The following is a 54,618-nucleotide window of genomic DNA, read 5'->3' as shown; positions in this document are numbered from 1 at the left end:
AAACACATTTTAAAGGCTGGAGCAGCCTTGGCTCAGCATTACTGAGTGGGTATCTGGGGTGGAGAGAAATAGTATCATGCTAAGTCCACCAGCATCCCCACTGTAAGGACCAGCCTCAGCACTCTGGCCTTGCTCAACACCTCTTCTGTTTGCTTATTTAATCCCATTGACCCAGCTCTGGTTGTTGTTGTTATTAGGTGCCATCGAGTCAATTCTGATTCATAGTGAGGAAACACTGCCTGATTCTGCATCATTCTCACATTTGATACTTTGTTTAAGTTCACTGTTGCTGTCACTGTGTGAGTCCATCCTGCTGGGGTCTCCCTGCATAAATGCTTATCTCAGCTTTTAACCCTTCTTGAAATGACTGATGCTTCATCCTACTCCTCTTAGAATGCCTCTGGTCTCCATCCTTAGTTCACTACAACATAGCTGTTTGAGTCACTCAGGCCACACATCTGCCTGATTCTGACAGGCTGGTCCAGGAACAGCATCTCCCCTACTGAGCCCTGGCTGTACTGCAGGAGATAGAAGATACCTTAGTTGGGTACCCTTTGCTCAGCCTCCATGCAGGCCAGAAGTTAGTCAGCTACCATCTGTCAAATTCTTACAGCTAGCTCAAGATGTGAGGCATAATTCCAGAAAGCCCCTCAGAAGTCACAAAGAACAGAGCTTACAACTTAGACAAACTTGACGATGTTTTTCAGGCTTAATTAAGGGTTGGCTAACTGGTCTCCTTTAGCTGATCTACATAACTTAACGACTCAGGAAGGATGTATATACAGGTGGGAGGTAGGAACGGTAACATATTCCCCATTGACAACTTCTTGTTGTTGTAAAGTGCCATCAAGTCAGTTCCGATCCATAGCAACCCTGTATAGGGTTTTGGAGGAGCAGCTGGTGAACTTGAACTGCCAACCTTGCAGTTCAAATGACTTTGCATTCTTGGTGCATTAACCCACAGTGTCATACCAGGGCTTCCACTGACAGGTAGCCAATAGAAATAGTACTGTGATCACAAGGTACTCTGAACCTTTTCCAAGGTCTCCTGATCTTATGTATCCCGCCTCCACTAACGGGAAATACTACACTTTCCAATAACGAAGATGTGCCGCACACCAACCAACCTGCCATCCACAGTGAGCCCAAGAGTATCAGTCAATCCAATCAATAAATATTTACTGAGCAGTTGTTTTGTACTAGCTATTGTCCTATGCCCTAGGGCTACAATAGTGCCCTCCTGGCGCTCAAAGACCCACACGACAGTACACTTCTGGGCATCAGAGAACAATGTCTACTAGATATCCAGTTGCCTAGCTACTGCCACATTCACAGTCCATAGTGACATGATTAATGGATGTGGTCTACTAAGGCTATCTATCACCCATGGAATAGCTTCAAGGATGAGTCCAGTGGCAGTGATGCTGATAGTGATGGTTTGTAACTAAGATCAGATGTTTCTGTATCCCAGGCACTAGGTTAATCCATTTATATGCATTGTTGCATTTAATCCTCATAACAATCCTATGAGCTGGATAGTCTGATTAATCCTACTTTACTGATTAAAAGTAGGATAAACACTGGACCACAAGGTTGGTTTGAACCAAAAGGTGGGCGGTTCAAACTCACCAGCTGTTCTTTGGAAACCCTATACACGGTTGCTATGAGTCAGGACTGACCTGACAGCACTTAGCAACAACAACAAAAACAACTGATTAAAAAACAAAACACTAAACTTAAAGAGAGGTTTGAACAGCTGCTATGAGTGAGATGGGTTGGGTTTGTTGAGTCCCAAGTGCATGATTTTAATAACTGTGCTATAAACTGTGTTTTTAGGTTTATTATTGTTGTTGTTGTTGCTAGGTGGCATCAAGTCAGTTTCAACTCAAAGTGACCCTGTGCAAAACAAAATAAAACACTGCGCAGTCCAGCACCATCCTCACAATCGTTTAACCCATTGCTGATACCACTATGCCAATCCATCACATTACAGGTCTTCCTCTTTCACTGAGTGGCCTCTTCACCAAGCATGATGTCCTCCAGGGACTGGTCCCTCCTGATATGTCTGAAGTATGAGAGATGAAGTCTAGCCATCCTGGCTTCCAAGAAGCATTCTAGCTGTACTTCTTCCAACACAGATTAGTTTATTTTCCATGGTACTTTTTACTATTCGTCTCCAACACCATAACTCAAGTGCATCAATTCTTCTAGGTCTTCCTTATTCACTGTCCAACTTTCACATGCAAATGAGGCTATTGAAAATACCATGGCTTAGGTCAGGCGCAACTTAGTCCTCAAACTAACATCTTTGCTCTTGAATGCTTTAAAGAGGACTTGTGCAGCAGATTTGCCTGTTTGATTTCTTGACTGCTGCTTTCATGAGTGTTGATAGCCCTTATATAAAAGCCACATATTGTTCCTCAGACAAATTTCACAAACTACTGAAGTTCTTTGAGGTTAAAAAAAACAACACAAAAAAACCCTCAAAGAGATCATTTCCTCTCAGAGTTGTGGCCACCTTATGGCCAAAAAATAAGAACTATGCAGTCAGTTTCCATCCCACTTCTCAAAGGAAACTAAGCAGTAGTCGGGATTGAAAACCTTTTCAACATAACAGTCTAGACAGCCACTACCAAATGACCAGTTGGCAAGCCTCCCTGCGGCAGACAATGGCCAGCTGCCCCACCCCTAACCCTGCTTCCTCTTCTTCCTAAGCACACAACATCCCAGCCTCCTTTGCAGTTTGGTATGGCCTGTGTTTGTCTACTGCCAATTCAGTGACAGTGGACATGATATGGCCCCTAAGAATCTCCCACATAAGCTCCTCTTTTCTCTTTCCCCATCTGTGGGATGAATAAAGAAAAACCCAATGCCTTAGAGGACAGTGGAGCCCTAAAAGGGAAGGAACCTGCGTCCTTGACTCACTGAGTAAAAAGCTAACTACCAACACCCACAGTGAACTAGTAAGAACAGAGAAATAAACCTCTCCTGCAGCAAACCACAGGGGTCCTAGGGTGGTTTGTTACCATAGATGACCCACCCTAATTCATGCATGATCCTAAATCCTCCCCAAGAAAAGAAAACAAACACCTTCCTGGGTATTTTCTTGAATCCGCTTCGGAGTGACAGATTTGGGAATCACTATCACATCCCTCTGGATCTGAAATCGGATCAAAATCTGCCAGGGGAAAAAGAAATCTAGTATCACAAAAGGAAATCATATGGAGACAAATCTAAGCAATTTTTCTAACAGTTTGAATTTTATTATACAGGGAAGGTCCAAAAGTCCGGGACAATAGGAACGTTTAGTATAAACGCTTTCATAGCAAAGTCCTTTCGAAGTCAAGTTAACATTTTCTGAACAGTTCTACCATTATGTCTGTGTGTATGTCTGCCAGTAAGTGTGTAATGCCACTGGGCCCAAGGAAAAGGTTAGAGGACCTGCCTACACCTTAATGAGACTTCATTAATATGTGTCCAATCTGCCCAACAAGTCTAAAGATTTTAATAAACTACCTCTTTGTTCCACTTCATTAAAAATGAAAACACTGTGTTCCTGCCGATCCAGTTCAGATTCACGGCACCTCTACAGGACAAGAGTCCAACTGCCCCATAGGCTTTCCAGGACTGTAAATCATTTTGGAAGCTGACTGCCAGATCTTTCTCCCACGGAAAGTCTGGTGAGTTCAAACCACTGGCCTTTTGCTTAGCAGCCAAACTTTAAACCACCAGGGACCCTTTGTCCCACTTTATACTAGCTATCAATTCAATTGGTGGGGACCCAGACTGCCTAGGATCTCTACAAGTAGAAAATCACACTCTGGGTCTTGATTGGCAAGAGTGAATAGCTTGACTGAAGGAAACGTGCTAGAAAACATTGGAAATGCTGGATTAATCAATTCATCAAGAAGGAGCTAACCCTTTTCTGCTCCACAAAGTCCAAAGACTCCAAAGGGATGTGCAAGAGCCCACTGCCCACTAAGCAGACTGTCCTGTGTCTACACACCTGAGCTGGAGACTTATTGTGCTTCTGAGCAATCATCTTAATCACAGGATCATCCATCAGGTCAACGCCCTCACTAGAAAGAGATGGCCCAGGTTAGTGAGCTAAAAGATTAAACATATTTTCCTAAGTCAGCAAAACAGATTTTCTCTAATCACAATAATGCCCACTCCAAAAAACTTAAACAACCTAAATCTCACCTTTTACAAATAACCACTGTTAACATTTGGGTGAATAAAGCTACTACACATCATTGCTTTTCATGTACATTTTGTGCTGTTTCCTTAAGAAACAGCAATATCTGAGCATATCAGACTTTAGCATGCCTTTCTGCTAGAATCCAGACTAGCCATAAATGCTGACATTTAAGGGCTTTCTAACTTCACAACTTTCTACTTTAGGCTATCATGTTGGTTTAGATTCATAGGGAACCCACGTGACAGAGCAGAACTGCCCTGTAGAGTTTTCTAGGCTGTAATCTTTACAGGAGCAGATCCCAGATACTGAGTTAGGGGCTGGAAACATAGTAATGAATAATATGCAGAAATACATCCTCTGCTCTCAAATAGCCCTATCAAGTAGAGGAGATTGAGAAGAAATAATGACAAGAAGAGTGTGACTTGGTTCTATGAACAAAACATGGGTAAGGGGAATCCTGGAGCTTAAATCAGAAATTGGAGTTAGCCAGATTTAAAAAGGGAAAAAAGATAAGATTTGCAAACAAAAAACAAGAGAGAGGGAGAACAGTATATGCAAAGACAAACATACTTCAAAGAACATGGCCTATTCCAGGGAACACAAATAGTGGCATATGGTAGATGCATAGAATGTTTGTAAGCAGGGAAAGAAGTGAGGTCAGAGGCAGGCAGAGAGTCCAGATCAGATGAGCTTCCAATGCCATGTCAAGAGCTGGAGAATTTTTAAGCAGGGAAGAAGGCAATATGATCATATTGAGACAGCTCCTTTTAACAACCATGCAGGAAATAGATCAAAGGGAGAAAATCTGGGAGGGAGGGAAGGAGTTAAGATACACTTACAATAACCTCAGGGAATTCTTAACTAGAGGAGTGATGGTGGTGGTGGTATGCCGTGGAGTTGGTTTCAACTCACAGCGACCCTGCATAGGGTTTCCATGGCTGTAAATCTTTACGGAAGCAGAAAGCTTCATCTTTCTCCAGCAGTACCGCTGGTAGTTTCGAACTGCTGACCTTGTGGTTAGCAGCCTGACTTTTAACCACTACGCTACCAGGGCTCCTTAGAGGAGTGATATTGTTGTTTGTTGTTAAGTGCCATCGAGTCGGTACCGACTCATAGCAACCTTATGCACAGCAGAATGAAACACTGCCCAATCCAGGGCCAACCTCACTACTGTTGCCATGCTTGAGTCCATCGATGCTGCCACTTGACCAATCCACCTCGTTGGGGGTCTTCATCTCCTTCTCTGACCCTCCACCTTACCAAACATGATAGCCTTCTCCAGCAACTGGTCCCTCCTGACAACATGTCTGAAGTATGAGAGACGAAGTTTGGTCATCTTGGGCTTCAACGAGCACTCTGGCTGCACTTCTTCAAAAACTGATTTATTGTTTCTTTTGGCAGCCCGTGGTACTTTCAATCTTCTCCTCCAACACCATAACTCAAAAGCATCAATTCTTCTATGGTCTCCCTTATTCACCATCCAGATTTTGCATGCATATGAGGTTATTTAAAATGATGGTGACACCAAAAACCATTGCCAATAAGTCAATTGTGACTCCTAATGACCATGAAGCACAGAGAAGAACTACCCCACCGGGGTTTTCAGGGCTATAACTTTTACAGAGGCAGATTGCTACATCTTCCTCCCAAGGAGTGGCTGGTGGGTTCAAACCACTGATCTTCCGATTAGTCATCAAGTGCTTAGCCACTGCACCACCAGGGTTCCTTCCTTAATGGCAAGACTACAGATCAACAAACAAAATTCATCTACCAGAATAGCCGCTAAATCTTGGTGTTGAGGAGTGGGTTGAGAGGATGGGAAAGAGATGATTTCCAAGTTTCTGGCTTAGATAGCGGAATGGTAGCAGTTCATTAACTGATATGCAAATTTTAGGTTCTGGAAGAAAATGACATGTCGAATTTGAGTTGTGGTAAAGGAGCTCTGGTAGCGTAGTGGTTACGAATCGGGCTGTGAACCATAAGGTCAGCGGTTCGAAACTACCAGCTGCTCCGCGGGAGAAAGATGAGGCTTTCTACTCCCGTAAAGATTTACACCCTCGAAAACCCTGTTACAGGGTCGCTATGGGTCGGAACCGACTCGATGGCACTTAACAACAACAACAACAACAATGATAGTGGTAACGGTTGAACAACACATAGAGATTGAGATGTCTGTGGAGTACCTTAAGAGAGAGGTTTAAGAACAAACCAGATGTGCTAATCAAGAAATTAGCAAAAGAAGCCACCTGAAGGTAGTTTATGTCCTTTAAAATGTTGGACTGCAAGGTTGGTTTGAACCTCAAGGTCAGTGGTTGAAACTCACCAGCTACTCCTTGGAAATGCTATACAGGGTTGCTATGAGTCAGAACCAACTCTAGGGCACTTAACAACTCTCAAGCAGTCCTTCTCAAAGTGACTCCTTCTGGCTTCCAGTAAGAGCTCCCTCCCTTTAGTCCATAGCATCTGTAGGCATTAGCCATTCCAACTACAAGCTCCCTTGTGGTTTTTCTACGCCTTGTGCACATCTTCATTAAACCTTCTTCTAACTAGTGTGGCACTATGTATGGGTTAATGCGCTGGACTACAAGGTCAGTTTGAACTGCAAGGTCGGCAGTTCAAGCTCACCAGCCACTTCTCAGAAAACCCTATACAAGATCACTATGAGTCGGAACCAACTTGACAGCACTTAACAACAACAACTATCTGAATTCAGAGTGTGGCATATACTTCCTGCTAGGACCTTGATTAACACAACCACTGACATATCTTACCAAGAACCACCAAGAGGATGATAAGCAATCACGGAGACATCTCTAGATTTGCAAAACTGAATCAGGTTCTGCTGTGTAAGATATGGGTGGCATTCAATCTACAAATAGAATCACAGTTACAAAAAACATTCAGATTAAACTCTTCAAAAGAAGTAGAGAGACTGACATTAATATCTTGGTTCCAGTGCTCTCAAGCTATGTGACCCACCTCTGGGCCTGAGTGTCTTCATTTGTACAGGTTAGACTCAGTGATCACCACAACTCAATCAGCTGGAAAGGTTCACGGAATACCTGTGACCTCTGAATGCTTACATACCACCCTCTCAGTGAGGCCCATCCGGATTACCATACTCGAAAACTGTAACCTTCCATAGGGGGCCAGCAGGGAGGACTCACTGCTAATGGGGACACTGAGCTTCTCTTAAGGGCGACGGGAAAATCTGGCAACCAATAGTGGTAATGGTTGGACAATGTGATACTGTGATAAATACAGCTAGTGCATAATGGGGAGAAAGCAAATCACTTGTATATATCACAAAGTTTTTAAAACCACAATTTAAAAAAAAGCAATTCTCTAATAAGTCCGATCTCCCTTCTCGCCCTTATTTTCCTCTACAACATTTGTCATTATCTGGCATCCTATATACTTTTGCTAGTTGCTTATCTAAAGTCCTGGTGTGGTGCTGCAGGTTAATGCGCTGGATTACAAGGTCAGTTTGAACCACAAGGTCAGTGGTTCAAGCTCACCAGCTGCTCCTTGGAAACCCTACACAGGGTCACTGTGAGAACTGACTCTAGGCACTTAACAACTTAACAACAACAAAAAATTGCTTATCTGTTGCCACTAGTATGTAAGTTCCATGAAGCCACGGAATTCTGTTTGGTTCATGGAAGTCTCCGCAATACCTAGTGCAATGTACACATAGAAGATGCTCAATAAACACTTGTTGAAGGAATAAGTGAAAACAGGGGAGCTGTACATGCCAATACAAGGGGGCTTCAAAAAGTTCATGGGAAATTTCCATTATCTTTTCATTTCCTGTTTCCATGAACTTTTTGAAGCCCCTCATACATGCTATATAGGTGATTCCTACTAACTTTTTAAAAGATTTCTGTCTTCTCTACATTCTAGGAATTCTCATGCACAACCCCAGGTTGTAAGTCACCCTAAAATACATACTTGTTTATCATGAACTGAAGGGAACTATCAATAGAGCCTTGGAGGGTAGCAAAACAGGCTTACAGAACTGTGCAGAGCACAACATAGCAAAATCAGCAGTCAGGAAAGTCTCAGAAAGAAAAGCCGGCCTGGCTTTCGGAAAACACTTCCAAAGACTCTGCATTCCTGAATGTTGACAATCCTAGAAACCAAACCTGTCCAAACCCACTTCATTCCTACAGACGACGCAACAATCTTTGCTAGTTATTTAAAGTCCTGCTCAGCATAAAAATCAACACAAAACAGAATCTCTTACACACAGATTCTCCATGCACAGTAACACCTGTGAGAACAGGAGTGCAGTGGGATGTTGGTGTTGGTGTTAAGTGCTGCTGAGTCGATTCTGACCCATAGAGACTTTGTATGGAATTTCCAAGGAGCAGCTGGTGAGCTTGAACCACCACCTTGCAGTTCTAATGGCTTTGCAGTCTGGCGCATGAACCCACAGTGCCACACCAGGACTCCAGGTTTTCCGGGTCTCGTAAGTTTTCTGCCTTTGACAGGGTGCAGTGAATACTTTTCTAGTTCTCTCCAACAAAGGAAAATATTTGCGTTTTCCTTCTCTGACAGGATTCTGCCATACACAGGTCCTGGCTGTCACAGGTTTTGCTCTATAAAGTTTAAAATCAGACAAAACTAAACTACATTGGCAGTCAGGATGGTGGTTACTCCATGTGTTTAGTGACTGGAACGGGGCATGAGAGGTGTTTCTGCAAGGCTAAGAATATTCTGCTTCTAGTTTTGGGTGCTGAATATATGAATACGTTACTACCAACCCCTTCACTTGCCTAGCTGATACCATATTTTACAATTTGGAAAACCCTAAAGAAAAATGCTTACAGCATGCCGTTTTAGTACAGCCACTTGTGAAATTTTATGATTTATCCACTATTCTGTATATATGTGGTGGTGGTTGTTAAGTGCCATCAAGTTGGTTCTGACGCACGACGACCCTGTATAGGGTTTCCAAAAAGCAGCTGGTGGGTTTGAACCACCAACCTTGTGGTTAGCAATCCAGTGCTGATCCTACAGTGCCATACCAGTACTCCTTATGTATGTTACAGGCAAATGAAAATAAGTTTATTTATTTAAAAAGTGATGCTATATTCTTAATAGCCCCAAGAGTCAGTCCATCGACAGGAGACTAGATAACTAAACTCTGGTACGTTCACAGAGAAGTAAGAATGTACACTTTACAATCATACACAAATATAGGCATACTTAACAAACATCACATTGAGTGAAAGAAGCCAGACACAAAAGAATCAAGTATATATTGTTCTGTCTATATAAAAGCTCAAAAGCGAATTCTGTTGCTAATATCCAGAATAGTAGCTCCCTTTGGCAGAGGTGGGGCACAACAGGAGTACTTCTAGGGTACGGGTGATGTTTTCTTTCTAAATCTGGATGCTGGTCACTATTTAGAAGGGGCTTCAGAGAGTTCATGGAAAAATCCCATTATTATTCAACTCAATTTTCTCATGAACTTTCTGAAGCCTTCTTGTATGAGAATTCATCAAGCTCTATTTTAACATGTGCACTTCATACCTTAATAAAATGCTTAGGCAAAATAAAGTACGACATAAACATTTTCAATATATAAAGCCAGGCAGTCAATCTAGAAATGCAACAGACTTTTGTTCAAAAGTCATCTCTCCGTATTACAGGGGGAAAGTACAAAGCACAGGGTTAGCCAGAGTCTGTGAAGCTGGTCAGAGAGTCATTCCGTTATCCATCCCTTTAATGCAAAGAATCTCCACAGCTGGAGAACCCGTGACAGGGAACTTCCCTGAGGCTTTCAAGGGAAGCACCATGCCATAACTCATGACAGAACTGCCAGGACTGTTCATCAATTTGGAACAGACCTGGTGACTCACACAAAACTGTAAGTGGAAAACCAAGTTCGAACTCCAGCCCTGCTTTACATTCTCAACACCCTAACCAGAGAAGTATTAAATAGACAGGTGTTAGATAGATAGATAAAAACTTCAGTTGTCTATCAAACCCTTCACTTGCCTGATACCGTATTTTACAATTTTGATAACCCTAAAGAAAAATGCTTATTTCAAGCCATTTTAGTACAGCCACTTGGAAGTAGTAGGTGGAAAGCCAACAACATCCATTAAACCCTTTCACAATGTGTACAAGCTCACCTGGTTAGTTATAGGCTTGACTCTCAAATTAGGCTTATTCAAAAGTCTGTCCAGCTGTTCGTGGTTGAAATTGGACACCCCAATGTATCTCACCAGCCCTGTAATCAACAGGTCCTCCATAGCCTAAAAGAGAACAAAGAATGATTCTTGGGTGTGGCCTCTCCCCATTTCATTAAATCCCTCATCTCCTCTATCACAGTATTTTTGAAATGTCTGCACCAAATTTACAAAAAAAACAACCAACAGACAATTCTCGGGTTATATACGAAATTCATAAATATGTCTTTAAATCAGATTTGTAGGTTAAGTCAGAACAGGTGCATAGAGTTCTTATTTAGCCTTATGTTAGTGCAAGAGGCTCAGTGCCTTTTCAGTGATTTAAATCTGCACATGTAACAAGTGAAGCTGGCTGTGATGAAGAATTTGTTGTGACTCGGCATTGGTTCAATCATTTCAAAGCGAGGGCAAATTCCCATAACATAAAAGGGCAAGTTCAAGTTGGACATGCTGCCTGTATGTGTATTGGTGATTTTATTTGTTCATGGTCTGACTTATCTAGTGCTGCTGTGACAGAAATACCACAAGTGATTGGTTTTAACAACCAGAAATGTATTCCATCACAGTTTGTTGTTGTTGTTGTTAAGTACCATGGAGTCGGTTCTGACTCACAGTGACCCTGCACTGGGTTTCCAAGGCTGTAAATCTTTACGGAGCAGAAAGCCGTATCTTTCTCCCACGGAGCAACTGGTAGTTTTAAATTGCCGACCTTGAGGTTAGCAGCCCGATTCGTAACCACTATGGTTAGGAAGCTAGAATTCTGAATGCAGAAAGCCAGCTCTAGGGGAAGGCTTTCTCTCTTTTTTAGCTCTGGGGAAAGGTCCTTGCCTCCTTTCAACATCTATAGTCCCAGTGTTTCTTGGAGATCTCCAAGCATCCTAGAATCAGTGTTCTTCTGGACCTAGGAGCTTCACAGCACAGGGATCACAGGTCCAAAGGACACACTCCAGTCCTGGCTCTTCTTTCTTGATGGTAATAGGTCCTTCACTCTCTGCTCACTTCTGTCTCCTTTTATCTTTGTACAATGAAAGATGTTACAGGCCACACCCTGGGAAACTTCCTTACATCAGATGAGGGTGTGACAGGATTAGGGATATTACAAACCACCCTTAATCGTCTTCATTGGTTTATCACATAAAATCACATTATGGGGAATTATCACATAACTAACTGCCAAATCACAGAGAATCAGGGCCCAACCAAGTTGACACATATTTGGGGGGTTGGGCATAATTAAATCTATGACAGTTACTTTTCTTTACACCTAGATTAGAATCTTTTTTTAAAAAAAAACTTTTAATTGTGAATTAAGTGAAGGTTTACAGAACAGATTAGTTCCACATTCAACAAATCATATTCTTCGTGTCATTACAATGATGCAATATGCTTCCATGTACCATCAGTTAACAGTATTTACCTCTATTCACTTTAATTCCTGCGCACATCCCTGTATCTTTCACCACCTTCATGATTAGTGAAGTATTCTTCTTATACACAAAGATGTCCCTTCATTCTCCTATCCTGCCCTTACCGTTTAACATGGTAAGGAACTTGAGGGCAGAGCACTCAAAGCTTTGAGCTGTTCAATGACCAATAAGCCAGGCTGCCCCTCTAATATGGCCTGTGTGTCTGTGTAAGAAGGCAGCAGGAAGTCCTGATGGCCATGGGGTCAGGGACAAATAAATCAAGATGCACCATATGTTGTCTCAATTCTGTAACGATCATTCTCAGTTATACTACGTAAATAATCTAAAGTTTAACCCAAATTATTCAGGAGAGGCAATACAGTGTGACAGAAAGGTTTAGAATACCGTGGCACTAATCCTGGTGTGGTGCTGTGGGCTAATGCGCCAGACTGCAAAGAGGTTTGAACTGCAAGGTGGGTGGTTCAAGCTCACCAGCTGCTCCTTGGAAACCCTATACAGGGTCACAATGGATCGGAACCAATTCAACGGCACTTAACAACAACAACAATCCTAATATCTCAGACACCTCGGCTAATCTCTGTTGCTTAACTGACTCGTGTTTTTAAAAATGGGAAAGACAATGATAATGCCTAGCTCCAGTATTCCCACCTCCCTAACCTCATTATCCTTGGATAATCTCAGGCACTCCTATGGCTTAACCTACCAATTCCACAAACAGCTCTAGAATCTCTTCTTCTGAATTCAAGCTATTAACTAAACTCAGCAAGCTCAAATTTGAACATGCTTTCTTTTTCCTCCCATGCCCCACAATTGTCCCTCATCTGTTCCTCATGTTGGTGAGCAAGACTGTAGGCACTAAGTCACCCTGGCTAGAAGCCTACATCACCAGGGAGTTTCCCTGCCCCTCACACCACAACAGTAACTCTACATCCAGAAGTCTCTCAAATCCACCACTTCCTCTTGATTCCCACAGTCACTACCTCACTTCAAGCCCTATCCATTTCTATCTGCACTCTGGCATGATAAACCTGTTAACTCTACTTTATCACTTTCCCAAGCCAAGCATTACCACACTGCCCAAATTAACGTTATAAAATGCTTTAAAAGGCATTATAAAATATTAATAGTGGTTAACACTGGGTGAAGGAAAAACAGATTCTTTTTATTTTCTTTTATACTCTTTTAAGCTCTTCTGTATTTTATTATGAATATGTGATATTTTTTAATGAAAAAAATAAATATTTGAGGGAGAGAAAGGGGAGAGGTCTGGATCATTGTTACTTCTTTTTGGTACCACTGAGTTGGTTCTGACTAGTAGCAACCCCATGTACAACAGAAGGAAACACTGTCCCGTCCTGGGCCATCCTCTCAATGTTGTTATGTCTGAGTCCACTGATGACTCATGCATCAAGTCTTCTATAGTCTTTCTTCATGGTCCAATTTTCACATGCATATGAGGCAATTAAAAATACCCTGGCTTGATTCAGGCACACACCTAAGTCCTCAAAGTGGTACCTTTACTCTTTTTAAAAAATGTAAAGCGGTCTTGTGCAACAGACCTGCCCAATGTAATACGTTGTTTTATTTCTTCATTGCTGCTTCCATGAGCATTGACTATGGATCAAAGTAAAATGAAATCCTTGACAACGCCAATCTTTCCTCTATTTATCATGATATTTTTTTGGTTGACTTGTGAGGATTTTTGTTTTCTTTACACTGAAGCGCAATCCATACTGAAGACTATAGTCTTTGATCTTCATCAGAAAATATGTCAAGACCTCTTCACTTATAGCAAGCAAGGTAGTGTATCTGTATATCACAGTCTTCCTCCAACCCTGATGCCACGTTTTTCATATAATCGAGCTTCCCGGATTATTTGTTCAGCATATTATTGAATAAGTATGATGAAAGGATACAACCTTTCCTAATTTTAAACCATTCAGTATCCCCTTGTTCTGTTCTAACAACTGCTTCTTGGGCTATGTATAGGTTCCTCATGAGCACAATTAAGTGTTCTGGAATTTTCATTCTTTGCCATGTTAGCTAGTCTGGATATCCAGGTCTGGATTAGTTACCCCTAAAACAAATGTTTCAAAGATGAACCAAAGTAAAACTCAGGTAACAAGAAAGTCACTTGAGGTCTCTGAGTTCTTCAACCAAGTGTTCATTCCTAATTCATACTACTGCGAACCCTGTGTCGCAAGCAGTTTAGACTGGTGTGTTTGAACACAAGAAACTCAAGTTCTTAACAACTCCTGATTCTGACATGCATTGACTGGGATGCAAGAAGTTGGCAGAGGAGGACTCAGATGCAGACAATACAGACCCGGTCAGGAGGCCAAGCCCCTGTGGGCCCAAGCGTTGTTGACCGTCCAAACCATAGGCTCTGAGGATCAGACTCTAGCCACTTAGTAGACATAGCAAACTGTCCCTCATCTGATTATTCAGTAATGCTTGTTAGTAATCTCATACATGAGCCCTGGATATCCACAGACAAATGTAAAAACCTTCCCTAAAAGCCGAGACTGTAAATTCCCCATCCAAAAAAAAAAAAAAAAAAGCTAAAGAGGATAGAGAGAAACACTGTAAACTGATGATATATGGCGGGGATAATAATCAATGTAATGAAACAAGCTATATGAATGGTTGAATGTGAAGCTGATGGTGTGCCCTGTAAACTTTCACTCAATGCAAAATAAAAACATTTAATTAAAAAAAAAAAAAAGAAGTTGGCAGACAGTGTGCCTCAGCTTACCTCCCAGGTTTGCAGGTAGTCCGTTTCACTGGCTATTGCCATACCATTGCGATCTAAAGGCAAGTCTTTTTCCCCAGGCTGTGAAAACCAGAAGAAAGGGAGCTTATGAGCCATGCCTGATATGGAGATGGATAAAGGCAGAATCCAAATGTACAGAAAGAACACTGGATTATTTGTCAGAAAACCTGACTCCAAACCATGAACTTATCAATAAGCAACCCCACCATGTCCATGGGACTTCACTTCTCCAGACCTTCACTTTGATAGGACCATGGCTGGTTGTGTTGGATAGTCTATAAAGTCCATGACAGCCCTGAAGATCACTGTCTACCTCTCATAAGGCAGGAAATGAAAGGAAGACCTAGAATCTTTGTCATATGCCAGAAAATCGATTAGCAATTTCAGGTAAGCAACTTGCTGGGGGAGATGGATTCCTTCATGCTATAAGAGTTTCATCAATCTTCTCCCAACTCCATTGTTAGGATCTTCTTTTGAAGAATTCCCATCATCATAACCACTGCATCACCAGGGTTCCTTACTGCCTTACTACTCATCAAAAATCATAAGAGGACTACAAGTTCCTACTAGGCAGAGATATGTTGACTATGCTGTGAGCATAAACCCAAGGAGTCTTATTCCCTAGTAGTTCTGCCTGAAGCCTGAATTCCCTTCTAGGCAATTAAATTCGATATACTTAACTTTCAAATACTCATAGATTTCCACTGTGTAATCTATTGAGTGATCTGAGACCTCTCCCAACTCTGTTGTGATTAGGTGTTATCGAGTCAGTTCTGACTCATAGTGACCTGATATAAAACAGAATGATACATACAGTTCCCATAGAGTGGCTGGTGAGCTTGAACCACCAACCTTGCAGTTCAAACCAACCTTGCAGTCCAGCACATTAACCTACAGTGCCACACCAGGACTCCATATCATTATTAGCTTCTATTATTATCTTTTAACTACTAGTCTAAAAAAAATTACACTGAATTTCAAAGATACAAAAATCATTTCTGAATCATTATCTCTTAGTTTGCTTTCAGGGCATTTTCTGTTCTTTACTCATGTGACTGAAGTAGAGTGGCCTATATCCTTTATTGAAATTACATACAAAGCCTTAAACTAAAGTTACATTCAAAATGAAGAGATTTTAGTCATTAGTGTTTTCATCTTAAAAGATAACCAGTTGCTTGGCACACACCAGGTGCAAAAGTAAATGGAAGAAATGAGGAGGTAAAAGAGCTGAACAGAAAATTTCAAAAGGCAGTTCAAGAAGACAAAGTCTAATATTACAATTAAATGTACAAAGATCTGGAGTTAGAAAACCAAAAAGGAAGAATATGCTCAGCATTTCTCAAGCTGAATGAACTGAGGAAAAAATTCAAGTCTTGACTGGAAATACCGTAGGATTCTTTTGACAAACTAATGAATGATGCATCAAAAGAAGATGGAAAGAACACACAGTCATTGTACCAAAAAGAAATGATCTATGTTTAACCATATCCAGAGCCAATGGTACTGAAGGAAGAAATCCAAGTTGCACTGAAGACATTGACAAAGAACAAGGCTCTGGGAATTGATGGAATACAAATTGAAATCTGTCAGCAAACTGATGGGACACTCACTCATCTATGCCAAGAAATTGGGCTGATTGGAAGAGATCCATATTTGTGCACATTCCAAATGGAATGCAGAAATCATAGGACAATTATCATTAATATCACATGCAAGTAAAATTTGCTCAAGATAATCCATAAGTGGCTGGGATGGTGCATTGACTGGGAACTGCCAGCAATTCAAGCTGGATTCAGAAGAGGACATGGACATAGGAATGTAATTGCTGAGGTCAGATGGTTTTGGGCTGAGAGTAGAGAATACTAGAAAGATGTTTACTTGTGCTTTATTGACTATTAAAAAGATTCTGACTGTGTGGATCATGACAAGCTATGGATAATATTGTGATAAATGGGTAAATGTGCTCATTAGGAACTTGTACAGTGGATTCAGACGAGGACATGGAACGAGGGATATCACTACTGACATCAGATGGATCTTGGCTGAAAGCAGAGAATACCAGAAAGATGTTTACTGTTTGCCTGTGCTTTACTGACTATGCAAAGGCTTTTGATTGTGTGGATCATGACAAGCTATAGACAACATTATGGAGAATGAGTCTTCCAGAACACTTAATTGTGCTCATGAGGAACCTGTACACAGACCAAGAAGCAGTTATTTGAAAAGAACAAAGGACACTGAATGGTTTAAAATTAGGAATGGTGTGCACCAAGGTTGTATTCTTTCACCATACTTCTCTGTATGCTGAGCAAATTATTTAAGAAGCTGGATTATATGAAGAAGAATGTGGCATCAGGATTTGAAGAAGACTCATTAACAACCTGTGATATGTAGATGATACAAGCTTGCTTGCTGAAAATGAAGAGGACTTAAAATATTTACCAACCCTTCACTATGGGTTGCATCTCAATGTAAAGAAAACAAAAATCCTCACCACTGGACCAATAAATAACATCAAGATAAATTGAACAATAAATAAGGGGGAATCTGATGCAGACTGTGCAGACCCAGTCAGGAGGTCAAGACCCTGTGGGCCCAAGCGTTGTTGACCATCCAAACCATAGGCTCTGAGGATCAGACTTTAGCTACCTAGTAGACATAGCAAACTGTCCCTCATCTGATTATTCAGTAATGCTTGTTAGTAATCTCATACATGAGCCCTGGATATCCACGGACAAATGTAAAAACCTTCCCTAAAAGCCGAGACTGTAAATTCCAAAAAGGCAAGTTCCCCCCCTCTCCAGCCCCCCCCCAAAAAAGCTAAAGATGATAGAGAGAAACACTGTAAACTGATGATATATGGAGGGGATAATAATCAATGTAATGAAACAAGCTATATGAATGGTTGAATGTGAAGCTGATGATGTGCCCTGTAAACTTTCACTCAATCCAAAATAAAAACATTTAATTATAAAAAAAAAAAAAAAAAAAAAGATAAATTGAGAAAAGATTGAAGTTGTCAAAGACTTCATTTTGTTCAGCTCAACCATCAACACTCAGGGAAGCAGAAGTCAAGAAATCAAATGGTATATTACATTAGGCAAAACTGCTAAACAAAACTTCTTTAAAGTGTTCAAAGAATAAAGTTGTCAGTTTAAGGACTAAAGTGCACTCAACCCAAGCCATGGTATTTTCAATAGCCTCTTATGCATGTGAAAGTTGAGCGGTGAATAAGGAAGAGCATAGAAGAATTGGTGCATTTGAGTTACAGTGTTGATAAGGAATATTAAAGGTACCATAGACCGCCAGAAGAACAGGTGAATCTGTGTTGGAAGACGTACAACCGGAATGTCCTTAGAAGACAAGATGGCCAGACTTCGTCTCTCATATTTCAGACATGTTATCAGGAGGGACCAGTCTCTGAAGATTGACATCAGACTTGGTAAAGTTGAGGGACAACGAAAGAGAGGGAGACCCCATACACGATTGGCACAGTGGCAGCAACAATGGGCTCAAGTATAACAGCAATTGTGAGGATGGTGCAGGACCCGGCGGTGTTTTATTCTGTTATATGTAGGGTTGCTATGGGTCGGAATCAACACAAAGATACCTAACAACAACAATTGGAGGTTACGAGACAAGGTAAACACAAAGGAGACAGCTGAGCAGCTGGTCACAGAAGGACTCCATATTTCACATGTGCCACCTGTGTGACTAAGTCCTTGGCCAGGCAGGTGATCATTTTGGAATGGGGCAGATGTGAAGGGACAACATAAGACTGAAACAGGTACCCACCACCAGCCAGGTGGAGATAAACCACAGGAGATCTGAGAGAATTTTAAAGTGAGAGATGGGATATGAGATTCAATTAAATAAAAAGAGAATAAAACCAATGGAAAAATAATATAACCAACTGAACCCATTGCAGGTTGAACAACCAAATACCCCAGTATTGCAAAACAGCAGTCAACCCCTAAAGGGCACAGAATGTGACAAGTAGACAGCCAGCCAGAATTGACTGGGGACTTGGCATCTGAACAGGCAGTGGCCTTGAGCAGCAGTAGTTCTTCTGTCTGCTATCTGCTCTCACTTAAAAGCCCCATGGTGGAAGGCAGGAGGTGGGGAGGGGGAGTGGACTTTCCACTATCTGGACTTGATGAAAGAAATCAAAACTGGCGTGGAAGAAAGCGCCATCGAAAGTTAGAACTGTGCGAGTGCCTCAGAGGTTCTCTAGCCCAAGTGTCTCCTGAATTGAGACTCAGATATTTAGTGACTTCCCAAACCACGTGGTTTCTGGCTGTGCAGTAAATGAGCCCCTGTGCCCTCACTGTGTACTATCCTCTTTCCACCACACTCTGAAAGAAAAAGATACTGCAGACTGGGTATCAACCACCTACTGAACCGTACCTTGAAACCCATGGGCCAGTGTATGAGGTACAGGTCCAAGTAATCCAGCTTTAAGGACTTCAGACTCTTCTGGCAGGCTGTTTTCACCAAGGACTTTTTGTGGAAGGTACACCATAGCTAAGGAGAGGAGGAAAGCACCATGACACACAGCCACAAATCCAGTGTGGACCTATTCGCTCTTTGCCTGCACAGACCCAGTACATGGGCAGCCAAAAGCATCTAAGAGGTAATTACAGTAGTAGAGTATGACCAATTCAGAGGGGGGCAACAACATTATTCTCAGAAGTTTCATGACTCCCTCAGGGTGGGAATCTCCAAAGCTGGGCTCCTGTGTCTAGTTCCTACTGAACAGGAAACTCACGACACTGTGACATATTTGATGGGAGGGAGGACTGACTGGTTACTTGGATCTACTAGAACCAAAAAAGAAAATGCCTGCAGACATAGAGGATATAAGAAAAAATAAAAATTTCTATATTGTGCTTCCCACTTAAGTAGTGCCTGAGTCCCAGTGTGGCGCTGTGGGATAATGCACTGGACCACAAAGTTGGTTTAAACCGCAAGGTCGGCGGTTCAAATTCACCAGCCATTCCTTGAAAACCCTATACAGGATCTCTATGAGTAGGAACCGCCTCGAAGGCACTCAACAACAACAGCAATTTTAAAGGCTGGAGTCCTGGTGTGGGGCTGTAGGCTGTGCACTCAACTGCAAGGTGGGGTTGAACCGTAAGGTGGGCACTTCAAACTCAGCAGTCGCTCCTCAGAAACAATATTAGTTTCTCAACAACAACAGTAAAAATAAACTATGAGAAAATAAATTTCTGTTCTTTAAAGCCATCGACTTGTATTATTTCTGTAACAGCAACATTAAATAATTAAGACGGGCCAGTCTTAGAACTTCATCTCTTCACCTTGAGAACTCATAGGCAATTTTCATTCCCAAGTCTGTCTGCCCAGCCACGCACAGTGAGACTTATCCTCTTCACCTCCCTACTCTATCCGTAGATGGTAATGATGGATTATAAAAATTAAAATAAAGCAAAAAAAAGCAAATCTACTACAGAAACAGCATTCTATCATGGAATTATGGAGTTTTAAACCCATGGAAATCATTCTAGAAATTTTAACAAATTGTCATTTTACAATTGATGCAGCTGTGACCCTGAGTTGTCCAATGACTAAGCTAATGTCTCTCAGCTCATGAATGACATCACTTGAACCTTTAGATTCCTTATCTAATCGTTGTAACATTCTGCTTCAAAGTCAAAAGCAAATTAACTCCTTACTTCTCTGCTGTCTTGTCTATTTTCTTCAGGACTTACCACCTCATTATCTTCCATGTACACCCATCTCTCTGCCCTCTTTCATGTTTTTATCAACTCCCACCTAAAACGGTGCTTAGTTTCTGGTAACTGGTCTCCTGCCTCTAGTACCCTGTATAGGGTTTCCGAGGAGTGGTTGGTGAGCTTGAACTGCCGACCTTATGGTTTGCAGTCCAGTGTTGATCCTACAGCACCACCAGGCATTATAAACCTCACTTATATATAAGCTCCCCAGCTTAAAATCCTTCAATAGTTCTCCTTTTTCTATAGAAAAAAGTATACGTTTGTTACAATGACATACCAAGAGTTCCTAATCTGGCCCCTGTCAGCTTCTCCAGCCTAACATTTTTTGTTCCAGAAATACCAAACTTCTTATACCTGCTTGAGCCTTGTGCCTGTTTCCTGCCTTGTGCTTTGGCTCAAGTTGATCCCTGATTGTGATGGTACCCCCAACACTTTCATATAGCACTACTCCCAGAGTTTCTTATTCCGCAGATATGGGGTAGAACCGAGAAGCAGTATTCCAAGCACTTCCAGGTAATTCTGAGTTGAAGAATCATTGTGTAAACTGAATACAAGAAGTCTGAGACTTTGTCCTACTCACCACTGCATACCTAAGTGTCCCTCATTCAATACATTTTGCTTTATGAATGAATTGTTAGTTGAGGGATCTCTGTGTCTCCAATCTCAATGGCCAAATAAATTAGATGAAACAAATAAATTTATGCACAGTATAACTCAGCATGTTCACTAAAGGGCAAAAATTCTGATTCAAGTACAAAGCAAAGCCACCACCCCCCCTACCACCCCCCCACCCGTGAAATGAGGAAATTGGAGGATCCTTCACATTCTATTTCTGATCTCATTATCCAAGCCAGATGGCCTAGATCCTACTCTCCTGCGGCTGAGAAGTCACACCTTGCTGACAATAAACAAGTCCTCTCGTTTGACCACGCCTTCCTTGATCTTATGCTGGATCCCTGCTCCAACCTCATTCTCATTGTGGTAGAAGTAAGCACAGTCAAAGTGCCGATATCCCACATCGATTGCCACTTTCACCGCCTCTGTCACTTCTCCTGGGGCAGCCTGTGAAATAAACAAAACAGAGGTAATGCACCCACATTCAGGGAAGTCCCCACCCACAGGTATCCCCCTTTTCACTCTGTAATACAAAGTCAAACAATACATTTTAAAAATTAAGTCACTGAATTGGTACTAGTATCAACAGTCTTAAAATTAGGAAATGTCAGACAAGAATTTATAGATAAGCTCAGTTACAACTTCTTTACTTTTGAGGAAAACATCCTATAGGTGTGCTTTCTGTCTGCAAAGTACTGAGTTAAATAATACTGTAATGTGACTGTTCTTCCTGAATGAAAAAAGAAAGAACTTAATGTACAATAAGTGATAACTTATACAAATAAGTATAAGTCCCAGCTACGCTCAAAGACCATGCAGTCTGGTTGTAAAGGTAACACAAGGCAATATACTCACATAAAGGTAATCGACCATACTAAGGAGCATATGCCAAAAAAACAAATGAATGGTGGTTGCAAAACCCATAAATAAAAAATAGCAAATTGTATATAAAACAATGCATATGAAAAAATATATACATATATACACCACAAGCTGAGTTTATCTCAGGTTTGCAAGGATGCCTTAGTAATAGAAAATCCATGAACATAATTCACCATATTAGAACATGAAATGAGAAAACACAAAAACATCTCAATCAATGTTTGGATAAAATCCAAACTCTAAATATATTAGCAATAAAAGGGAACTCTAACTTGATCAAGAATGTTATTGTTTAGTGCCGTCAAGTTGGTTCTGATTCATAGTGACCTTGGGTAGTGTTTCCTAGGAACAGCTGGTGGGTTTGAACCATCACCTTGCCGTTCAAACTGACCTTATGGTCTACTGTTTATTATACAGAACCACAAAACAAACTTTTAAAACTCTACTAGGGAAAAAATCATCCTAAATGTGAACTGTGAGTTGACAGCAAGTGAAAATCTTCCTCTGGAACTGGCGCCCTGAATATGAACTTCTCGCCTCCTCATCTGTGAGAGAAGAAATTTCTGTTTGTTAAAGGCATCCACTTGCTTTTATTGTTTATTGTTGCTGTGGTTGTTAGTACCGTTGAGTTGGTTCCAATTCAGAGACCCCATGTAACATTTATGAGGAACAGTTAGTGGGTTTGAACCAGCAACCTTTCAGTTAGCAGTCCTTATCCTACAGTGTTACACCAGGACTCCATATTTATTGCCGCAGCACTAAATCACTAAGAAAGCTCTGTAGCTTAGTGGGTTACAAGTTAGGCTGCTAACCACAAGGTTACTAGTTCCAATCTACCAGGCGCTGCATAGGACAAAGATGAGAATTTCTGGTCCAGTTTACACTCTCAGAAACCCGATACAAGGTCACTATGAGTCGGAACCGACTCCACAGCACATCACTACCACCACCACCAAATAAGTCAGACTTCATAGGACACACCTGAGAACAGGCAGCCGGGGCAACTAAACGGGCGCTCCCAAGAAGCCTCTGGCGTGAGGTGTGCCCAGCCAGACCGAAACCACCAGGTGCTGATTTAAGTAACTGGGCATTGCACAAAAAGTAAAAGGCGCTGCACAGTGCAGGCCGCACTGCAGCTTTACCTTCCAGGTGCCCAGTCCCAGGACCGGTATCTTGCCCAGGTGTCGGGGAGGCAGTCCTGGGATAAACTGCGGCGACTCGCTGGCGAGACTGCTGGCGGCCATGATTGGCTGGCGGTAGCGCGCGCGAGGAGAAGGGGGTTGCTCCCAGGGGCCCCAGCAAGCGGGGACGCGCGTGGGAAGCAAAGGTTAAACCGTGGCTGCCTTGCCTGGTGAGTACTCTGCACTGTGTCAGTGTTTTGACTTATAATAAGACTGTAGTCCCCACGTCAAGAACCCAGGGAATGACCTGATAAAAGAAATGTGCCAGGATTCTATTCTCCGTAATTATCCTAAACATCATTGAATGGCCAACTTTAAACGAGTGTACTTTATGATATCTACATTATATCTCCAAAAGGCTATTTTTAAAAAGGTCGTTTGCAAAGATTAAACTATAAAAGTTCTACACAATTAAATGTTCGAAAGGCAGAAGCAGAAGCAACTAACTCCTAGCAGTCTAGGGCGATCATAGCATGGGTGATGGGCCAGTCTGAAATGCCAGTAGGATTGTAAGGTTTAAAAAAGTCTCCACTTGACTCAGTGAAGAAAAAAGAGGGAAGTAGTGGTTAACCTGGGCTCTAGAGTGTAAGTGCCTCTGTTTAAATCTTACCACTATAGACGTAGGCAAATTACTGAATTTCTTACATGTTACTGTTTCCTGATTTCTTTGTTGTTGTTGTTGTTAGGTGCCATCGAGTCAGTACTGACCCGTAGCGACCTTATGCACAGAACGAAACACTGCCTAATCCTGGGCCAACCTCACTACCATTGCCACGTTTGAGTCCATTGATGCTGCCACTTGGCCATTCCATCTCGTTGGGGGGTCTTCCTTTTTTTCTCTGACCCTACACCTTATCAAACATGATACCCTTCTCCAGTGACTGGTCCCTCCTGACAATATGTCCAAAGTATGAGAGACAAAGTTTGGCCATCTTGGCCTCCCAGGAGCATTCTGGCTGCTCTTCTTCCAAAACAGATCTATTGGTTCTTTTGGCAGCCCATGACACTTTCACTATTCTCCTCCAACACCATAACTCAAAAGCATCAATTCTTCTACGGTCTTCCTTAGTCACTCACTGTCCAGCTTTCACATGCATATGAGGTTATTGAAAATACCATGGCTTAGGTCAGGCACACCTTAGTCCTCAAGCTGACATCCTTGTTCTTCGACACTTTAAAAAAGTTCCTGTGCAGCAGATTTGCCTAATGCAATATGTCGTTTGATCTCTTGACTGCTGCTTCAGTGAGTGTTGATAGTTGATCCAATAAGAATGAAGTCCTTGACAACTTCAATCTTTTTGCCATTGATAAGAATGTTGTTTATTGGTCCAGTGGTGAGGATTTTTGTTTTCTTGACATTGAGATGTAATCCATACTGAAGGCTGTGCTCTTTGATCTTCATCAGTAAATGTTTGAAGTTCTCCTCACTTTCAGCAAGCACTTTCAGCAACCTGATTTCTTAGATAGAGTTAATAATAACCTGTACCTTACAGGGTTCTCAAAAAAACAAACAAACAAACAAACCCACTACTATAAATCGATTCTGACTCATAGCAACCCTACAGGACAACCAAGCCCAGGTGAAGATCCTCCTACTGCAGAAAAGAAAGAGTTAGAGGAGAAAGAGTAGAAAACTAGAATGGGAGAGAACTGTGCTGGTTCGGCACTGTCACCTCGCCCCACACAATAGATGCAGTTTCCCTTTTCCTCCTGGAGCACTTGGAAGGTGGCAAGCCCCACAGACAGATACCCCCATACGTCATTGGGAATCCAAAGTGATAGCTAAATGAGATTTTCAGTGACAGTCTGGAGTATATCCCGGTAACCTTTGAAAGGCCCAAAAGAACAATAAACTGTTCCTGTGTCCTCAAAAGGGTACGTTGTTGTTGCTAAGTGCTGTGGAGTCACTTCTGATTCACAGAGACCCTGTATAGTGTTTCCGAGGAACAGCTGGTGGGTTTGAACCACACCACCTGTGGCTAGCAGTCAAATGTTTATGCTACATCACCACCCCAGGATTCCCAGAAAGGGTATTGTTGTTGTTATTGTTAAGTGCCATAGAGTGGGTTCCAACCTATAGCAACCCTGTGTAGGGTTTCCAAGGAGCGGCTGGTGAGCTTAAACTGCCAACCTTGCAGTTCAGTCAGCTTTGCAGTCCAGCACACTAACCCATAGTGCCATACCAAGACGAAGTTTGCTAGAATGCCAAAGGCCCTCTGAACTGGAGATCACTCTGATCGAGTTCTCCATGAATCGCAAGGTGGGGAAGCACCCTTTTGTCTCCATGGATACCAGACCAGCAAGCATGGTATACATGCCTCAGAACCACCACTAAGACCATAATGGTAGAGTAAACATATCATAGGATACCAACTTAGGCATGAAGTCCAAAAGTGGATACCTCCTCCTCCCAAGCTTTGACCTCACTGGATTCTATGAAAAAGAACCTGGCATCAGGGTCTGATGAAGATTCATTAACAACCTGAGATATGCAGATGATACAGCCTTGCTTGCTGGAGTGAAAAGGATTTGAAATACTTGTGGTACCATAAGATACGCACTCGACCTCAAGCAAGGTCATTTTGAATCGCAAGATGGAGGTTGCTGCTCATTGAAAACTCTATACAGGGTCACTATGAGTCAAAACCAACTCGATATTACTTAACTACCTTGATAAAGATCAAAGACTACAACCTTCAGTATGGATTATACCTCAATGTAAAGAACATAAACATCCTCACAACTGCACCAATAAATAACATCATAATAAATGGAGAAAAGATTGAAGTTGTCAGTTTCTTCATTTTACTTGGATCCATTATCAATACTCATGGAAGTAGCAGTCAAGAAATCAAACAACATATTGCATTGAGCAAATCTGCTGCAGAAGGCTTCTATAAAGTGTTAAAGAACAAAGACATCACTTTGAGAACTAAGGTGTGCCTGACCCAAAAGCCATTGCATTTTCAGTTGCCTCATAGGTGTGTGGAAGTTGGACAATGAATAAGACCACAGAATTGATGCATTTGAATTATTGTGTTAGCCAAGTATATTGGAAGTACCATGTTCTGCCAGAAGAACAAAGAAATCTGTCTTGAAAGAAGTACATTCAGAATGCTCTCTAAAAGGGAGCATTTGCCTTGCTCTTTAGACTTGACCCATTGGTACTTTCACAGATTGTGTACTTTAATCACCAAGTCATCCATATCTGAATAAGCTATTTAGGGCAAGTAAGCATGCCAGCATGATACCTCCAAAACCCTGTTGACATTGGAGATTTACAACCAGGAAGTCATAGGGGAAATCTTGACAAAGGGTTCAATAATTGACTCCTGAATATTTTTATTCTCTGCTAAAAAGAATTGATTGACCACAGTTTTCCCTGTGATTGGTCTCTTTTATGTTCCTTGCAAGTACTGGACAGTTAGTTTATTATGCAAATAAAGAATATTTTTGTTGTTATTGCTGAGTGCCATCAAATCTGCTCCAACTCATAGCAACCCTGTATAAGGTTTCCAAGGAGCAACTGGTGGGTTTGAATTGCTGACCTTGCAACTGGCAGTCCAGTGCTTATCCTATAGTACTACACCAGGACTCCATAGACTATTAAGAATGCAGAACTATTGGAAGGTAAAGTTGATCACCACAACCTATTTGTTTGTTTGTCATACTATGGTGGTTTGCATATTGCTATAAGCCTGAAAACTATTCCAAATACCTGCAGGGTCATCTATGATGGATAGGTTTCAACAGAGCTTCTAGACTAAGACAGAATAAGAAGAAATATCTTCCAAAAATTGACCCATGAAAATACTGCAGATGACAACAGAATGTTGTTCAGTATACTGATGGACCAAAATGCATTATTTCCTCTACGGTCTTCTTTATTCATTGTCCAACTTTCACATGCATATTAGGCAATTGAAAACACCATGGTTTGGATTCAGGTCCACTTTAGTCCTCAAACTGATATCTTTGCTCTTGAATACTTTAAAGAGGTCTCTCGTGCAGCAGATTTACCTAGTGCAGTACATCATTTGATTTCTTGACTGCTGCTTTCATGATGTTAATACTGGACCTAAGCAAAATGAAGTCTTTGACAACTTCAATTTTTTCTCCATTTATCATGATGTTATTTGTTGGTCTAGTTGTGAGGATTTAAGTACCAGGAACTGCCAGAAGAACAAACAAATCTGTGTTGGAAAAAGCACAGCCAGAAAGCTCATTAGAAGCTAGGATAGCAAGATTTCGTCTTTCATACTTCAAACATGTCATCAGGAGGGACACATCCTTGGAGAAGGGCATCATGGGTCAGCCAAAAAAGGAAGACCCCCAATGATGTGGATTGACACAGTGGCAGCAGCATTGGGCTCCAGTGTAACACCTCATTGTCCAGTTTTCATATGTATTTGTTACAATTGTAAATGCCATGACTTGAATCAGGTACACCTTAGTCCTCAAAGTGACATCGTTGCTCTTTAACATTTTAATGAGGTTTTTGCAGCAGATTTGCCCAATGTAATACATCATTTGATTTCTTGACTGCTGCTTCCATAAGTATTAATTGTAAAGTAAAATGAAATCTTTGACAACTTCAAGCTTTCCTTAGTTTATCATGATGTTTATTGATGCAACTGTGATTGTTGTTGTTAAGTGCCATCCAGTTGGTTCTGACCCATAGCGACCCTGTATAAGGTTTCAGAGGAGCAGCTGGTGAGCTTGAACTGTTGACCTTGCAGTTCAAATGGCTTTGCAGTCTGGCGCATTAACCCACAGCGCCATACCAGGACTCCGCAATGTGAGTGGTGGTGGTAGTGATGTGCCATGAAGTCGGTTCCCACTCATAGTGACCCTGTACACGGTTTCCGAAGGTATAAATCTTTACAGGAGCAGAAAGCAAATAGGCACATGAAATTGTGGGCAACTATAATTTCAAGCTATGTAGACTTCAAGATACAACAGAGTCTACCTCAGTAATAATCAACTGATTCTTCAGGAGATAGCAAAGCAAAAAATGTGCCAGTGAAATGATACCCTAAAATATCCAGAGAAGGTCAGATACTTTCCCACACAATATTACTAGTCTTAATTGTGATTTGAGCTATTCTCACTATCCCTTTGCATTGTAGTGATTTTGTCTTTATATATGGCCTGACCCTGGGTTTGTAGCTCTGCTAAAAAGAATTGATTGACCACAGTTTTCCCTGTGATGGGTCTCTTTTATGTTCCTTGCAAGGACTGGACAGTTAGTTTATTATGCAAATAAAGTGCATAAAACCCTTGGGGGGATTTGTCAGTTTACTGTGCAAATAAAATGTGTTATGAATTGAATTGTGTAACCCAAAAGTATGTAATGTAAGTCCTGGTGTGGAGCTGTAGGATAAGCACTGGACTGCTAACCATAAGGTCAGTGTTTCAAACCTACCAGCTGCTCTTTGGAAACCATATACAGGTTCACTATTAGTCTGAACTGACAGGTTATAATCCTATTTGGAAATGGGTTGTGTTTGTTATGTTAATGAGGTAGGATTAGGTGTAAGGTGTGTCTTGAGTCAATCTCTTTTGAGATATAAAAGAAATTAAGCAAAGGAGAGAAGGGGAAGAGATGACAAACTACATGAAGATCACCAAGAGTAGAAACTCCAAAGAGACAAGGGCTTTCCTACAGAGCTGACAGAGAGAGAAAGCCATCTTCTAGGGTTGGTACCCTAAATTCAGACATCCAGCTTCCTAAACTATGAGAAAATAAATTTCTGTTTGATAAGATGTGGTGTTACTGATATAGCAGAACTAGATAATTAAGACAATGTGTGTCCCTTTTGGAGATTTATGAGTTACTCTGAAAACTAGGTGATGGTGGCCTACCTAGGGAACTGGTCAGTTTTGCCATTCTGCTAGGCTTAAAGGGGCCAATCTCACAGAAGTTGAGGGGAGATCTCAATACCATCAAAAAGAAGAGTCTGGAGAGGATTGAGTTCTTTGGGCCCAGATCTCTGCTCTAAGAACCTGCTAGACCCAGAGGACTATAATCCTGGAGATAACTTGAAATGGCGGAGATGATATGAGCAGCAAGGAACAGGAGACCAGCAGATGTCTGCAGTGGGCTTCCTAGCCATGGAATGAGGCAGCAGCAATTGGCACGCCAACCCAAGAGCAAGAGAGCTGTCTTTGGGTAAAAGGCTTGCTGAGTGCAGTGCCTATAACACTTGACAATAGAGTCAAAAGAGCTATACTTGACCCAGAGGGATGGCCAGAGGTTCAAGCAGTAGCCCAGCCTGTGGAAACAGCCTAGAAGGAGCTAAGATCTGTCCTGATTAATAAACTGTCTTCTGTCTCCTGAGTTTTGCCTACTACCTCCAAGCTGATCCTGATCCCAAGATGTAGTTTGTTAACTTCTCTAATAAGCCATATAATTCGGAGTATGCTCTGGGAGTTCTGGGTGGCCACTGCAATGTACTACCACCCCAGCAGAGAAGTAGAGTATCATGAAGAGGCTGGGTGTTGTTAGAATTTGTTTAAAAAAAAGAAAAGAAAAGAAAAAAGTTAGTGAGTGGAGGTAGACTGACCTCCACCTCATAGCAATCAGCTTTGAGCTAATCTTGATCCTCCTGCACCTCCTGAATTTAGAAAGTTTTTAATGCTACTTGCATCCATGATCCTGTAAGGTAAACCTTCTGAAAAGAAAACCAGGGGATGAAAGTATTGAGTGTTAAGTGCTAAAATGGTATGGGCAGAGGACAACAGAATGAAGCAGCAATAATCTTAGATCCTTCAAAACGAAAACACAGCCAAGGTTACATCAGAACTGGACCCCAGGCATCATCGTGAATTCTCAGTTAATTGTTGGACAAATGGATGTGTGGGTGAATGTGTGAGTACTTTAGAAAAGAAAACATCAGCTTCATCTATAAAATCGAAATCAATAGACTTAGCACCGTCCAGTGTATGGTAAAATGCTACTACCCTTCCTCTTTAACTCAGAGTCTCTATCCCTTCTATTTTCTGATTCCCTTCTGTCTTTGTCTCACATCTCTGATTCCCTCCCATTCAAGATAGTGGTTTTTATCTGTGCTTATAGTCACTTTTTACATGCTGTCTCCCAGTCCCTTGTTCAAATGATTACACTTCATTTTCTTCCTTTGTTAAAAAAAAACAACTTTTTATTGTGAATTACAGAGCAGATCATAAGTTTTACATTCAGCAAACCATGTACTTTGCTTCATTACAATGATTGTAATCCCTTCCATGTACCAAGTTAATATTATTTACCTCTATTCACTTTAACTATTAGCATTCCTCCCTATATCTCCCACTATCATATCTTTCTCCTGCTAACCTCTCTCTTGTTGTATATTCCCTGCCCTATCCCCATGTTACCATGTGTTTACCCTCTAGTGCACCCTACACAGGGTTGCTATGGGTTGGAGCTGCCTTGACAGCACTTAACAACAAACAACCCTCTAGTCCATGGATAATTTTCCCTCACTCCTCCCCTCCGTAACCATAATTGATGGTTTCTTTTAATAAAAAAAACTTTAACTTTTTATAACATTGGTATCATACAATATTTGTCCTTCTGTGATTGGCTAATTTCACTCAGCTTAATGTCCTGCCAGTTCATCCATGTTGTGAGGTGTTTCACAGATTCATCATTATTTTTCAGCACTGCATGTGTGTGTACCAAAGTTTAACCATTTGTAATGGTTAGGTTTCTGTGTCAATTCGACTAGGCCAGGATTTCCAGAGATTTATTAATTAGGTTGTGCTTATTCCCATGGCAATGAAACCTAATACAGGTATAGTTAACTCTATGATGAGCGGCTCTGAGTAGCCAATCAATTAAAGGGATGCTTCCTTGGGGGTGTGGCCTGATCCCTATATAGTGGACTTGTGGAAAGGACTCGCTCTCTATCTCTTTCTTCTGCTGGGGACCTGGGGCTCTACAATTGTAAGATATTAAACTTTTCTTTATATATATACATATATATGTTTCACTGGTTTTGCTTCTCTAGAAATTCCGGCCTAAGACATCGTTCTTCTGTTGATGGGCATTTAGGTTGTCTATATCTTCATGATGTGTCTCTCATAGACAACATATTGAAGGATCTTGTTTTCTTATCTGCTCTGCTCTGTCTCTTGACTGGTGCATTTAACCCATTTATAGTCAGTGTCATTATCAATAGGTATGAAATGATTGCAGACATTTTACTGGGTATTTTATGTGGTGCTGCTGGTTTCTTATTTTCACATGATTTCCTGTGCTTAGCTCATTTTGTTTGTGGGCTTTCTTTTCACTTTCCTCATTTCTGTGGTATTAATGTTCGCTAAATCTTTCTGCTTATCCTCTTTTTTTATTTTGATGTGCAAGTATATGAATTTTCTTTGATGTTACCTTGCAATTTATTAATTTTTTCCAGTATTTTAAACTGTCTGAATTACAAGTTGGGCTGCTAACCACAAGGTCAGTAGTTTGAATCTACGAGTTGCTCCTCAAGAGAAAGATAAAGCATTCTGCTCCCATAAAGATTTACCACCTCAGAAACCCTACACTAGGTCACTATGAGTCAGAACCCACTTAGTGGCACATAACCACCGCCACCCTTAATCCCACCATGTCTCTCATCCAATGTACAGGAGATTCCCAAAGGGGTGGCATGTAACGCCTTTTATCTTACAAGAAATAAAAGGAGAGTCATGAGCAGAGAAAAAGGGACTTACTAAAGAGTCCTGGTGTGGCGCTGTGGGTTAATGCACCAGACTGCAAAGCCATTTGAATTACAAGGTCAGTGGTTCAAGCTCACCAGTCACTCCTTGGAAACCTACACAGGGTTGCTATGAGTCAGAACCGACTCAACGGCACTTAACAACAACAAACCACCAAGAAAGAGCCAGTAGTGGAGCATGTCCTTTGATCCTGGGGTCCCTGCAATGTGAAACTCCTAGATCCAAGGAATGATTGATACCAATACAAACAAGATCTCCACGGAGTGCTCGGCCTACAGATGTTAGAAGAAGACAAAGGATCTTTCCCCACAGCCCATGCTCTAAATTTGGACTTCTGCCCTCCAAAACTGTGAGAGAATAAGTTTCTATTTGTTACAGCCATCCACCTGTGGCATTTTTGTTATAGCAGCACTATATAACTAAGACAAATGGAAATTCCAGAACACTTAATTGTACTTATGAGGTACCTGCACATAGACCAAGAAGCAGTTGTTCAAACAAAACAAGGGGACACTGAATAGTTTAAAAACCAAGAATGGTGTGTGCCAGGGTTGTATCCTTTCACCGTAGTTATTCAAATTATATGATGAGCAAATAGTCTAAGAAGCTGAACGCTGTGAAAAAGAATGTGGCATCAGGATCAGAAAAAAACTCATTAGCAACTCAACTCAAAACTCATTAATAGCCTGCAATAGCAAATGACACAATGTTGCTTGCTGGAAGGGAAGAGGACTTGAAATACTTATTTATTTATTTTTTTTTAATAAATGTTTTATTGTGAATTGTGTGATAGTCTACATGGGAGAACATTAGTTTTACATTCATTCTATCATACATCGTTTCATTGCCATAGTTACCATCCCGTCCATGCATCATCACCCAACCAAAGGTTATACCCTGCAAGCCTACCCCCCCCACACACACACACCGGAATAAAGTACACAGCCTCCCTCCCTCTCTGGATCTTAAGTCCCCAGCCACTTCATCTCTTCACGTTATCTTCTCTGCCTCCATCTCAGGCCTCACTGCTTCTCTGGGTGGGGTTCTGCTCTCCGCTCTTCTCCATTGATGGTTCCAGGGCCCTCCGCTCCTAGATTGGAAAGTTAATCATTCCCCTCCTTGCTATAAAATGTTCACCTTTACAATTTCCAATCCTCACAATCAGTCCTGATAACAATTCTTCACTACTGCATCACAAGAGAACTATCTGCATTTCATTTCATCAGCCCTTCCTGGAGAGGTTGGATACTATTCACTGGAGACTCTACCTTCCTCCATGCCCTTTGGATCTAGGTTTCCTCTCGAAAGCGTGTAAGCCAGTCACTTCTTACCTTTGTATCCCTCCCCCCATTTTGGGTAGCCAATGTCCAAGTTGCCCATCCCTGTCCACTCTTTGTGTGGAGCGGGTGGGAATAATTCTTGCAGCAGGGATTTGTTTCCTCTTTTGTGCTACTGCAAATATGGGTGTAGGTCAGGTTATATCAAATGACGCCTTTTTCCTCTTCTTTCTTCTTCATGTTGAGTTCTATTCATCCAGTCATTGAAGCCAGGTCAAGTGGGTATCATCTGCAAGTGTGGGTATTCTTTCGTCTGTCAGCCCTCTTCATATCAGCTGGCCGTTTCGCTCTCCACTCTAGTTCTCTGTGGTTGTGTCCTTAACTCTGAGCCCATGAGTCCCCAGGTCCTGCCTCACTGCTGGCCGGCCAAGTCTCCACCCGGGTTCACAGTAGTCTGCTGGACGATTGTAGGGGTTAGCTGGCCACTTCATTGATGTTCGTCAGTCACTTCCCCTTATGGATGACGTATGTGGTTGCCAATCTGAGCGTGTGTTTCCATTGCGTCTTAGCCTTGGAAGTCCTCCTAGAGGACCTGACCACCTGCCTTGATGTCTCTTGGGCTAGCAACTTGCTCATTCTTGTGGTAATAGTCGGACTGCCCTTATTGTTTTGTATTTTTCCTGTAGGTCTTTCTTTCAAGAAGTATCTTCTGGTTTTCTGGCTGCTCCAGGCTGGTCTGCTTATCCTTTTATGTGGAAGATTTCCCGTCTCTGAAGATCTGGATGTGGTTCAGGCTTCCACCTATAGTCTTATGTAATGCAGAGGCTCCTCAGGAAACCTCCTTCACTGGACACATTGTAGCCCCATTTTAGGTATTCCAATCAGTTATAGGCAGACGATGGATTTATAAGCTTTCTATGTTAATATTTCTGGCTATTCCTTTCTCTCCCCGTCCAGTGTTTTATAATATAATGCACAGGAAACCAAGGTTCAAAAGACAGCCAAGCATCTTAACATTATTCCCCCCTTTTCCCCATTCCAACTATGTCTCAATCTCTGTATCCCAGAGCCCTGTTGTTCTAAAGCTGTGCCTACATCATTTTTTACCTCTGTCCCATTTAGTCCATTCATACCTAATTGTTCTCCCATCTGCTTTGTTCTTCCATTCCCCTCTCCCTACTTGTATATTGCCTCTCTCCCCAACACCCAGCTTATCCTGTATCTATTCCCTGCCCTGTGCTCCACCTTCCCCTCCCGCCCCTAACCCTACCCCTACGTCCTAGCAACCAGCTAAGAATCCACTTTAGTGGATTAGTATGGGTTCTTTTTCTTAGTCTTTTACAGTAGTGGTCCTATGCAGTATTTTTCCTTTTGTGACTGACTAATTTCACTCAACATAATGTCCTTAGGGTTCATCCATGTTAGGAAGTGGCATGCAGCTTCCTTGTTATTTTTCAAAGTAGCGTAATACTCCATTGTGGTATGTACCACAGCTTGTTTATCCATTCTTCAGTTGATGGGCACTTTGGCTGTCTCCATCTTTTTGCTATTGTAAATAGTGCTGCTATGAATATTAGTGTGCATATATCTTCCCGTGTTGTGACTCATTTTTCTTGTGGGTTGAAATACTTATTGATGAAGATCAAGGATTACAACCTTCAGTATGGATTATACTTCAATGTAAAATAAACAAAAATCCTCACAACCGGATCAACAAACAACATCCTTATAAACAGAAAAAGAGAATGAAGTTGTGAAGGATTTCATTTTATTTAGATCCATAATCAATACCCATGGAAGCAGAAATGAAGAAATCGAACAACATATTGCATTGGAAAAATCTTTTGCAAAAGATCTCTAAAATGTTAAGAGATCAAAGATGTCCCTTTGAGGACTAAGGTGTCCCTGACCCAAGCCATGGTATTTTCAGTCACCTCACAAGTATTCAAAAGCAGTACAATGAGTAAGGACGACCGAAGAAAAATTAATGCATTTGAATTATTGTGTCGACAAAGAATATTGGAAGTACCATGGACTGCCGGAAGAATAAACAAATCTGTCTTGGAAGAAGTACAGTCAGAATGCACCTTAGAAGTAAGGATGGCGAGACTTTGTGTCATGTACTTAGACATGTTATCAGGAGGAACAAGTTCCTGGAGAATGACATCATGCTTGATAAAGTAAAGGGTCACCCAAAATGGGGAAGATCCTCAAGGAAGTGGATTGACATAGTGGTTGCAACAATGGGCTCAAACAGGAATGATTGGAAGGATGATGCAAAACCGGCAGTATTTCGTTTTATGGTGCATAGGGTCACTCTGAGTTGGAACCAACTTGATGGCAACTGACAACCACCACCAAATTTTTTAGACACCCATGCCTTTTGACTTCATATCTATAGAAGTATTTACACATGTGCACAAAACAATCTCTGAAAAATGTTTACTCTGAATTTTTCACAATAGTGAAAAAATGGGAATGCCCTACATTTTTACCAACATGGGAATGGATACATTATAGTATCTATGGAATTAGGTGCAATGATTTTAAAAAATATTGTTTGCCTATATGTATAGACTTGGGAGGAATTTCTAAGATACTACATGAAAAAGAACAAAGAGAAGAATCATTTGTACAATATAATTTATGTGTTACAATTATTTATACCTAAATATATGACTGTATTAACTCAAATGCATAAAGTAGACCTAAAAAGTATACAGTTGTTTACTAGCTCTAAGGAAGGGAATTCTCTGTTTCTATATTGTTTGAATGTTTTACAATGAGAATATATTTTTGCATGGCACATTTTTTTAAGCCAATGAGGATAAAGCGATAGAGAAATTACTTGTACTTTGTGTTGGAAGTTTCTGCTCTGCAACTTGCCAAGTGTGAAATTATGAGTAATTCATTAACTGTCTGAATGTCTCAATCCCTTCCTTTGTAAAATAAGGTAGCACCTACTGTGCTTAACATCTGGATTCTTTCTGGAGTCTCCTTGGACCCCTCTTCTCTCACCCCCCACATCTGTTCTTCCTGCATAATGGCTCTTTTAACTGGAAATGTCTGCCATCCCTATTGCCAGCCCCCAAGAGATTAGTTCAGTGTTCCTCTTTTTGAGCCTCTTCAATGGTTCTTCATTGCCTATCAAATTAGATCCAAACTTCTGAGCCTAGTTCAAGATTTTCTACATTTGAGCTCCACCATCTTTATCTCTCACCACTGGCTTCCCTATACCAATGGAAGATTTCTGAACCTTACCTTTCTTTCAGCTAAGCCTTTGCATTTGCTCTTCCCCCTAAATGGATTGCCCTCCACCCTAACCCTCTTTCAAGACCAAAGGCTTCTCCCATGCCCCACCCCAATAAAGTGATTGCACTTCCAATAAAAGTGAGTGTTCTTTCTTTAAATTCCTTTGGACTCTGATAAGACAAACCCTGTACTGTTGTAGTATAATCACTGGACTGCTAATCACATGGTTCATGGTTCAACCCACCAGCCACTCCTTGGAAACCCTATATAAGGCCGCTATGAGTTGGAACAGAGTCAACAGCATGTAACAATAACACCCAATTAAATTGAAAGTGTCTTTTGAAGAAAGCCACTTTATTCAATATTGTGTCTATGAAGAGTGGGTGATCAATAAATACTTGTTGCATGAATGAATATCAATAACACAACTATTAAGTTTTAAGAAATTAACACAGATTCTAAAAATACATCATTGGAAACAGGCCTGATATTCAGACAGTACACACCAGGATGTAAAATATTGACATACTAGACTTGGACATACTCCCCTACCATTGTCCCTTGCTATCTGAATCCATCCCACTCCCACTGGTGCCCTGGTCTGTCCTCAACTGGAAGTACCTAGACTCCTCCAATCTCCCAATTGAAATGTTAATACCTTGCACAGTAAGAAGCACCCCAGACCCTGCTCCAGACAGGTGATCCAGGTCCACTGGTAGGAGTATCCATTCCAACTGACCAGAACCCATACCATTTCTTTGTTTAATATGTCGGCAATCACCCTCAATTATAAATAAAGTTCAATGATACAATTTAAATTCTGTACTTCTCCTCATTGCAAGATTTCTTAGAAAAGTTCGCAGATCCAGAGAAAGAAAGGGAAGATGACAGTTTGTCTCTGGGGTTTTAGAGCACATCCATTAGGGCTTCGTCTTCATATAAACCAGAAGATAGGCAGTTTCTCTCCTAAAAAGAAAACTATATATCAGCAGTAGCAGAAATGAAGCATTTATAGTAAAACAATGCTGTAGCTATGTTGTTGTTAAGTGCCGTCGAGTTGATTCCGACCCATAGTGACCCTGTATAGGGTTTCCAAGGAGCAACTGTTGAGCTTGAACCAAGGACCTTGCAGTTCAAACGGCTTTGCAGTCTGATGCATTAGCCCACAGTACCACACTATTTATTATTATTATTATTGTAATTATTAAGTCCTTACTAAAACTGGACTCATTGTACCAGGCAAAGGTACAAAATTAATAGCTACAGTGGGGAAGTGGACAATGGTGATTTCATAGTAGAATTTCTGTTTTCCAGGAGGGAGATCCAGCTTTGATTCCCATTAAGTGCACTTGTGAGCAGCCACAGCCCATTTGTCAGTGAAGGCTTGTGACATACGATGATACTGAACAGGTTTCAGGTAGCTACTAGACAAGATCGGACTACAAAAATAAAAAAAAATAAAAAAGATGAAAAAGGAGATCCTTGTCCCACAAAAGGAGCACTGGTGGCGCAGTGGTTAAAGTGCTCACAAGGTAAGTTGTTGGAAAGATGTGGCCGTCTGCTTCTATACAGATTACAGCTGTAGAGACCCTGCAGGGGCGGTTCTATTCTGCCCTCCTGGGTCTTTGTGAGTTGGAATCCACTAGATGGCAATGGGTGTGGTTAGGTTTGGTTTGTCCCTCAAAGAGCTCGTGGTCTAATGTAAATGAAAGTTTTGTAAGCAAACGATTATTATACAGTGGGATCCTTGCTGAAAAGGAGGTATGCTCAAAATGCAGTGAACCCCATACAGGAAGTCCTTACAGAGTAGAAAAAGGCCATAAGCAGAGGTATCGAAGCCTAAATAGGTGTTGGCCTGGATGATAAGTTGCTGTTGTTTGTGTTGTTAGGTGCCATCAAGTCAGTTCTGACTCATAGCAACCCTGTATAGGGTTTCCAAGGAATGGCGGGTGGGTTTGGACCACCAACGTTATGGTTCAGACTGATCTTGTAGTCCAGTACATTATCCTGCAGTACCACACCAAGATAATGCAGTTCAGGCCAGGAAATGCATGTGCCAGGTTACAGAGAGAGAATGGAGGAAGTGATATTTGGGGAGCTACTTGTGCGACAGCACTTAACAACAACAACAACAACTTGTGCTACAATCTAAACTGTGAGAAAAGCTTGGTGGAGTGAAGCAGTGTTGAGAGATGAGACAAAGGAAAGTCATCAACGTATAATAATAGCGGAACCCATGGGAGTTTCGAACAACCCAGGGTATTTTCAGTCACGTCATAGGCATGTGAAATTTGGACAATGAATAAGGAAGATAGGGAGAAGAACTGATGATTTTGAAATATGGTATTGGCCAAGAATACTGAAAGTACCATGGCCTGCTAGACAAATAAATGAATCTGTTTGGGAAGACATACAGCCAGGATGTTGAAACTTTGTGTCACATACTTTGGACATGTTTTGAAGAGAGACCAATTCCTAGAAAAGGACATCCTGCTTGGTAAAATAAAGGGTCAGCTAAAAAGAGGGAGACCCTTAATGAGATGGATGAACACAGTGGCTACAACACTGTACTCAAATATAACAATTGTGAGGATAGCCCAGGACCAGGCAGTGTTTTGTTCTGTTGTACACAGTGTCACTATGTGTTGGAGCCAATTTGACAGCACCTAACAACAAGAAGTGGCAACGCTGTTGCTAATAAGCTCAGCAGGCTTCCCCAATCCAAACACTTCTCTTACCAGCGACAGCGATGATTCCCATACGTACACTGGATGTCCTCCCAGGACACCTGAAAGTACACAGATGAAGTCAAGCAGCCAGGTAACAACTTGCCTTCCCTCATTACTTCAGACAAACTCATTCTAGGGACACTCACAACCCAGAAACATCTAGTGATGAAATACCATGCATATATGAAGTCTCTTCTATTACCTTTGTTCCTCTGTTTAAACTTAGTTGTATTAAGCCTAGAGTTCTAACTTCCATACTGCTGACCCCTCTCACTTTCCAGAGCATGAGGGTCACTGAGCCTATGGCACCAAACACCTAGACCTTGAGGTAAGTAGGCTCTGACAGCACAAGGAACCAGGTGGAGGTTCAAGCAGAAAAGGCCATTAAGTCCCAGAATAAGCCCTACACCCAGAGAACAAGACCAGAGTGTGTCTTGACCTCACCTCAAGGACCCCTCCAGTCCTGGGCTCAGAATGTATTAAGCTATGAGCCAGCTGCCATCGAGTCAACTCTGGCCACTGGGTGATTGTTCCTCTGGATGAACTTAAACCCCCAACTTTTGGATTAGCAGCCAAGCATGTTAACCATTGTACCATCCAGGGTCTCCCAGAATTCACTGTTGTTGTTATGTGCCGTGGAGTCGGTTCCGACCCATAGCGACCCTGTACAGGGCTTCCGAAGCTGTAAATCTTTATGGGAGCAGAAAGCCTCATCTTTCTCCCACGGAACACCTGGTAGTTTCGAACTGCTGACCTTGTGGCTCTCAGCCCGATTCGTAACTACTACGCTACCAGAGCTCCTTAGAGGTCGCCAATGTGGGGCAAGAGGCAAATTTGGATGGATGTTTCTCACCGAACAAACATTGGAGTCATTGAAGCAGAACCATTGGCCATCCTTAGAATTCCGGATATAGGCACAGTAATGACCAAAATCAGCCATTCCCACGTGGGCAATCACAGCAAAGAGCTCATACTGTCTTTCCAGCTGCAAAGAAACAAGTCACAAAATGACTCACCCATCACTCCTCCTTTTCTCTCACCGTAGCCTAGAATAAGGTGACATTATTTCAACACACGTTTACTGAGTGTGTAACTATATGGCAGGCACTGGTACTTCAGTTACCTCACAGCTAATTAAAGGGTAGATGTATATCCAGATGCACTTACAAATTAATTTGGGAAGACTCAATCCCACCCCCCTAAAAAGGAAAAAGAAACAAAGACAGTAAAAGGAGCAACCAGCTGAGAAAAGACAGAAACTGAGGAAGGCTCCCCCAGAGAAAACATGCTGGAGTTGATCTTGACGGATAAACAAACTTGGCACACAGGTTGTGAGGAAGGGGTATGTTGAATGTGAGCCTGGATGAGAATTTGCAAAGAACTCAGCAGTATAACAAAGCGGAAGATGGAGTGGGAAGGTGGCGAGGAGTCACCAGAGGAAACTACAAAGAGAAATGGGAACTTTATCCCCAGTGTTGAGGAGCCACAGAAGTGGGTCTTTAAGTGAAGGAATGTGATTAGAGAAGCCAGAAGCCAAGGAGATAAATTTTGGCACCACATGATACAAGAGAAATAGGGATTGCCTGAAAAACCACAGTTGGAAACGTAGTACATATTATAATGATAATAATTATAAACATAGTAATTATTACCTGTCAACATTTACTATGCATTTAACTAAATCCTTTACACAAACTCTTTCATTTAATACAAGAACCGAGGTTTGTTATTGTTGTTAAGTGCCATCGAGTCGGTTCCGACTCATAGCCACCCTGCATAGGGTTTCCAAGGAGCGGCTGGTGAGTTTGAACAAGATCTTATTGTTCAAACCAACCTTGGGGTCCAGAGCTTTATCCCAGAGGTATCACCACACCAGGTAGGTGCTATTATAAATCCTGTTTCATAGAGGCAGAATCTGAGCTCGGGAAGGTAAGGTTATTTGCCCAAGGTCAGAGCTTATAAGCAAAGCCAACCAAAGCGAATCCACTGCTGTCGAGTCTATTCTGACTCTTGGTGACACTACAGGACAGAGTAGAACTGTTCCATAGGGTTCCTCAGGCTCTAATCTTAAGGAAGCTGACTGCCACACCTTCCTCCTACAAGTTGCTGATGGGTTCAAACTGCCACCATCATTTTGCATAACAGCTGAGTGCTTAGCCATTGCGCCATCATAAGCAAAAGAGGTAGGATTTAAACCCAGATCGATCTGGCTTCAAAACCCAGGTTCTTAACGCCTATGATAGACTCGATGGCAGCTAACAGCAACAATAGTGAGAAAGTTTAAAAGGAAGTGGAAAAGAGAGGCAGAATTGTGCTAAATTAGATTGCATTTACTAAGGGTGCTTTCTAACTGGTTGGACATAGAAGTTAAATTAGGAGAAGAATGAATCTGAGATTTCTGGTTTAGAAATTAGGAAGATGCTGATACTACAAAATTAAGTATGGGACAGAGCTGGCAGGAGGCATAGTTTGGGACTGAAGATAATGTATTCATTTGGGGACTGTGTGGAATCTGGGCGGTGACATTCAGTAAGGAGGTGGATATACACATGGATTTGGAACTCAAGAGGTATGTACTTGGACTCAAACCAATGAATTAGAACAGACATTCCAAAAACAGTCTCAAAAACATTTGGGAATACAGCATTTTCTAAATGCAACATTTCAAATCTATGGAGAAAAGATACTTGAGCAATTTTGATTTCAGCACCACCTATTAAGTTAGAGCTCAGGACAATTGTATTAAACTTTATTTTTAATTTAACTTGGTCCAGTGAACTGGCTAAGGAGCTCTGGTAGTGTAGAGGTTACAAATCAGGTTGCTAACCTCATGGTCAGCAGTTCGAAACTACCAGCCATTCCGCAGAAGATGAGGCTTTCTGCTCTCATAAAGATTTACAGCCTCGGAAACCCTGTACTGAGTTACTGTGAGTCGGAACCGACTCCATGGTACTCAACAACAACAACAAATGAACTGGCTACTTTCCTACAAGAAAGCTTCAAAAAGTTCATGGGAAAAATCCATTATCTTTTAATTTCATGTTTCCACATACTTTTTGAAGCCCTCTTGTACTATCCCCACAGTGAACACAGGCTATTTTAACAACAACAAAAAAATTTGATTGGTACTCTACTTAGAACCCAAATGTTGTGTTTGCCTGTGTATTTTTTAGTATCTCAAAAGGAAGGTACTGAATTATGGGTACCTTCTTTAATGCTTTCAGGCATGAGTGCAAATGCAATTCTTATAAATAAGAAAATCTTTTGACTTTTAAGAGAAAATAAAAGCAACTGCAAACAGCAAATGCTGGTGGCAGTAATTTGTGATAACAACCCATCATAGTTAACACAGAACAGATTCCTGGCATTAAAATATTGTTTAAAAATTAGGTTTGTTGACTTTATAAATATGCTTCTATATCACACTAAGAAATGGACGAGTTTTAGTGTGGCACTATAGGATAAGCACTGGACATCTAACCACAATCTAAGCAGTTCAAATCCATCAATTGCTCCTCAGAAACCCTATACAAGATCACTGTGAGTCAGAACTGACTCTGGCACTTAACCACAACAATTTACGTATGACCATCAGGGGCATTTATTTCTGAACTGAGAGAAGGGCACAAAGACACCCAAAGGTATGTCTCTGATGAGCAGTGAGCTCCAGAGCAGGCAGAATTGAAAGGATATGGTATCTAATGAGGTGGAAGATGCAAAGGAGGTTGGGAGCATATCACCTGGTCCTCAGCATTGCAGAAGTCTTGCTCACTGGAAAGGACCTGATTAAAATCCAAGCTCTGGGGAAAACACAGTGAGTGGCAGATCTTTTCTATCCGCGAGTTTCTGATGGAGAACCGCATGAGGTGAAATGTCATGGTCTGGGGCAAATAGGTCAGCTTCCAGACCTAGAACGCAAAATCATTGTGGAGATGAAGTACAAAGGCACTTGAAGTAGGTAGGTTCAGAGAAATTCTAGGACTGGGTGGTGTGCTCTTCTTCCCAAAGGGAGGGGAGCAAGGGCACCATTCTCTGATTCTAGTGCTCTTTCAAGAACAAAGTTCTGATTAACCATTACGCCAGTACGGTCTCCCACTGAAGGCATGAAGAGCCCAGGAATCTGAGAATGTGAGGAAGGTAACTTAACCCTAATGGGAAAAAATAACTGCCCCTAGATGTTTCAAATGGGCCTGGCTGCTAACCAAAAGGTGGGAGGTTAAAGCCCACCCAGAAAGATCTGGTGATCGACTTCCAAAACACCAAAATCCTATGGAGCACAGTTCAACTCTGACACACAAGCACCAGTCAGTAGTGACTGGATAGCTACTGCTTTACTTGTATTGCTCTCAGAACTTCTCTTCTCATCGTCGATAAAAACAAGCTGTCCTGTCCACTTCAGTGATACATCTGACGGTCAATGTCTACAGTTCTGAGACTCAGAGGGCCAAGGATCCCAAATTCCAGCCTGACCCTCTTCTCTCCCTCAACACTATGAGGTGCCTCAGGACTGTGAAAATGCTATAGAACCCCCAGGCCAGACTGCGAGGGCCCAGAAATCCATCAGGGACCATTCCAGACCCAGGGAGCATCTGGTTGAAGGGCAGAGTACCTGTTTCCCACAGGTCTTCTTCTCACAGTTCTCACAGAAGTACTTGCTTTTGTCTGCCAACTCCTTGGGCTGGAAGAAGCAGTTCAGGGCATCTTCCTGGCCGAAGAGAAAAAGGAAAAGATAGAGTTAGCATTTCCCTCCTAGAGTACAAGCCTTCCACCCATGCCATGTGAATGGGGACGGAAGCTTTTCTTGTAATTCTCTCCACTTCCCCCTTAACAATACACCCAGTGTGATACACTTGACAGGACCTCAAAAAATACTTATTAATTGTTGTTAAGTGCCATCGAGTCGGTTCTGACTCATACTGACCCTGTATGGGGTTTCCAAGGAGCAGTTTGTGGGTTTGAACCACCAACCTTCTGGTTAACAGCCCAGTGCTTATCCTAAGCGACACACCAGGACTCCATATATATGTTGTTGTTGTTGTTAAGTGCCGTCGAGTCGATTCCGACCCATAGCGACCCTGTATAGGGTTTCCCAAGGAGTGACTGGTAAGCTTGAAACACAGACCCTGCAGTTCAAACGACTTTGCAGTCTGACGCATTAGCCCACAGTGCACTCCAGGACTCACTCTCTCTCTCTCTCTCTCTCTCTCTCTCTCTATGTATATATATATATATATATATGCCAAATTAAAGGAAAACTGGGCCTGAGCGATATAAATAAAACAATGGGTTGTTTGTTTTTTAATCTTAAGCCAAAAAAATTAAAAAAACTATTACTATTAAGCTGATTCTGACTCATGTAACCCATGTATTTCAGAATAAAATTGCTCCATAAAGTCTTGTGGACTATAATCTTTACTGAAGCAGACAGCCAGGCCTTTCTTCCATGGTACTACTGGTTGAATTTGAACTGCCAACCTTTAGGTTCATAGTTGAGCACAAACTGTTTGTCCCACTGAGGGGTCTTGTTAAAAGAAGCAATGGGACAATGCCATATTGGGTTTCACAGGAATGTAAGTTCACCAAGAGAAAATTCTTACCAGTGTAGTCAGGGGCTTTGAGTCTATGTCGAAAAGAGAAAGGGGGAGGGTCAGCATTTTACTGTTTCTACTACTCTCCATGGAACAGTCAAGGCAAATCAAGGACTCCTTCATCTGGATTGTAAACAGAGTTTGTAGTCTCTCTGCCTGCAAGCAGGAGAAAGGGGAGAGGTAAGTTAGCTACCACAGCCACAAACTAGGTTCAGCCAGTTCCTGGAAACTGGAGTCACCTGAAATGGGAATCACTAGGATCCTTGCCCTGCCATTAAGGTGCAAAATAATGACACCATGCAACTGTAACAAGCATTTTATATGGATTCCCTCTGTTGATCCTCCTTCCACACTGCATAAAAGCGAGCTGCATGAGCTAAATGAGCAGTATTGTAAACTTCTGAGTTCTCTTGTCCTCGGTTCTTACCAAGTCCACTTCAGTGATTTGGTCCTTAATCAGGTTCCAGACTGTAAGATAGAGTTGAGCAGCATCGTGCTGGACAAACACTGGACAAAAAGAAAAATCCAATGAGATTAGTGAAGCCTCCAGACACTCTTCCGACACTCCTGAGTCCTGGCTACCCAGGTGTACATTGTCGTTCGTGTCTTCTCTACCTCTTGTAAAGGCTACATTCCCACTACATGTCAAGAGGTCACCAAATGAAAAACAAGCTTGTTCTTGAAGACTCCTCTTGCAACTTGAGCTCCAGTCCCACGTACTCTTATCTTCTAACTGCACAGCACATGCTCTTTCTCCCTTCATGTGCCACTGACCCTGCTAGCCTCCACTGGAGGAGCAAGCTACAGGGAACCAATAGCCGGCAGTGGATTTCCTCTATAATACTCTAATTGTAGCCATCACTGGCCACTCATTTACCTGCCCCTTATGTATTTATTTATTCACCTGCCTCTAAAAATTTAGAAGTTCCCCAATGCTGAGGTCTGACCCAGGCTTTCCACAAAAGATGCTTGGGTGAACAAGAAAGGAAAGAGCCATCTCAGTGTCCGCTGATGCTGGTTAAGAAGGGCACACTGAGTCGTGAACTCTACATTAGATATATACTTTCATATACTAGCAATGAACTACAGAAACAATTCCATTTGCAATGGCTTCAAAAAGAATGAAATATTTAGGAATAAATTCAACACAAGAAGCACTAGCACAATGACAGCCACAAACTCTCTTTGAAAGGGATCGAAAACCTAACTAACTGGAAAGGCATCCATATTAATAATCCAGAAGATATAATATTGTTAAATTAGCATATTCCCCAAAATGATCCAAGAGTCCGATGCACTCCCTGTCAAAAGCTCAGCTGACTTTCTTCTTGCAAAAAGTGACACTATTCTAAACTTTGGGTGGAAATGCAAAAGGCCCAGAATAGACAAAGCAATCCTGAAAAGGAAAACAAAGTTAGAGGGCTCACACTTCTCCTTCAAAAGCTCCATTTATTAAGAGAGTCTGGTGCTGGCATAAAGGTGGACATAAAAATCAGTGGGATAAAATTGAGGGTCCAGAAGTAAACACATCAATGGATGTTCCACAAGGGTGCCAAAACAACTCAATGGGGAAAGAATCATCTTTTCAGAAAATTGTGCTAAAACACATGGATGTCCACATGCAAAAGGATAAAGATGCACCCCTAATTCCCACCACAACACAAAACTAACACAAATGTAACAGCTAAAATGGCAGGATTTAAAAGAAAGTAAGAAAGAGCGAGAAATGACTGCTGATAGGTACAGGGTTTCTTTCAGGGTTGATAAAAATATTATAGAATTAGCTTGTAATGAGGGGCACACAAACTTTGTGTGCATACTAAAACCCTATGACTTGTACTTATTAAATGAATTCTATAAGATGATAATATTTATTGTTGTTTGTTGCATGCCATCAAAATCTATTCTAACCCATAGCAGCTAGTAGGTTTGAACCACCGACTTTGAGTTTCTAAGTCCAGTGCTTATCCTACAGCACCACACCAGGAGTCCAAAATCATCCTATAGTATGTAAGTTACCTCTCAAAGCTGGTGGTGCTGTAGGATAAGCACTAGACTGCTAACCATAAAGTCGGTGGCTCAAACCCAGTCACTCGATGGGGGAAAGAAAAGGCTGTGTGCTCCCGTAAAGATTTACAGCCTTGGAAAACCTGTAAAGGGTTGCTGTGAGTTGGAATGGACTCAGTGGCATTTGGTTTTGGTTTATGATTTATGTTTAAAATGAAGCTATGCATTTGCACAGTTTTTCCTTTCTATTCCTTTCTATTCCACCTTTCAGAAAATTCTCCTGCTTACTTGCTTTACTGAGAGGCAGGGAAAGGATGAGAGTACGGAAGTAGTGTGGGCATAAACTATACCCATTCTGCATCTCAAAAAAATGTGAGGCTCATCAAATTTTACTCAGCTCTACACAAATGCCCACCAACACAAAGATCCAGAGACTACCTAACTGCCCATCGGTTCCCCTCCTCTTCACTCTCTCTCAAGCCCCCAGTCCCTCTAGAGTACCAGCCAGTCTTACAAGGCACGTTGTAATTCAGGAGGCAGGAGGCAAGCTCCAGGGGCCGCACTGCTTTCCTCCGAGTGTCCTGCATCTTCTCCAGCAGCAAGAGAAACTGAAAGGGGACACTTCTCTTCTGCTCTTCAACTTCCCTGGGCACAGTTATCCTGACAAATAAAAACAGCCAGCTATTAGTGGTTACCAGGGGTGGGGGTGAGGGTGAAAAAAAGAACTCATTGACAAAACAGTCCACAAAGACAATGTTCTCCTTCCTACTTTGGTGAGTAGTGACTGGGATCTTAAAAGCTTGTGAGTAGCTATCCAAGATGCAACTTTTTGTCCCTCCCTGTCCGGAAGAAAGAAGAGTGATGAAAATCCAAGAGGAATGGAAAACAATGAGTCCAATGGGCTGATGGATACAGTGGAAGCAACATGGGAAACAACATTCAAAATCATTAAAAACAAAAACAAAAAAGACCACACTTGTGGTCAGATAGAGACTTGTGGAACCTTGAAGCGTAACCCCTTAGTCATCCTTCAAGTCTGGAAGTGAACTTACACCCATGGATTAATTTTCAGCCCAACAATTTGTTGTTGTTAAGTGCTGTCAAGTTGGTTCTGACCCATAACGACCCTGTTTAAGTTTCCGAGGAGCGACTGATGAGCTTGAACCACCACACGACTTTGCAGGCCAGTGCGATAACCCACAGCACCACACAGTCCAAACAATAGGCAGGTCTAAATGGGGAACAATAACACTGGGGTACTATGCACACCTTACAATAATCAACCATTTGAGATCAAAGGGGTCGTATCTACCCAAGGACAGAGCTCAGAAGAGTTAGGAAAGAAGGATGAATAGAAACAGAAAACACAGGGATGAAGTGGGATGAGTGATACTCTACTGTGGGGACTGTAATCAGTGAGATGAAACAAATGGTGAATGTATTGTTGAACGGAAAACTGATCTGCTCTGTAAACCTTCACCCAATTCATAATAAAAAGAAGAAAAAAAGGAGCAATTGTTTAGGCACTGAGCTTCTGTTGTTTAAGGTGATGGGAAAATTCAGAAATGGATAGTTACGATGGTCACACATGATGAATGGAATTCATGACAGTGTATATGTAAAAAATGTTGGAATGCCAAATGTCTTGTTAGATACAGTTTTGCCACAATAAAGAATAAATATAAAAACAGCTGGCCCCCTTCCAAGACTAAGACGTAAGGGGAATATACAAGCAGGCATGCAGTCTGACTGGTGACCACGTTGGGGAAGTGAGGGAAAAACAGCAATGAAGCTGCGAGCTAAGTCCTGCCACATTCAATAGACTCCTGTGAACCCAGGTGGAGACCTGGTTGGCCAGCAGTATGGCAAGACCTGGGGACTCCTGGGCCAAGTCAGTGTCAGTGACATAGCCACAGAGGACTAGAGTGGAGAGTGAAGCGTCCAGCTGATAAGAAGAGAGAGCATATGCATAAGAACACCCACACTTGCAGATAATACCCACTTGACCTGGCTTCAATGACTGGATGATCAGAGCTCAACCAGAAGAAGAAAGAAGAGGAAAAAGAGTCGAATCTGATACAATTTGATGAAGTTGACCTACACCTATGGATGCAGTAGCTCAAAAGAGGGAACAAATCTTTACATCGAGGATCATTCCCACCCCCTCCAAACACAGAGTAAACAGGGATAGGCAACTTGGACATTGGCTACCCAAAATGGGGGCGGGGTGGGGGGTTGCTACAAAGGCAAGAAGTGACTAGCTTACAAGCTTTGAAGTGGGATCCTAGATCCAGAGGGCATGGAGGAAGGTAGAATCTCCACTAAGTAGTATCCGATCTGTCTGCATGGGACTGATGAAAGGAGATGTGGATAGCACTCGTGTGGTACAATAGTGAATATTTGCTATCAGGACTGACTGTGAGGGTTGGAAATGTAAAGGTAGACATTTTGTAGCACAAGGAGGGGAGTGACTGAATTTGCAGTCCAGGAGCAGAGGTCCCTGGGACTATTCATGGGAAAAGAGTGGAGTTTGGGACCCTACACAGAGAAGCAGTTACACCAGAGATGGAGGCAGAGACGATGATGTAGAGAGATGGAGTGGCTGGGGACTCTAGACCCAGAGAGGGAGAGGGGCTGTGTGCTGAGGACCAGGGGGCAGGCTTGCTGGGTATACCCTTTGGTTGGTTGATGATGCATGGAGGGGATTGTAACCATGGCAATGAAACGATATACAATAGAATGAATGTAAAACTAATGTTCTCCCATTTAAACTATCACATAATTAACAATAAAACATTAAAAAAAAAAAAAAAAAAAAGCTAGGAACCCCCTTACACCCTTGGGAAACTTAAAAATCGCCATGTCCAGCTCACTCCCCAGAGAAAGGAAATCAGAATTTCGGGGAGTGGCACCAATGTTTACATTCCCCAGATGATTCCAGTGTATAGTCAAGATTGAAAACCACTATGTTGGTGAACTGCACTACCCAATGGAAAGGGGGCACAACACAACTGCTGCCTCAACTCTCCACACCCTGCCCAACAATAACACTTGAGTGATAAGACCATACCGAGGCCAAACAGCAAATCGTCCAGCCTGAAGCACTCCAAAATGAAAAGCAAAAACTAACCTAGAAAGACAGTGTGAAGGGATGTAAGTGTATCTGGGCCAGAATAAATTAATTATATGGTATTCTCAATTTCCCAGGGAAGTGTTTGTGTGTGTATGTGTGTGTGCGTATGTGTGTGTAGCTGGTGTGAGAAAAATCAATAGAGAAACAGTCTACCCACTGACTTCTGCTCTCTCTACAATGACCTAGTCCAAATCCCTTTTACCAGATCCAGTTATAGTCATAGTTTTCTTCCAAGGTGCTTCTGAGTGGACTAGAACCTCTAACGCTTTGGTTAGCAGCCCAGCATGTTAACTCTTTGTATCACCCAGCAACTTTAACAAAGACACTGGCTGTCAATCCTGGCTACACTTTAAAATCACCTGGTTGTTGTTGTTGTTAAGTACCATGGCGTTGGCTCTGACTCATAGTGACCCTGCACAGGGTTTCTGAGGCTGTAAATCTTTACGGGAGCTGAATGCCTCATCTTTCTTCTGCAGAACCGCTGGTAGTTTCAAACTGCCAACCTTGAGGTTAGCAGCCCTATTCGTAACCACAACGCTGCCAAAAATCACCTGGGGGCCTTTTAAAAACTACCATTGCCTGTGTCCCACCCAGAGCAATTGAAACCAAATATCTGAGAGGGTCCTGATGAAATGAGATTTTTTAAAAAAAAAAACCTTCGTAGGTGATTCTAATGTGTATCTTAGGAAATTTTGAAAGATGACCTCTAAGAGTCCAAGTCACTGTAAACAATTTAATATTTGTAAATGTGAATATGCATGTTTATTAGCCTGAAAAATAAGTCTTACCTCTTCAGTATCTTGGTGAAGTCCACGTTCATTTTGAACACCTGAATCAGGGAGTTAAGGCAGCAGGTCTGTCCAAGGTTATGTAAACCAACCAGGCCTATAGAAAGAAGAGAAAACAGTAATGAGGACAAGGTCTAGCTGAGAGATTTAGCACACACAAAAAAAGGCATTTATTTGACATCTATTAAACACGTAAAATTCTATAAAGTACTGTAGGAGGACAAATAATTCCCTCAGGAGCTTTAAACAAATTAGAGAGGAGAGATAAGGCAGGAACCTTTGAAAAGTTTTAACAGTAAAAGTCTTACTAATCTATTAAGAAAAGAGAGAGGTCAAAAGAAAGTATATTATTTTTTTTTTAATGTAATTCATTGCAAAATGAATGGCACAAGCAATTGTTTCTATGAAGCAAAGGAAAAGAAACATTACAGAAAGGATGCATGTGGTAATTATGGGTTCATCCCATTCAAACCTTCCCTTCAGGAATGAGTATAAGAGCCCATCACTGGAGCTCAGAGATGACATCAATTCTTCAGGCTAATCTACTGCCCCTACCCAGTCCCACCACATACCTAGTTGCCGTCAATCAATTTCATCTTATGGCAACTCCACCATGTATCAGAGTAGACCTGCGCTCCATAAGGTTTTCTGTGACTTTTTGGAAGTAGATCACCAGCCCTTTCTTCCAAGGTGCCTCTGGGTGAATTTGAACTGCCAACCTTTTGATTAGCTACTGAGCAGTTAACCATGTGTACCACCCAGAGACTTCACATCAGTGGAGGAAAGCTTTGGGGAAGATCTAGCTAATCTAAACTCACCCCTCGAGGCTAGAAGCCAGGAGGGCCTAACAAAGGCGTGAGTAAACTATCATGTCATCTTTTTCTAATGTGATCCACTACCAACTAAACAAGGAGCCCTGGTGGTACAGTGGGGTAAATGTTGAACTACTAACCCAAAGGTCAGTAGTTTGAACCCACCAGCAGCTTCATGGGAGAAAGACGAGGCTGACTGCTTCCATAAAGATGTACAATCTGGGAAAGTGTACGCAGCAGTTCAGCAATGTCCCACAGGGTGCTGTGAATCAGAATGAACTCCACAGCAGCAGCAGCATCAACCAACCTCTTCCTTCCCAGCCTTGTACTCAGAAGACCACAAGGTGAGCAATTTAAGAGGGAAGGAGTAGCTCTAATCCCAATGGGATATGTGAGAAGGGCAATACAAATGAGAAACCCCTAGGAGAGTTGGTGAGAACAGACTTCTGCTTCTGAGTTGACAGGCACACCAGGCTAAGACACGGATAAAATAATAATGACAGGCACTAATGCTAGGTGCTACTATATGGCTTAAGGAGCTCTGGTAGCGTAGTGGTTATGAATCAGGTTGCGAACCGCAAGGTCAGCAGTTCGAAACTACCAGCTGTTCTGCAAGAGAAAGATGAGGCTTTCTGCTCCTGTAAAGATTTACAGCCTCAGAAACCCTATACAGGGTCGCTCTGAGTCAGAACCGACTCCACAGCACATAACCACCGCCACCCCACTATATGGCTTAAGGTAGTTTCCACAGATTCTTTCAATCATCTCAATAACCTCACGTGCTGGGTACTAGGCGTGATCCCCATTTTACAGATTCAGAAATGGAGGCACAAAAGATGCAGAACAGTTAACCACAAAGCTGTAGTGCTTCAGAATATAGTGAGTAAGCAAAGCAGTCAAAATGAGACAAATGGGGAGGATGTAGCGACCATGAGGGCTGTCCCAGGCACTAAGGCTGTCTCCTTGCCGCTTCATCATCTTCTTCATGTTTTTATCTTCTTGCTTCTCCTCAATGGGTTCTTCTGGGAATGGCTGAGATGAAGCCAGAACTGACTGGCAGGTTGTCCTCAGGAACCCAAACACTTTGCCCATTAGTGATCACTCCAATATTCCCAGGCCGCTGGCTGCCTGGCCCAGGTGTGGTGAGATCTCTGTGAAAACAAACCACAGGTAGTTATGGGTAAGAGAAGAGGCGAGGCATATCTATGCAATCAGTTCTGATTCCAAAGAGGCAAATCTTAGAGCAAGGTGAATGTTTGAGAATGGCTTTAAAAGTTTCAAGGCTGGAAATGGCTACTGCCACATCCTCAAACTGAACTCAATCTCTTCCTCCTAGGTTCTCCACCCTGGGAAACAGTGTGCCATTCACCAAGAAGCCAATCCCAGAAACCTGGGTGTCTCCTTGCTCCTCCCTCCCATGCCCAGCAATCAGTAAGAGCTGTGGATTCTAGTGCCTAAACTTCTCACAGGAACTCTCCACACTGTTCTTCTGCCACGCCCTTGGCTTCCTGAGACAGTCCTGTTGGTGTTGTGTTGTGAAGTGCTATCGAGTTGGTTCTGAACCATAGCAACCCTGTATAGGGTTTCCAAGGAGAAGCTGGTGAGCTTGAACCGCTGACCTTGCAGTTTAAACGGCTTTGCAGTCTGGCGCATTAACCCACAGCATCACACCAGACTCTCCCTACAGACTGCCAAAACCAAACCAAACCCACTGCCATCCAGTGGATTCTGATTCATAACAACAGAATTAAAAGATACTGCAATTTTCCACATGCTTTTTGAAGCCCCCTTGTAGAGAGGTTTCCTCCTCCAAGAAGCTTGTCCTCGTTTGGGTTGCCTATCCCACAGTATTTTTATGCAGCTATTCAAAAACTGGGCTTGTTATTATTCTAATGTGAGGTGTGTCCGTGCTTCACCACTCAAGACTTCCCCTTCAGGATGGACACTCATTCCCCCAGCAGAGAGGACTGTTGGTAGATGATGGTCCCCAGCAGAATCCCTTTTCAGAGCTTTCTGCCATTGAAGAAAGGTGGCCCATAATCATGCGCCATCCCAGGTCAGGTAAGGATGAAAGCAATCCCTATCCAATGACTGGACAATAAGGACAAATTAAGGCCTTGTCCCCTTGCTTCAAGGTGGGACCACTCAGAAGAGTTGTCCCAGCCCCAGAGCTCAGCTTAGGATCAGCAGAGCATCTGCTAGGACTGCCTGCCAATCCTATGGTTCCCTCTGCCCTCTCCATCTCTCATCCCTCCCGAGGGGAGTTCCAAGTGCTCTCTCCTCCAAAGCCTTCTTCCTTCACATCTCAGACCTCAGTGCCTGACCTCAGACACTAAACCACGAGCCTCTAGAAGGTAAACCATGGAGACGACAATGACTCTTAGCGCCCCAATACAGCGTTTCTGACATAGGGTTTCCAAGACTGTCAATCTATATGTCAGTCTTTCTGGTGGATTTGAACCGCTGACCTTGTGATTAGTAGCCCAGTACCTAACCCACAGGGCCACCAGGGCTCCTTTCTAGACGGCAAGGAATGGATATTTTCAACTCTTTCCCCTTGCACCTTGCACAGTACCCACAGAGTGGGCCTTCAATAAATATCCACTGAATGAATGAATGATGACTTACAGGAAGAAGCCAGTGTCTTCAGTTACCTGAAAGGCTATCTTGTGGAAGAGACACCAGAACACTTACTGTCTTTGGGCCTTGTTGGGGTGGGGTGTGTCAGACTACCTAAGAAACAGATTCCCTTTCAAACTGAGAGCGTTCTCAGAGCTAGCGAGGGGGCTTCCACAGCCATAACTTCTCTCTCATGGAGGTGCTGAAGCAGAGGCTGGGCCAGCACTTGAAAGAGAGTATAGAAAGAATGTGACCAGTGAATGGGGTAGGAGGCTGTTGAAATCTTCTGTTTCCCTTCTAAAGCTGAACTTCTGTGAGTCCTCAGTCCTCGATGTTACTGTTAAGTGCTGTTAAGTCAGACAACTCATAGCAACCCTGTATCGGGTTTCTGAGGAGTAACTAGCGGGGTTAACCCACAGACCTTAAGGCTGTTAAATGCTGTTGAGTTGGTTCCAACACATAGCAACCCTATATAGGATTTCCAAGGAGCGGCTAGTGAATCTGAACTGCCAACCTTGCAGAACTTAAGATACCTACTGAAGAAGATCAAAGACCACAGCCTTCAGTATGAGTTGCACCTCAATGGAAAGAAAACAAAATTCCTCACCAGTGGACCAAAAAATAGCATCATGATAAATGGAGAAAAGATTGAAGTTG

General features: G+C 42.1%; 2 protein-coding genes across 2 annotated transcripts; both read right to left on the bottom strand.

The window, feature by feature from the left end:
* Positions 1–3,058: 3,058 nt before the first annotated feature.
* On the bottom strand, positions 3,059–23,095 carry LOC102828271 (1,5-anhydro-D-fructose reductase-like). The gene is made up of 8 exons (XM_006862785.1): positions 22,994–23,095; positions 21,249–21,416; positions 19,009–19,125; positions 14,584–14,661; positions 10,345–10,467; positions 6,973–7,070; positions 4,007–4,079; positions 3,059–3,178 (listed from the first exon to the last, which is right to left on the bottom strand). The coding sequence occupies exons 1-8, from the start codon at positions 23,093–23,095 to the stop codon at positions 3,059–3,061; spliced, it is 879 nt and encodes a 292-aa protein (XP_006862847.1).
* A 14,110-nt stretch (positions 23,096–37,205) lies between these two features.
* Positions 37,206–52,434, bottom strand: USP18 (ubiquitin specific peptidase 18). Its single transcript, XM_006862784.1, has 10 exons — positions 52,272–52,434; positions 50,531–50,627; positions 47,124–47,269; positions 45,030–45,109; positions 44,612–44,758; positions 43,624–43,719; positions 42,755–42,922; positions 39,868–39,999; positions 39,024–39,073; positions 37,206–37,251 (listed from the first exon to the last, which is right to left on the bottom strand). Exons 1-10 carry the CDS (start codon positions 52,432–52,434, stop codon positions 37,206–37,208), a joined length of 1,125 nt encoding a protein of 374 aa, XP_006862846.1.
* Between the last annotated feature and the right edge of the window lie 2,184 nt (positions 52,435–54,618).

This window comes from Chrysochloris asiatica, unplaced genomic scaffold (assembly GCF_000296735.1).
Source record: "Chrysochloris asiatica unplaced genomic scaffold, ChrAsi1.0 scaffold00050, whole genome shotgun sequence".
Taxonomy (NCBI): Eukaryota; Metazoa; Chordata; class Mammalia; order Afrosoricida; family Chrysochloridae; genus Chrysochloris; species Chrysochloris asiatica.
The sequence above is the reverse complement of the archived record's forward strand: the minus strand, read 5'-3'. Positions and strand labels throughout refer to the sequence as shown.

Coding starts and splice junctions, on each gene's coding strand:
- LOC102828271 (XM_006862785.1), bottom strand. CDS start 23,095: ATGGCCGCCAGCAGTCTCGCCAGCGAGTCGCCGCAGTTTATCCCAGGA. Junction 21,417..22,993: donor TGGGACTGGGCACCTGGAAG/GTAAAGCTGCAG, acceptor TTTATTTCACAG/GCTGCCCCAGGAGAAGTGAC. Junction 19,126..21,248: donor ACTTGTTTATTGTCAGCAAG/GTGTGACTTCTC, acceptor TCCTCTCCTTAG/CTATGGTGTACCTTCCACAA.
- USP18 (XM_006862784.1), bottom strand. CDS start 52,434: ATGGGCAAAGTGTTTGGGTTCCTGAGGACAACCTGCCAGTCAGTTCTG. Junction 50,628..52,271: donor TGCCTGGGACAGCCCTCATG/GTCGCTACATCC, acceptor TTCTTTCTATAG/GCCTGGTTGGTTTACATAAC. Junction 40,000..42,754: donor TCTGCAATGCTGAGGACCAG/GTGATATGCTCC, acceptor GTTTCTTTGCAG/CTGGAAAGACAGTATGAGCT.